Raw genomic sequence first — 72,089 nt, forward strand, 5'->3', positions numbered from 1 at the left:
ATCTATAAGAACTCCAATAGGATGGATCACTGCTAGCAATACCTCCTTTGGACCTTCTTCTTTTAGTTGGCCTTCTCTATATTGGCGTAGAGAGATTCGATCAAATTGCTTAATCATATTCTTAGATAAATAAATAAATCTTTTAAAAATTTCATAGTGCTATGTGCAATTTTATTCAATCAAAGAGCAAATAAAACTAGATCCACCAATCCATACAATGGCTCCTATTTTCACTGATCTCTAATCCATTTATCAATTGAAGGACAAGTGTTCGCCTGCAATTCTTTTCGCCGACTTGCCTAATTGTTTGTTCATTATGGTGTGATTATTGAAAAAAAAAAAAACTTGAAAATATATTACTAACTAGTCGAAGATCTGCACGTTGCGCGGAGCTGGATATACAAAAATAATTTTTCAGATATTATTATTTTATTTTTAATTATTCAGATATTATAAAAAAATTATATATAAATTTTTTTCATCTTTCGTTTACTTTTTTCTTTCTCTATTTTTTTCTTTCTTCCCGATCCTTCAACCAACGGCATTTCTCTCTTAATTACTAAATATTTTTTTTTCTCTATAGAAGGTTGCTTGACCATCGAAGCAACCCTGAGAGCTTAATTTCATTGATAGCGGAAGATTGCGTAGCCAATCAAAACAACCCCGAGAGCAACCCTATCCTTTCTAACAATTTTTTTTTAATCTGTACCGAAAATTGTTTGAATAATTCAAGCAATTCTCAGACCCTCATTTAATTGGGACTGGACGACTACTGCATCGGCATCAGCAACCATCCGAATATTCCTTAAATGATGTTCTTATCTAAAGAAAGTCTTACTGTTTTATGATTTGTTATAACTGTTAATCTAAACTTATGAGGAAAAAAATCTAAACCAATAAGGAAAAAAATTTATCTGAATACTCTTCCCAAATCACATCAATAAAACTCTTTGCCTTTTCTCCTCTGATCTCCAACTCTTCTTCCTCCTTCCTTCTGCTGGCCTTCTCAATCTCTCTTCCTCCACTACTCTATCCAAACACTTCAACCTCCTGATAATACATACATATATAGAACAATAAGTATGAAACGAAAATAGGAAATACCTTAGATTTGACAACTCCATTGTTCATCTCTGAATCATCTTTTCGAACAGCTATCTCTTCTTCATTCAAATTATATAACTCTCTCTCTCCTAATAAACAGGTAAGACAACAATCCTTCTCTCAGATATGTCCCAATATTTTTTCAAAGATTTACTCTTTTTATTAAAACCAAACTATCTGATTTTCTTCCCCTGATAAAAAAGGTAAGGCAACTTCTCCACGTGTCCTCCCCTCTCCTCTCTTTTCTTCTGCCCGATTTTCTTTCTCCTAATAAAGAGGGAAGGCACCTCCTCCACGTTCTCTCCCCTCTCCTCTCTTCTATCCAATTTTCGTTCTCCTAATAAAAAAAGGTAAGGTAACTCCTCCACATGCCCTCCCCTCTCCTTTCTTTTCTTTTATCCAATTTTCTTTCTCCACGTGCTCTCCTATACGTCACAAATGTAAGACTAACAGGAACTAAAAACAAAAGGTCAGAGGGATTCAAAATTAGCCGAAAGCTGTTGTTGTAGATTCAGATTTAGTGATGTTCGATAATTCATGCATGGTAAGTACTAACTCATCATTAACACAATCATCAAGAACCATAAAATAATGCTATTTTTTGTGATATCAAACAAAAATAGTTTTCGTTCTCTGTCTCGTACCATCAAAATTATTTTCCCAACTTCTCCCCCCCTCCAAAAAAAATAATAATAATAATAATACAATGCCATATTTTATCGAATAATCACCATCCGAATCTAAGTAAAATCATATAGAAATAAAAATTGATATCATTTCTTGAAACAAAAAGAAATTAAGGAAAGGATCAAAACAGATTTTTAAAATAATAATAAATTATTAATTTAAAAAAAAATTACAAAATATTTTTTTCTCAAAAATAACTTTTGCAAAATAATATTTTTAAAATTATTTTTTTTAATTATTTTTTTCTTTTCTTTCCCTCCTCGAAAACTGTTGCTGTGGATTCAGATTTTAGTAATGTTCGATAATTCATACACCGTAAGTACTAACTCACCATTAAAATTGTTATTAAGAACCGTAAAATGATACTATTTTTTGTGATATCAAATAAAAACTGCTTTCATTCTCTATCTCATACCATCGAAATCATTTTTCCAACTTTTTTCCCTCCAAAAAAAATACGATGTCATATTTTACTGAATAATCACCATCCGAATCTAAGTAAAATTATATAGAAATAAAAATTGACATCATTTCTTAAAACAAAAAAAAATTAAAAAAAAGATCAACGAAATTACAAAGAAATAAAGAACCTGTGATCCATGAGATTCAGACGGAGTATGGAGTGGCAAAAAAGGAGATGAAGATTTGCTCTGGCTTGAAGCCCCGCGCCCGGCACCTCACCCTGAGGTCAGAGTCCGATAGGTCCACAGCGCAGCCACAGAACCCGGCACCGTCCAGCGGCGACATCACCGGAACGAACGACCCGTCCGCATCACCCAAAAAAATATTTTTTTTCTTCCTCTTTCATTTCAAAACAGATTTTTAAAATAATAATAAATTATTAATTTTAAAAAATGTTTTTTACAAAATATTTTTTTAAAAATAATTTTTTTCTCAAAATTATTTTCTTTTTTCTTTTTCCCTCCCCCTCCCCAACTATTTTCTTTTTTTCCCCTTCCCTTCCTCCCGCCGCCTCCCCCCGCCCACGCTGTGTGAGGCCGAGGTCACGACCGTCCACACCACCCCCGCCGTGGCCCTGCCCTACCGCCGTCCATGCTGCACTTGGCTCCAGGCGACCACCAAACCCTCCTCCCCTCCCCGGCTCCGGTGCCCCAACCCCCCTCCACTTTCCTCCATAGCCCCACCCCATCGCCGTCCCCTCCTGTTCCCCTCCGGCTCCGGTGAATCTAAACCCCCACGGCTCCACGCAAGCATCGACGACCACCCCTCCCCTCTCCCAGTTCCAGTGCCACCAACCCCCCTCCTCTCCCCTAGCTCTGATACCACCAACCCCCCTTGCCTCTTCTCCCTAGCTCCGGAAGGAAAGAAAGCATCTGGAGAGATCTTGGATGGTAGGAGGCTTGGAGCAACCAAATAGGGAAGCTTGGATGATGGCTGCGATGGGAGGCTTGGAGCAACCGAATAGGGAAGCTTGGACAACAACTGGGGTTCGCTGGTGCTTGTGCAAAGCCATAGAGGCTCGGGTTTGCCAAAGCCAACAGAGGAAACAGGAGGGGACGACAACAAGATAGGACCGCAGAGGATGCAGCGATCGAATAGAAAAGCTTCTGTAGTCAAAGAGAGAAAGAGTACTCCTTCGAAAGTCCTCTTCTATTCTAAATTCACACGTGACACGTTGAAAAAATTTTGACTTTCTGAACAACAACAACAACAACCACCACCTCTGAATGCATGAGATTAGCCCCATAATGGTTATGCATTGAGAAGATCTTGGATTCTCGTAGAGCTACATAACCCAAGTAACATATTCTAGCCAGTCTTTTTTAGATCTTGATCCGTTATAGATGGTATCAGAGCAAACACAATCCATGACTTACCCTGCCAATGACCTATACGTGCTACAGGATTCTGTACCATCCTTCCTTTCAAAAGTGACAACATGCTAATCATGGTGTTTATGACTAGATTTTAATTGAATTTTGAAACCTCGGTCTGGCAATAATGCTTAGATTCAAATGAAAGTGTAAAATCTCATACAAGACATGTCTAGTCTCAACATTTAAACCCGAGCATTCTTGCCAGACCAAGATTTTAAAATCCAATAAAAATCTAGTCATACACACCATGATTAGCAGGTTGTCACTTTCAAAGGAACAAGAAACATAATAGTTTTTGGCCAGCCTTTTTAGGTGGTCCTGGATTGTAACATAATACATGACATGATGCACTTACATCTAATAAATATGAGAACTCCCATTAAAACCTAGTAAGAATGGCTAAATGTCAGGTCTTCAACTCTTAATCACATCATTTTTCAGAAATAAAATCAGCATGTTTACGATCAGGCAACGAACATAAAATAAAGATCTGATGGCACCCAAATGAAAGTGAAAAAAAAAATAATAATTGAAGATTCAAGGAATTGTGATGGTTTCGTATTCACAATAAAGTCTGTTTCATTTTCTGATTACTGAATGGAGAGTTCGAAGTGGGCATGAGGAAGAAAAGAAGCAATAGTGGATCTCACAAAACAAAATTTTTCATTAATGAATCACAGTACACTGAATAGATTCCTTATTTGATGCTTTGACGCTTGTTCTCCTCAAAATCATAATCAATAGCTGACAAAAACCCAGATTACAAAGGGGAAACTAAGAATACACAGATTATTATATACACAAACCGCGTAAGGAGACTGTTGTCCATTTCTGTTGCCTTTGAACAGCTAAAGTCAGTTCTGATCACAAAGACCCTGGAACCAAAAAGAAACAAATAGCATACTTAAGTAACACTAATTCATCAGTATACACCGGATACATAGGTGGCAATCAGATAGAACAGTAAGCCCACTAATAACTGATATTCCATAAATAGTTACTAATAGTTAATAGTTAACGCATAAGTCAAAAATTGATAGTTTTGCCTTGAAAAGAATGGTATGTCTGTCTTTTCTTTAGTAATTCATCTCTCCACATGTACTACATGTCCATAAATCTCCAGATATACAAAAATTTCTATTATTGACTTCCTTCAAGAATTCAGTGAATATTTGAAACATGGGTTATAATTTTTGCATTACATACAATATGGGCTCAAATTTTCTGATCCTACTAAACCAATTAGTATCTTTTAGAAGTTCAAGAAAATAGTGAACTGGGAGAGAACCAGACCTTCAATCAAGTATGTGAAGGTCTGACACAATCGACCAGATACAACAATACTGTGAGATTGGGATCTAGACCCAATTCAAACAATCACAAGAGTTTTAAGTTTGGCTGCCAGATATATATTAAGAGTTAGATATTGATCAATTTTGCTCACCGAGTGAAAAAGCTAACTCTTCCTTCTCATATTACCTTTCATACAATAAGGATATGCCTAGCATTGCCTGAGTGTTAGCCTACCTAATTGAAGATTGGACCTAAGACTCAACAAACTTCATGTCTTATGATTGGATCTGAGACGGTTCTGATTTATTAAAATATATCCATAAACTACACCTTCAGTTGAATTCATAGTTCTGCAAGACTCTTACGTATCCTGGTTTGAGAATTTGGTCTAACTTTCAGATCCACGACTAGAGAAACAGTTTTAAGATTTGGCTGCATATTAATTGAGTCAACATCCTATCAACAAAATGAAATGACATATCAACTGAAAATACTAAAATGAAAATTATTATTCCACTGAACTTATAAGATGAATTAAAGTCCTGCCATCTTAGAAACTAGGCATCCCAATGCACAAGTTTCCCACCACTATGCAGTCTTGGTGGAGGGTCAGATATAGGTAGCCTTAACCCTGCATGCAGAGAGACTTTCTGTATTTCAAACAAGTGACATCCAGGTCACAATGGAACAATTTATCATTACAGCAAATCCACCCTCTCAAAGTCCTAACATCTATGATTTTTATTTAGAAAAACCTTCTTTCTGCAATGATTAGCAAGGAAGCATTTTACAGTTCACACATAAAAACAGAATTCATACCATTTTTAAGTGTTATGGGAAGTTATTTTGTCTAACTTGATGATCCAATTGAGCAGGTTTCAGGAAGACACCCATCCGAGAAGGCAGTGGATGTGGTCACATCACCCTGCAGTAAGGCCCAGTGACAGACATATGATCGGACCACAAAATGATTGCCCAGGCACCTGCATCAGCCTAGGCAGCCCATATATGAAGCCTGGGCAAAGATATGGGTGTCAGGTGCTGTATCTTACCTCATATCTCCCTGTGATGTCAACCTATTCTTCCACATCCTCCTTGCCCTCCAAGTTTTTCTCTTCTCTACCTCCTCTTCCACTAAAGTAGTCACCTAGTTACACATATATCACCTAAATGCTAATGTGGTACCTAGGATGCTTGCATACTGCTGCTGTCTGTAGAACCTTGCAAATAAGTTTACATTGTGGTCATGCACCATACCAAACAAATGGTCCAATCCCCAGGAAGATACCAATGTTAATTATATGAAACAATCCAATGATACTGAGCAACAGAATAATTGGTTTGGTTATCTCAACCAGATACAACATCTGTTAATATATCAATCTCCTGGGCATATGCTGATGCAGAAGCACATGGATTCAGATTTCTCAAGCAAGATACAAACAAGAAAGAGGAATCCACATGCTGACCACTTTAAAATTGAGTTTATCCAGTTTGATGCAAACAATTAAGTTTTACTTCAAGGATGCAATAAATTTTTCTTGGCCAACCTGTTACTGGACCTTAACAAGTCTGGTTAACGTTGAAACTGAAACAATCATTAGCTTATACCTGAGGCAACAAGAAAAAGCCTCTGAATAAGTAGAGGCCCGCTGGATATTTCTCATTTTATTTATACTTGAGCCCATGAATACTCTACATTATCCAGCTGGACATTAGTGGTCCAAACATGACTTTTATCCTCTTTCATTCTTAGATTCTTCAAAACCATTCTTGGATGGGCAAGTGTTTCCAACATACATTATAATGGTAACAAAATCTTTGGAAAAGTGGGAATGTTTTTCGAGGGATTTGTCTCAATCTAACACCTTCTGCATATGCCACTCTGCAGAAAAGACACGTCAATTAGATTCATTACTAAAAAGATAAAGACTACTAATTAAAGCAATGGGCAATAAGGCCATAGATAAGGGTGTAAATGATACCCGAAAATGTAACAACTTGACCCAATTATTTTAAAATAATCCGGTATAGATCCAACTTAAGTTTTTCATAACCTTATTGGATCAAATTTGGATTCCACATATAGGATCGAGTTTCTTATTAGATTGAACTTGGATGTAGCTATCTTCAAATCCAAAAAACCAATAACTTGAATACTGGAAAACAAAGTATATATGTAGCATATGTAAATGAGAAAATATAAAGAAAATTGACTAGAGGATTTGTTTTAATTCCTTTTATTCATATTTGGATTTATTCCTTTTCTCATGCACACTCTCTCACTTGTTGCTATTTTAGCTCCAAAATCCCAAACAACAGTTAGATTTTGATTATGTTTCAATCCAACTGAACATAAATAAAAATTTAAATGTTTCAAAAGTGATTGGATTTTTCTTAAAACCAATCACTCACTTCCCATATCATGATTCTTTCCTTTAGCAATCTGCCACAAACTATTGTGATAACAGTCGTTTTAGTTTTAGAAATTGTTAAACCTTGGTTAGTTGATCATTAAAATCATGTGCTAAATTAAAACTCAAAAAAGCTCGAATGCAAACTCAAACCTGATAACTAATTGAATTTGGATGCAAGTTCAGAGCTTTACTCATTTTGATGTATCTGAATCCAAATCCGAACTCTTTTTACTTATTGGGTTTGGATGTGGATACAGCATGGATCAGACTCGAATCTGACTTGTTTACAATCTAGCCACAAATATCAAAACTCCAAATAGGTTGGCCTTGAGAGAAAATATTAGTAGGAGGAGAAAAGAAATTGAGAGGGCATTGGAGACAATAGTAACAAGCCTAGAAGGGTGCTTATAGTTCCCAAAGCACAAAATTTTAGCCACAAAGGACATAGCAGGACTAAAATAACAATCTAGACCAACTAAAGAAAAATGAAAAAAAAAATATTCAATAATGTAAATTGTAACAACAACTAAATGAGGTCCTACTCATGAGAGATGCACAAATCATGTGCATGCCTGTAGACTGGTAGGTAGAGCGAGCACAGTTTAAAAAATTGGTCTAGTTTGGGATTTGAGCTGGGCCATAAGCTTTCGTTCAACAGTTTCAATGGTTTATGGTTTTGGATTTAGTTTCAAAAGTTTTGCTTGAATAAAGTAATCAATCAAAATCAGGAAAAAATAAAGATTAGAAAAAATAAAACCAAATCATGAAGATAAATTAGGCGCATTCAGATAATATTATATTTTTCAAACTAGTTGATATCATTTCACTAGTTGTGTTGATATAGTCAAAAAACACATTTACAAAAATCAATGTTAGAGGAATAAAATATAAATTTGAGGGTAATCTAATACAACACAAACTAAATGCTTATAAGGTATGAGTTTTAGGATAACCATCCTTCTGTCAAAAACTATAATTTTTCTCATTTCTTTTAGGCATAATGCTGCAATGCTTTCTAATCTATTAAAACTTGCAGAATCCAAGTTTAGACTAGAGAAAATGCTTAAAAACTTCCATACAGGAAGAAATGACTAAATATCAGCATAGTTAACTCATACTGACAGTGAATATGGTTCCATAAATCACCATAACTCCATAAGGAGATCTGATCTAAGAATGTTTCAGAGTGAAATACAAATCTTTTGGTTTTGGTTTCATAGTTTTGGATGAAAGTTCAGACTATGAGCATATACTGAAAGCCTAAGATTGCACAAATTATTTGAACAGTATGTTTTTTTCCCTAGTATTTGTAAGAAAGACTAGATGAAGCTCCTGCAAAGGTATATGATTTGCACTAAAGACTAGAAAACTGAAAACTGCAAATGAAAAATATTTTTGGCCACAAATGTACATCAAAATCAATTCTATGTTATTAGCTTATATGCTAGGTAAAAGATAAACGACATATGCCCTATCAGTTCACAATCTTGTAGGCATCAATCACGATTCACATATATGGAGAAATAATTGTTTCTCCACAGCCACACCATGTAGCTCTTCTCTCTCTATTTTTACTTATTTATATATAATTAATAGAGTGAGGATGATGAAGAACAGTAAAATAGAATATTTTGGGGGAAAGATTACCAATGCAATTAACATGAACAATTCAACTTTCGGATACAAACTATACATCATAGTATACATCATTTTTGTAAAAAATAAAAATAAAATGTTTTGAGGATTTCATGTACATGCATTAGCTAGTCCTAAAATGCTATAAGCAGTCTAGAAACATCCAGATATTTAGAAATTTGCTCCATATATGTTGCGATCTGAGAGAAGAATCGTGAAATTAGGTTGAAGGCATTTTAACCCAATATTTGGCTTGTCTTCTGTCCTTTGTAAGCCTAGAGGGTCTTGTTGTATTTATTTGCTGTTTCCAGACACTTATAACTTTCAGTTAGATTGATACTTGTTAATTTCGAGCCTCCCTCTCCAATTTTAAGTTGTGGGAAACCACAATTTGGGCTGTAAATTAGACAACTGCGAGAAAGCTAGGGCCAGCTTGAGTTTTGCTTGACAGTCACATGCTCAGCTTGAGCTCAACATAAGCAGGAAAAAACCAAGCTCAAGCTCAACTTTCATCTAACCCAAGCTCAGCTTAATCAGGCTGGTCATTGTAAGCTTAAGACTAGGATTGGGTTTAAGGTCTACAAGGAGCAGACAGATGATGGACAGGGATAGAACTGTGTTGGACACAGGGTTGGGGAAAGAAAAATTGAGGGATCACAGCTAGAGGCGCAAGGGCAGTATGTACCAGACCTTGGGATTTGGGTCTGACTAGAGCAGAGGAAGGATGACAGCTAATAGTGGATGCCAAGGGGCTGCTGTTATTCATCAAGATTGCAGTGCATGGCACATGGGTATGCAAAAAGTGAAAAGCATGAGTACAATAGTTGGCAACTAATAGTTTTAGAGTGTATTACTGAACAAGAGTGAACTCATCAGGGACATTAGTGAAGGAAAGAAGAGGCTGAGAGTCGACAAAGAAGAGTCACTCGACTTGAATTTTGAGGTGGTGATGATTAGGGCTGGGCCTTCACTCTGCATGACCTTTGGCCTTTAATTCCAGCCATAATGCAAAAGTCAAGAAAAAATCCACTACATATTTATGTGTTTATTTAAATATTAAATAAAAATAGTTGTTGATAAATATATTTGATTTATTTGTTTGTTGGTTAATTTATATCAAGCTGAACATAAAGTGAGCTAAACCAAGCTTGTGTTTGGCCTGTTTATATTTTAGGATTGAAAAACTGGCTTAAGCTTGGCTTGTTCATCAGTTAAATGAGCAAATACCAAACGAAAATTCAAGCAAAAAGCATATCACACATGAACAGCTCACTTATTGATAGCCCAAACTGCAACTTATATAAAGCATTATTAGAAGTTCAGCAGTCTCTTAGGGACTACCAACCTTTATTATAAGGCACGAGGTAGTGTCATGCATCTAAAGTGGTCGAAGATATGAGTTGTAGCCAAGACAAGAAGAGCAAAGAAACAGGGAGAAGGAAAGAAAAGAAAGTGGGATAGAAAAAGTGACAAAGGAAAATGAATGGGAATAAGAAAGAAAAGGAAAGTATGTGGAAAAATAAGTCAATTGTCTTTGCTAAATAAAACTTCTCTCTCATTCTTCTGCTTGTCTAATTCCATTGGAAGTTGGTAGATCGTGGTTTAGAATTTATTCAAGGTTTGAAAGTTAAAGAGAGTGTCATAATATGTTATCAAAAATAAATAAACTTCTGTTTTTTCCTCTCTCCCATCTGCCTGTCTTTCACTTCTTTTTAAGAAAGTTCAACCTAAGACTCAAGAAATCACCTCAAAAACACGAGGCTCCCACATGTGCAGATTTCTGCAACTGACATAGAAGTAATAAATTTTACTGCTGGAATTCATGTCTGGACCTTTATTTTGGATATTAAATCATTGCAATCAATTTTAGAGAACCGATCAATACCATATGTATTTCAAGATGTGTACATCAAAATAAATACAGCACATTCTTGATTTATATGGCTCACCATGAATTTTTTATACCTAGCTCAACCGGCCATACATTTATGACCACTTGAACTATATCTAGCTTAAGTTCTAAAACATTTGATTTCAGGATACAGGAAATTCAAATATTGTAGAGCAAGCTTAATGGCAGGATTTCAAATGTCAATAGCCATTATTAGCTATAAAACAGCTAAAAACAATGAAAATACGATGTTCAAATCATATATATATATATATATATATATATATATATATATATATAGACACACTTTACATTAAAATTTTATATGAAAATTTTATTAAACATTGTGAAAATTGATGGTGTTAAATATATAACTGTCACCACCGTTATCTAACAACATCTTAAAGCCATTATTTAGATCATGGTAATACAAAGCTACATCAAGGAAAGCATATTTTGGACAGGAAATGATCATGCTTTCAAAAACATAAACATCTTAATATTGTATTTGAATATGTATTATGGCAACTAGGCTGAAGCCTCCAAAGATTCCTTTACAATTAAGTGGCTCTCTATGGAATCAGAGATTCAGAATCCCTGTTTTATCTGAGGCTCCTTAATGGAGGGGTAATTCCCTACCAAAAGCACTTGCAGATCTGGTTGGCATTATCCATTGGTAAATATGTAACCTACAAAACATTAATATGAACCAAGGAGATAGAAATGAAATAGGGACAACTACCACTAAACTTTAAATATAAGTCCCTATCTATGAATGCTGTCAGTATGTCATTTTTAATATTATTATATTGGTAATCAAATGCAAAAGTAAACTTCAAACCCAACTACTTTAAGATCAGATCAAAGAAACTAAACCCACTTTTAAAGAGATTGATACTTCAACAAAAAGAAAAATTATATCCAACCATTTGCAGGGTTTATAGTAAGATAAGATCACAAAAGAGACCTTAGAAAGCAGTCCTTCTAGTGAGCTACTGCTACATAAAAAAATCAGCAAACAAATTACATATCCCTAAAATGATAGCATATTATCACATTTGTTATTTAATATACCTTTGCTTTTGTGGCCTCAGCTGCTGATTCTGAAATTGTTGATGTGGACTCTATGTTCATCAAAGATATTGGTCTCAGAGGAGGTGAAGATACATCTGTAGTTCTGCTCTGATTTTGAGGAGCCTCCAACATCTTAGCAACTGTTGGTGTTGGTGTTCCTTGACTACTGGATGGTATAGAAAAACTACGAGCCATAACCCCAGGTGGCGTTGGTAGTGGTGATGCTGTAAGTGATGCATTTAGTGGAATTTTGCATGTTGTAGGCTCTTGACCTCTGCACACCAAAGGAGCTGAATGACCAATTAAACCAGACGGGCTTGTAGATTTCACTGAACTGTTTGGAGGTCTTGGAAGCTCGTGAAGCTCATTAATTCTTGGTGATGCTATAGGTGGTGAGGCACTACGGGACATGTTTTGTGATGTCGATGGCTGAGGCATGGGAATATGTGCTGGCCTTGCAGAAGCTGCAAGATGATAATCCACTGACGACATGGAAGTTGCTGAACATGTGGGCTTGCCTGGCCATGCTTGACTCGTCAATGGACCCGAGTAAGCTTGTCTCTTTATCTTTTTAGAGTCCAAAGCATTGAGTAGATTTACCTGTGGCAAAGATAGCCCTTCATTCAAAGGAGGGTGCATTCTGATAGGGCCGCTATTAGCGCTGCTTTCTTGAAGTACCAACTGTTCTTTAGGCAATCTGGTAGGGCTTGACAGTTCATCATCCCTGAATTCTTTCACAAGCATGTTTGGCTGCAATGGTGACGAATGCCACAACTGTGTCGGCCCGCCAACCTTTCTTTCCAGTGGAGGTGCAGAAACAGAAGTACCAGACCCTGTTAAATCTGAGCTTTTCACATTGGTTGGTGTAGGCAGAACATAAGTATGAAATTTCCTTGTTGATGAAGGCTGCATTTGTTTTATCCTTTCTGAGGGTTCGAACTTTTTATCAGCTAAAAGTGGTGCCGATAAGCTAACAACCCTAGGCCCCCTATTGAATGGAGTTTCTGCTTGGCTGTGGTCTACATTTTCCTGCAAAAGAAAATAGGGCATAAATCTCAAAAGAGGAAAAAAATGCTAGATTAATCGCTTAATTTGCTAAATCCATAAAACAACAGAGTATACTGAAATTTCTTATGTAATAATAAGTAATAAACAGACTTAAATTACAGAAATAAGCTAAATATGATGGTATGTCTCTAAATAATCAGTTTTATTGTTATTAAAGAATTTTAAATCCTACAAGAGAATGGAAATAATGGAGTATTTTAATTATCATATATAATTTTCCAAGGAGTTCCCTAAACCAGAAGAAATGTCAGACTTTCACGGTCAGTGTAGTGCAGAACTTTAACAACATCCGAACAAACATGAGTTAACCCAGAAGATTTTGGAACCAGCAATTGTTACCAGTCAACATGTAACTCGGAGGCATTTTATATTTTCCTCTACAAGCAATGTTTTTTGAATTCTAGTTGCATGTTCAAATTATAAGCTCATGATGGTTGATAATCTTCCATCGTAAGTCAACAAAATGATGACAGGTCAAATCTGGTGGCAATGTTTGTCCCTACTTGTGTGCATTTGCCTATATTAAAAATGAAGTTATGAAACTTGCCTATTTTAAAAATTTAAAATAACAAAAAATATTAATTAAGAAATGTAGTGTCCATGATCAAACCTAAGCAAGTTAGATGTGGTGGAGTTATATCATAGTTTCAGACCCTGTACCAATACCTTAGGTGTTATTTGGTAGGAGATGATATTTCACATCACCCCAGTGATATGAGTTAGGTAATGTGACCACCTTGTTTGGTGTTGCAAAATCCCATCCAATGATGAAAGATACAGTAATAAATTTGGTGATAGCATCACTGTATTGTACAGTGATGCTATCACTATACATACCTCAGGTGATAGCACATCACCAGATATTGGTGATGCACTAGAGTTATTTTAGGACAAAAATATCCCTAGTCAGTAAATTAAGGAGAAAAAAATCTTGTTTCTTTCTATAGATGCCTATCTACTATATGCCTATTTTATTTTTATTGATAGGTTGAGTTAAATGGTATGGATACCTTTTATTTATTTGTTGGATACTTATTTTATTTCTATAGGCAGATATGGTTAATTGGCATGAATGGATCATGCCAAACCCTTCATACTTTTTTTTCCTCATTTTATTTTGATGGGCTAAATCATTCCTAACGGGCAGCTTCCATATTGATGGTCAAAATTGGCTAAGCTTAGCCAAGCCCGATTATCTATAATATTATCATAATATCATTTTAATAGCCTAATCAAAATAGATACTATAATAATAATAATAATAATAATAATAATAATAATAAATATTATTATTATTATTACTAATAGTATATGTTTTTGTGAGTTGTGAATGAAAAATATTTAATTAAGTTGTAGAGTAATTATTACATATTAATGTATAAGGCTATTTATGGTATTTTATACATTATCACTATCACTACTTGGTGATATACCAAATACAGTGAAGTTCTATTCCCAGTGATATTCTAGTGATATAGCAAACACGATGATCACACATCACCCCGGTATTTGCACATCATCTCAGTGCTCACATCACCCTAGTGATCACATCATCCCAATGATCACATCATGAGTGATATACCAAACAGCACCTTATGGTGTAGGTCAATAGGGTTCAATATCCCCTTGCGAATTGTGAAAACACATGGTACGCTATTGGAGTTGACACATTATTATCATGCCTATACCATATAGGTATCATACCTGGATGGTACGGCAAGCACTATACCCGCTAGTAAGGATCAATACTCAAAACCTAGGGATATGGGTTCTTTTCTTCTCAGTCTTGTCAAAAACCCATTTTTCATCCAAGCTAAGCATTTTTGAATGCAACCAAAGTCTGACCTAAACCAAGCTCAACTTGTCCCATCCAGATTGCCAACCCAAATTACATATTTAGGTATCAAAAGTATGCGATTACAACCTTAATCTTTCAAGATGAAGTTTAAGAGTACTTTTGAGTAAAAAAGTACATTAAATGAAAATGAGACTTGAGTGTCTCTTTAATCAGAGATGATGTTCACTTGTACTAATAGATACCAAAGCAGCCTCTTACAATTAAACTGCAGCAGTGTACTTGCATATACTATACATACCAGTTTCAGGGGAAAGAGTCTAAAAATTATGACTAAAATGAAATTAATATCAGATGGTTTATACAAGAAGACTACCAGAATCTCCTCCAATTAGAAGGTGGGATGTGTTAAAGAAGACCATGCCAGTCTGCTTTTAGGGTATTATAGACATATGTCAATTAATGCAGACAAAGATAATCGTATGAATCAATCAACTTTGCATTGAAAGGATCTACCAAGGTTCACCTGTGCAGTCTCAGTGGTTGATGTTGGGGCATTTGTTTGGTCCAGTTTATCTAACTGAATGCGAAAGAAACAATAGCATTAGATTCTACAGAAAGAGAGAGATGAGTGTGAATAGATGCCCTGTTATCAATCACCAACCATAATAAGAAATGAGTTCTTAGTGGTTATAGTATTTAAAACATTCAAAAGTGTCGAAATAGAAAATAATGATACACATGGACATAATTAAAGAAAAATATAAATGACAAATATCAATATGAACATACCTAATTAAAAGAAAATGACCAATTTCAAGAACATTGCCATCAATTGAGAAATATAACCAGAATAGAGCATGGAAGTAAGAAATTGGGAGCCAATCATAGAATCTAAGGCTATGACCTGGAAATTGTTGTAAAGGAAAACAAAAGAAGGTATCTGATAAATAGTAGATGGGAAAAGGTAAGTGTAACTAATTTAATTTAGCATTGACATGTTCTGCTTAAAAGGTCAAATGCCTAATACACAACTTGCTATTGACACTTTATATAAATATTGAAACTGGATTTTAAAGGCATCATAAAAAAATAATAAGGAAAAAAGCTAGAACAGGAGTCTCCCATTGGGGACCAAATCTTAACAAGATAATTAAATAACAAAATACTTTAATGGTTTGGTCCCTTCATCCCTCCATCCCTCTCCTTTCCCTTTGCTCTTCCCATGCGTAAACCACCTTCCCATACCAAGTGATAAAGGCACACAGTTTTAGTTAATTTTCAACCCTAAATATGTCCAACATCATTGTTCCTAGGATCGATAGCCTAAATTAGGTACTTTTCCTCTTTAAAACAAAGACATGAAAGTTCGTTGAAGTACGCTCAATGATTGCCAAGCCGATAGACTGAACCCATGCAAAGTCGAAATGATTCAGCATGTCAGGTCCGTTCAGTTATAAAACCTCTCCCCCACCCCCCGCCTGCTTGCCGGTCCAGTTTTAAACACCCATACACCCTGCTATCATGATGGTTTGAGAGAGCACCCCCCCCCCCTTCCATTTGTTATGGTCAGAGAGCACCATGCTAGACACTGCTCTCTACCTCTCAGCTGCCACTGGAAAGTTCCTCTCTCTCTCTCTCTCTCTCTCTCTCTCTCTCTGTGTGTGTGTGTGTGTGTGCGTCTGTGCTAGGGTTAGAGTTAGGACCCTCCCCCCACCTCCCTCCCTCCCTTCCTGCCAGGGTTAAAGCTAGGGTTTAGCCCTCCCCCTTCCTCCATCCCTCTCCCTCTTCCTCTCTCATTTTTCTCCCTCTCCTGCCCCCTCTTCTTGTTTTTGGTATGCCCCGGATCAGCATGGTATTGACCCATACCATACCGAACCGGTCACTGGCAAGTACAACCTCTAGCACCAGTTCAGTGAACCTTGAGTATGCCTATAAGCCTGCTAGTAATTTCTATCACCAAATAGATAGGAACATAAACTAGTGTCTGCCCTATAATTTTAATTCTCTTGCAAATGACTGAAGTTATGCTCTCACCAAAATCAAGTTTCAATTACTCGAGCAAATTAGCATTCAATATCTTCAACAAAAAGCACACTAATGTAAGTTCTTTATAATTTATCTATTCATTCCTCCATTTTGCTATAATGCAATAAGGTATCAATTATCCTTATTCAATAAGCAAAGGCTAAATACCATTACTATATCTTAGATATTTAACCAAGGCCAAGTCATTTGAAATAAGAGGTGCTCTTTCTACACTTCCACACAAGTCTTGCGTGGTCTTTCCCCCCTCTTTTGAAAACCTGTTAGACTAAAGCTGCACTCTCCAGCAGGGCTACAGTTCCAGCCAACTCTGCATATACAAAAAATAATCTAAAATTATTTCCTGCACATTATTAACTATTATTTCTATTATCAAGCCTATCTAACTTACAGCTCAACACCACCCAGATTTACCTCAAGTAACCTAATGTTAACTATCTCATTATCCCTGTCTTGTGTTGATATTCCCTCTTTCAGAAGCCTGTTAAGCTAAAGGTGCACTTTCCACCAGGGTAGCAAATCCAGCCTACACTATATATAAAATAAATAATCTCGAATTATTTCCCTCACTTCATAAACTATTGTTGCTATTAACAAGCTTGTCTAACTTATTTGCAACTTAACACCACCCACACTTACCTCAAGTAACCTATTATAATTATCTCAGCTATGCCTGCCTTAAGCTGATTTTCCCTCTTTACTGCCCAATCATTACTAATTTAATCAATATGTAGGGTAATATACTCATTCTTTAAATTGCTTCTTCATGAGGCATGATGAGAAAAAGTCAACCAAATTATATGCCATGCAATTTTAGTTTGTGTCCAATTCAAAAAAAAGGTCCTGAATGCAAGAACTAGCAAGAGAATATTACTTTGGATATGTCCTTGTCATAATTAGCTCAAAGAGTAGATCATGTCTCATTGAATATTTTCAGGGGCATAACTGCTAACAGTTGTGTCATATTACATGTGCCCCAGTCATTAAAAAGTACAGCTAGCAAGAGCTTGTTTCAGTTTTATGGTGCATGTTTCAGGTAATGAATGCTATTTCTCATTTATTTCCAGTCAATAAGGTCTTCTAAATTAATAATCTACTTTGCTAATAATAACTTAGACAATTTCAAATGTGAAACAACAAAAGTATAAATATTTTAAGATGCACAACTTTAACAGTAAAAATTATGATCTACTTTATTGTTTAGAAGCAAACAAATTCACTGGATTATGGTGCCTGCCTTTCAAGATGTTTAGATCATGACTCATGGTGTGTGTTCTTCATTTGTGTGGATTATCATGCATCTTGACACATTAGTTCTATCAGAATAATCATAATCGATTTTGGTTCCAGTTGACATACGAACAGCAAGTCTCTAAAACATTTGATTTTGGTTTTCAGGCAAATTACAGGTTGTAATCACAATTAATGGTGTGGTTCATAAACATACAACTTATCATGCATCTTGCACTAACACAAATTGGACTCTCTCTCTCTCTGTGTGTGTGCGCACACACATGCACGCACGGCATGCGTGCCCTCTCAAAAAAAAGCCTATACATAATGTAAACAAACACAAATGCACATGCACACACACACACACACACACATATAAGCAAAGACTGTCTAGCTCAAGTCAGTCATGCAAGGTTTGGAGTGATTAAAATAAAAAATAAACACTAAGAAAGCAGATACATGCATTGGTGAAATAACCAGATGAGACCCTGGATTAACCAGGTATCTTCTCACCTCCATTGAGTTTCTAAATACAGAAACATGACCTTGACCATGATTATTTTGTCCATAGTCAAAACTCAACTCCCTATATTCATTGCCATCGTAACTATTTTCATCCCCATCATCATCATCGTCATCGTCGTCGTCGTCATCCTCTATGTCATCCTCAAGTCCACTGAACTGATAATCAATATGCTGTTGTTCGGCTATTGCTTTGACATGTGGCTCAACCACCTCAAGAGACTTTACTCCTTTCCTAAAGAAATTTAACTGATTCACAACAGAAAAATCAGGAAAAATGCTACATCAGTTTCCTTTCAGGCACAAGATATTTTTAGCATTTGAAAGTCAAAACAACCTGTGCAGCATGGTGACGGGCAGCCTGTGTCAAAAGACTTCGGGATTGCCCTTGCTTTAATGATTTTAAGCGAAAAACAAAAAGGGTTGCCTCTTCTTGATAATCTTCTTGAGCTGCTTGCAACTGCTGTGGAGAAAAACTTTCACCTTTGGCATTTTTTGACCTTCCTTTTTCTCTTTGTGCTGCTAGCATGAACTTATACAAATCTCTGCAAAAGATATACCAACTTAATTGTGTCCTTTCTATTGTAAGAGAAACATTATTGGTAAATTGAATCAATTCCATACCTTTTATCGTCACACTGGCATTTCATCTCCTGCACTGGCAAACAGGCTCATTAAAAGGTTATTATGTCTTCTTGAACAGAAGCAAGCATGTTATGTTAAGAATAAATACAGTATCCCCTAACATGAATTTTGAACTATAGCAGATATTTAAACACGACAGAACTAATCACACAAGGGACCCGGATATTAATAGATATAGAAACAAAATAGACATCCAAAGAAAATCTATAGAACTTAAACAAGGAAATCTGTGGAGATCTATTTGGATGGAGAGACAAATTTGCTACCACAAAATGATGATTGTACATGACAAGTGGAGAAGGGGGAATGGAAAGTTTTAATAACAATTTAGTGGGTAACAGGAAGCTAACAACAGAGAAAAAAATATGGGCTCCTCTTCTAAGAGGTGTTAAGTATATATACTAACTCTGGTTGGTTGTAGAAATTTGATTGTAATTAAAGCTTCTTTATGAATTATGGTTGGAAAAATCATGTCAAAAAGGAACTCATTGAGAATGATCATACAAGAATAGTTTTTCTAGACCCTGAATATTTGTTTATATACATAGACGTCCGCATCCATCTCCCAGATCCATGATGTATATTTAAATCAAATATGCATTATGAACTTGGATGCTTATCAGTTATTTAGTTGCAGCTTTTAAAAATTGGTACAGTTGGACTCCAACAATGAGTTCGGCCCATTATAATAATGTAAAGAGTGTGTTTTTGTTCTTTGTTAAAGGCTGATTAAAACATAGGTAGTAAAGTAACTTAGCAAAAAGTTACTTTTCTACAATCCTCAAAACATTAAGAAGTTTGGACAAGAGAAACACAGATTGCAAGGACCTTAACAAATAATATCACTTAATGTTATCTTTTATACCATATATTTATATGTTTTGAAATATTTTATGTATCCTTAGAATCTCCTTTTGCTGCGCCATATACTTAGACTTGTGTCGCAGCAACACTGAATAAGGACAAAAGGAGGGAAAAGGTTTAGAACAAAGTTTAGAGTTTAGGCTCTTCCTCATCCCCCACTTTCTTTTCGGTCGGGGCTTGGTTGTTATTTTAGACCTGGGAAAGAATTCAGCACTAACTTGAGAATTAAAAAATACTGCAGGGAAATAAATCCACCAATTGCTACTCTGGATTGATGAGATGCCAAGATTGTGGTCTATAGAAGAATGAAAGTGGCTATAACTCCAGTCTAGATATGCCAGAATCACAATTCTTGTGTCTGATGCTGACCTGATTTTTGTCCATAATTATACTAAAAATTTCTGATTTTTTAAGCTAGAGATAGTCAGCCTCTTTCAGTAACCAACAAATAATTATAAGTGATGCCGTACCACTAGGACTTGTATGTCATGAAAGGTAAAGGTTTGGAAGGACAAAAAAGTCGCTAATTCCTTGAGAGCAAGAGAGAGAAATCATTATACCAAAGAAACAGAATTTACATCCTAAACGTATCCAGCTATAGCTTTAGCAGCTGGTTGCAGATAATGGTAAGAAATACTGTGCGTTTAGCATGCTCCAAACAGGGGTCAAAAATAAGGCTGTCAAACAAGTAAGCTGCTTGTGAGCAGGTCATGTTCAGCTTGAATTTGCTCAAATTTGACTTGCTTCATCAGTAAACAAGAAAACCTAGAGCTGGGTTTGGCCTTACTGAGATTGGCTTGATTAAAATTGAAATAGATGAATAAATTAATATATAAAACATTTAGTCATTATTAATGAAAAACTATTTCTATCACGGTTTTCAGAACCGTCCCAAACCGGGCGGTTTGGGACGTGCCGAACTGAACCGGCGGGAAACCAGTTCCAGCTTGGAAAGAGCACACGCAGGAGCCGAGGGAGAGAGAGGCAAAGAGAGGGGGAGAGAGAGAGAAGGAGAGGGAGAGAGGAGGACGCCGCCAGAGGCCAGCGGTGGCCCGCTGCGGCCACCGAAGGGCTGCGGAAACCTCTGCGGCTCGGTTCGCTCGATAAAACTGTTAAACGAGAGAGAAAGAGAGAGGAGGGAGTGACTCACCGGAGGGAGGACAGGACGGCGGAGGGGCTGCCAGAGATTTTTGGACGGCCGCCGTGGCCAACGGACGGTGGAAACTATGCGGGTAGAGTTGCGGCTGTAGAACAGGGTTGTCGTCCCTGTTCACGCATCAGCCCTTTTTTAAAAATGGAGATAAACAGTGAAGCCAGCAAAGCATTTGCCAGCTTCACTATTTAAGAGGTTTTTAAAAAAAATTAAAAATAGTGAAGTCGACAATCGGATTGCCGGCTTCATTTTTTTGAATTTTTTTTAAAAAAGCAAAAACAGTGAAGCCGGCAAATGATTTGCCCGCTGCACTTAAGTTCTAATTTTTTTAAAAGACCCCGTGAAACAAGGACATCGCCCTTATTTCATGTCCGCAGCGCTACGCGCGTAAACTGCGCCATCTGGCGACCACGGTGGCCAGTCGAAGGCCGTCCGACGGCTCCTCCGACTCCTTCCCCTCCCTCCTTTTCTTTCTTCCTCCCTCCTCTCTATTTCTCTCTCTTCTTTCTTTTCCTCCTCCCGATTCCCTTCCTTTCCTTTGATTTGCACCAATCCGGTATGGTACGGACCTTACCAACACATACAGCCGGCCGTCTGGCACGGGCTCCAGTACCGAGTCAGCGAACCTTGATTTCTATGTTATAATTATTAAAGTAATATAATTTACATATAGAAGTATGCATCTCAACTACAATATTGAAAAAAAATAAGGACAATACTTACTTCAAATGATATATGTGAAAGCATTGAAGGACCTTAGACTCTCACTAGATTTCTTAAATGAGCTGTTCACGAGCAGCTCAAGTTTAGCAGAGCTTAAGCTGGGCATAGCTCAGGCTCAACTTGTCAAAACTAAGTCAATAAAACATTTATCCAACATTATGACACAATAAGTTTTTATGTATTAAAAGATTTCTTCATGGAAGGATTATTGCTGTGTCAGTATAAAATGGGCCAAGATTTCTTTGTTTGAAGTTGTATTATGACTTTTTAATGCTTTGCAATGGATACATGCATATGTTACTTTAAGCATCATGAAACACAAATCTACCAGAGAGACACGATAACCCCAAACAAGCATAATTGTTAGCATTGGAAAGCATCAGTCTGGATATTGTTGCCAGAGAGATTTGTATCATGCATGCAAATTTGCCAATTACATGATCACGATCATTCAACCATGCTAGGAGCTAAGCCTTTAACTTCAATTAGCATACTAGAAGAAAACCTGATATTAAAATAATGAGAAATTGGGAAACATACCCGAGGTACTTCTATGATTGGTTTATTACATGTGGACCCCATGGAATTCACAAATTAGCATGAAACACATGATGAGCGGCAATAGAAGCATTATGAAGATGGTAACAAAAACAGGTGCTTGGAAAACATATTATTGGTATTTTCTTTAATGAAACTTGCAAACAAGATCTGCATTCTAAATTTCTAATAATTATAAAATATTATATTCATTAAAAGATATGAAATGACCTCATTTGCAACTAACATTAATTAAGTCAAAAAGAATTGACCGGAAAGATAAGTACTGGTTGCTCATGAGAGAACAAGATCCTTGATCACTTCCTTTAAACATAATTTTAGTTCTTTGCATATATGATTATGAAGTATGAACTACTACGACAAACCTGACAGAACTTGTCAGGAATTAGGTGACACTCATTTTGCATGTGATGCAGCTCAACATAGGATTGTTGAACCTGGGTTAAACTGCAAAGTTAATTTTCAGATCTAATTTGGACTCATTTTACTCTGCATAACAAAACAAGCAAAAGAATAATCGGAGGGTAAAATATGGAGAAAAGAGAATACGAGGATAGAAGAATAGAGAGATGAGAGAAATCTAGGTAGAGAAGAGAAGATAGAAGAGTTAGAATACCTAATATAGGGGAAAAGAACTATAATCTGTTTGGTATTTGCTTCGAAAAATAGGACTCGTTAATTAACTAGGAGTCTAGGACATGTCAGTGGAAGGAAATAATAAAAGAAGCAAATAAGATACTCTTAAGACTTTCTAAAACTAGCAAATCATATCTACAGTGAAACCCAATACATAAAGCCATCAAAATCAATCCAAAGCAACCTTTATAAATAGAAAACTTGTACAACCCATGCTAGACCTAAATGGGACTTGCAAGCACCAATCTATACCATATTAAAAAAAGTGTTGGGGGTGCTTTTAGGAATGTCAAATTTGCTCATGAAGGAAATATGGTTTAAAGATAAATTTTATTATATGACATTTATCAATATGGGCAATTTTCGAAATCAAAACATGGCCGACAACTAATTCAATCCCACATCTCATATATCTTTCACACTCCAAATTCCTTTCTCTCTATCCTAACTAACCCCTCTCCAACAAACAAATTTCCCCCTGAACCTCTATATCCCTTTTTAACAACCTTATCCACCTCCAATATCTATCTCCCATTTTAATTTCTAATTTTTTTAAATTTATTTTTAATTTATTTAATATTATTTTTAATTTTATCTAGCCTTCCTTTGTTACCAAACACACATCACATGTACCTACATGATAGTCCTATTCAAACAAGGGCTAGAAAAAAAGCTACAACAGCCTGAAATTAAATAAAAGAATAGTAAGAAAATTTAAAAATCTGAGCGTCTCCTAGAAAACATCAAACCTAATACAAAAGCAGCACAATAACTGAAAATAAAATCCAAAACAGTGTAAATAGCCAAAGGCAAGTTTGCCATCAACTTTTTTCCCGTTTTCTGATTTCTAAACAACTAGAAAAAACAGGTAAAAATCATGTTTGGTACTAATATTTTTATTTTCTTAAAAATTATTATCATGGTTTCTTGAAAACACAAGAAACAATATTGATTTCACATATTTTGTAAAGCAAGGATCTTAGTTTTGTTAGCAAACCCCTTGCCCCCTTCCTCTAATTCTTTGATTCCTCCTCCACACCACCCATATACCCCACTCATCCTCTCTATTACTGTCGCTGCCACCAACACCACCACCACCACCTTTACCCCTTCCTCCTCTCCAGCCTCCCCCTCCTCTTCTCAGCCAATCCTAGAACCTAATCTCTCTATCCATGCAGTTTAGATGACTGCCCTCCTCTCTACCATCACCACTGCAGCCACTGCTACCACCACCCTCACTAACTCCACTCTCTCCTTTTTTTCTGTCTCTCCTCACCTCCTCTTTACCACACTAGAATCCAAAACCCTTTCACTAAACCATTTAGATCCATGCATCGCACTTCATCATCACCACCACTATCACCAATGCTGCCACCATCGCCACCACTACAAACGACAACAATAGCGGAGGCAAAGGAGGTGGCTGTGGAAGGCAATGAAGTTTGTTGAGGCTTACCATTGGAAGAGGGGCTGATCTTTTTATTATTTTCATTTTCTTCTATTTAAAAAAATAAAAATATTTGACTACAATAAACATTTTACAAAAAAAGTAGAAATAGAATTTTTGTTTTCTGTTTTCAAAAAGGAAAAATGAAGTAATGCTAAATATACCTAAAACTAAACTTATTTCAAATATAAACTACATCAGCATGTCTCTTGATATACGCAAATACCTACACAAAATAGACTAGATATAAAACCTATCTAAAACGATGAACACAAACGTAGTTTGTATAATCTCTCCTTGCCTAAATTTGATATTATCCACAAGGATAACTTCTCCTCGGAGACATAGATGGCACTCCTTGGAAATAACAGGTAATAATGGAAAACAAAGCATTATTTTTCACCTTGCTTTGTATTGGATAAAAAGAATATTATTTTTTTAGCAATATACATGCATTCATTCATACACTCACACCTACAATATACATCTATACATATACGTAAATATAGGTGTGGTTATATTACACAGGGATGTAAAGAAAGGGGTTTGCACCTACCATCAAATTCAATGTTTGTAGTTGAAAAACGCAAATCTAAATCATTGGATGTGACCTAAATAGTTTAAAATATCTATCTATAAAGTTTTGGAAGCTCCTAGCATATGCATCAAGTCATCCCTAGTGGATAGCTATATAGGACAATAAAGTGTGTTGATTTTGGGATGACTTATATACGACCTAGGAATCTCAAAAACAAACATTTTTGGTAAAATTACTTAAACAACCCTACAAGTTTGGCCCAATTTCACTCTGTACTCCTTGATTTTTAAAAAGTTGCAATCTCATTCCTGAAGTTTAGTAAGTGGTTCAAGTGGTCCTGCCATCCATCTCCTTTTACCTGAGCTCACAGGATTCAATCATGTGATAGTCATATGAGCCCTTTAGGACCGAATTACCCTTATGTTGGTGAACTCCCTATAGGTATTATTTATTTGGTGCTAAGAGAGGGGAAGTTAGGGTTTGGCTTGGGAGGATGTACCTCTTTTTCATGGAATCAGGCCATTCAAGTCCAATGCCTAATTCCTCTTTAAGCCATGTCTCAGGTACCTCCTCTTCGGTCTAGTTTTGTCATTACGGAAGAAGGGCTCCTCTCAAGATGTTGTGGATGATGGCAAACCCTAATCAGTGCTCCTATAGATGTTGATTATATGAAATAAACTTATTTCCCCCTTTGAGGTTCCATAGATGCTCTAATTCTAGACTTAAGGTCAAGTTTGAAGCTCATTCAATCCTTGTTGTTATAGGTGAACTAGGGGTGTGATATTCCTCGTGGCATTATCCTCCCTCTTCTACATGCAAAAAGGAGATCATCAAGAGACTTATCCAATACAACAAGAAAGTCAAGACCAAGCACCAGATTTGCAAAGCTAACAGGAAATGTCTCATCCAAGGTTCATCATCTCGGTACCGAATCCCGTACTGGTGCCAACCTGTTACTGTGTCAGTACACCCTCGTACCACGTTCCGATACTGAATCGGTATGGTGCGGTATGCCTCATACCCTCTAGTTCAGTCTAATACAACAAACCTTGGTCTCACTTATTGTGTGATGATTTCATGGTTGATGGATGGGGATTTCTTAGCTTTTGGCTAGTATCATGCTATAGGAGAAGATAGTTTGGGAAGCTCTCTACAATGGGTTAGAGGGTTAGAAAGTTCTCTGCAATGATTGGCATTGTCTTGTATTTCAAGGAAGAAATGCAATGCATTTTGGATAAGTTTATAGTTGTATCATCTACACCCCCTCAAGTTTATGTTAGTTTTACTTTCACTTGCATCCTCTTAAGTTTAGTATATATCAATAACTTATATACCACTACATATTTTCTATGCAACCTGTGCAACTGCAGACTGAAACAGCGTTCACTGAACCATCCCGAATCAGACGGTTCAAGACATTCTGAGCCGTACCAACGGCACATCGAGACGGTTCGATCGAGCAAATCGAAACACCGAATGAGGAAGAGGAAAAGAGAGGAAGAGAGAGAAAAAGGGGGGAGGGAAAGAGAGGACGACACCGCTAAAGGACTAGTGGTGGCCCACTGAGGCCGCCAGAGGGCCGTGGAGGCCTCCACGACTCGATGTCGCTCGATAGGATATTTAATCGAGAGAGATCGAGAGAGAGGGGAGAAGCGATGGTACCGAAGGGAGGTGCAGCTAGCAAAGAGATCGCCACAGGGCACCGGATGACCGCTGTGGCCACCAAACTGTGGAAAATATATAGGCGGAGCCGCAGCAATGGAACAGGGCCAACTATCCCTATTCAGTTCATTGCATTTTTTTTAAAAAACGATAATAAATAGTAAAGCCGGCATTAGTAAAGCCGATAATTGATTTGTCAGCTTCACGATTTTAAAAACTTTTTTAAAAAAAATTAGAGAAACAATAAAGTCGTCAATGGGTGTACAGTGCACTAGCTTTATTGTGGTCAAAGTTTTTTTAAAAAATCCTTTGAAATAGGGCAATCACCCCTATTTCACACCCACGGTGCCACAAGCCGCCATTATGCCATCCAACGACTACAGTGGCCAGTCGGAAGCCCTATGGCGGTCTCTCCGCCGGCTTCCCCTCCCTCCTTTTCTTTCTCTCCCCTCTTTCTCTCTCTCTCTCTCTCAATCGAGATTTGGTAAAGTGGAGGCCTTGGTGGCCTCCAAGCATACCTACAGCACGTCTGTGGCCACCGTCGGTGTCTCTTCCAGCCATATTCCCCCTTCTCCCTCCCCCCATCCCCCTCCCCTCTCTCTTTCTTTTCCTCCTCCCTGTTTCCTTCTCTTCTGTGTCAATTTGCACTAGTTTGGTCCGATACGGATCCATACCGACTTGTACCACCGACTGATCGGCATGGATCTCGATTCTGATCCCGCAGACCTAGGCCTGAAACCTTCCAAAGACTAAAATAACATACCAAAACAATTAAATGATACATCTACAAAGGAAATGAAAGCATATTTTACAACTGCTTACAGAAGCTCCTATGCATCCCCTCCTTGATAGGAGCTTTGTAAAAATGCTTTCATTTCCTTTGTAAATGTACAATTTAATTGCTTTGATACGTTATTTTAGTCTTTAGCAGGTTTTAATCCACATTTCCACAAGTTACAAAAAAAAGATGCGGTGGTAATACAAGAAATTTATTGATATTTCTTGAAATTGAGGGGATGCAAGTGAAACTCATGTAAACTTAAGGAGGTGAAACAACTACAAACTTTAATTTATCCAAAATGCATTGAATTTCACAATTACTAGTACATGATTTCCATTGACTTTCTTCTTCTCTTTACAAAATAGTGCTAACCCATTGTACAGAACTTCTTAACCCTCTAACCCATAATAGAGAACTCCTCACCCCCTAACCCATTACAAAGAACTTCCCAAAATACCTTCTCTTACAACATGATATCGACTGAAAGCCAAGCAACCCCTAGCAATCAACCATGAGACCAACACACAAAAGGTGAGACATTTCTTATCAACTTTGTAGATCCAGAGCCTAGCTTCAGGCTTCTTGTTACATTAGAGAGGCGTATTGACGATCTCGTTCTCGCTTGTAGAAGAGGATGGATTGTGCTATGAGAAATACCCACACCCATTGTTCACCCATAACAAGGATTGAATAAGCTTCAAACTTGACTTCAAGGAGCATCCATGGGGGCACAAAAGGAAATAAACTTACCTCATACAATGAATATCTATAAAAGCACGGCCAAGATTTACCGTCATCCAAAACATCCTGAAATGAGTCCTTCCCACAATGGCAAAACCGAATTAAACAGGAGGTACCCCGAGATATGACTTGAAGAGAAATCAGGCATGGGCTTCAATGGCTTAGTTTCATAGAGCAGAAGTATGTCCACCCAAGCCAAACCCTAACTTCCCCTCAATGTCAAACAAATGATACCCATAAGGAGTCCAACATAAGGGTAATATGGTCCTAAAGGGCTCATATGACCATCACATGACAGAATCCTATGAGCCCGGATAACTGGAGATAAACGGCAAAATCACTTTCAACCACTTACTAAACTTCAAAAACAATTTGCAACTTTTTAAAATCAAGGGATCCTTAGGAAAACTATGCCAAACTTAAGGGGTTATTCAAGTAATTTTTCCTGAAGGGCGCAAATCCTCTACGGTGTAAATTTTGCATCACGGGATGCTATACATAGGTGGATTGGATCCATGTGCAATGTTGTAGATCTAATGGAGAGCATTAAAACTTCCTTTTGAAACGATTTAATAACCCTCGTTAAAACAAATTTAATAACCCTTCTCTCCTCTCCTCCCTGATTAAAACATGACCCTCATTAAAACAAATATAATGACCCTTTCTCTTCTCCGATTAAAACAAATTTAATAACCCTTCTCCTCATGCTTCTCCTCCTCTCTAGAGGATCCGACAATCTTCTCAACGCTTATCCTCTCCTCTTTGCTCCAGCACTCCCTTATTAAAAAAATATATCAGCCTTAAAAGAGCAAGTGGATTTGGTTCCATTTCAGCAAACGCCATCGGATCCTCTCATCTCTCTCCTCCCCTTGAATCTTCCTCAATCAACAATATTCATAGAAAAGACACTACAATCTTTCACTGCCATCATTCACCATCTTCACCATCATGTTGGCAAAGGTCCACTCCATATTCATCACCATCATTCCCAACATCCATATTTCTCCTACTTTCTGTTGGTCATGCTTATGAATTCATTAGTTTTTTTTACCACACAACAAGTATTTGTGGAAATGCCTAAAAGAGATTCCAGCTTTTTTTTTAGTTTGAATATTAGAAGATAGAAATGGAAATGCAAAATAATTGAGAAGTATTGATTTAGCAATTTGACTTCTCTCCTCTCCACTCCCTTTACTCGCCGGTTTGGCCCCTCACCCACCACCGTTACACTAATTTTCATGTCCTAAAACTCCTCCAACCGCCTTGATGACTCTGCTCATGGTGGATCCGACTGCCCTCCTCCACAATCCCACCATATCGCTGCCACCTCCAGCAGTGATAGGCCTAAACCCATCCGACAACAGCCGTCCCACGCCCTCTCACTCCCAACATTGGTCACATCCTTGGCTGCCCTATGGAGGACGTTCGTGCTGTCTACACCTTCGACCACCCTCCCCATCCCCGACCCCACTATACCGCCGCCTCTACCGATGGCGATAGGCCTAAACCCATCCTGCCCAATTTGGTAGCATCTATCTCACGCCCTCTCACTCAGAACATCGGTCACGTCCTTGGCCACCCCATAGAAGGCGTCTGGGCTTTCTACACCTTTGGCCACAAACTTGGCCACAATCAGTTCAGCATAATAAGTATACACTTGATTAAGACATAATAAACAAAGTAACAAACTAGCATATTTGATATGGCACGAAAGAAATATGAGCACTTACCACTAATGAGTTAAAAACCCTGCACCAACCACAGTAGCATGCAAAGAGGAGATCAATTTTATGCCTAATATATTATGCCTGATATAAGAAATTGCTAGATAATCATAAGCAATATTACTTTAGAAAAATTATAATCCAAAGGGATGGGTGGCGGTATTTCAACATTTGAAATTTGGATTTTGAAGCCCTCTTTTCTTTTGCAAGCCTTTCGCTATGCCATTCTTAAGTTGAGTCCTTCCTTTATACCCTTTTTCCTTTTAATCCCTTTTGGTGTTGTGATATTCATATTCTCCATTTCTTTGTTTGCTTCCACTTTATAATTTGCATCAAATAAAGTTATTTGATCAGGAGCTTCTATAAAGGCTCAGGTAACATTGGTTTGCCTTTGAATAATTTCTTCCACGTTCTTGCTTAACTCAATTGAATAATTTCTTCCACATTCTTGCTTAACTCAATTGAATGATTGTATAAGTGTTGGTATGCTTCCTCACATTCTAATGCCCTAGCAATTACTTTGACAAATCACTTGAAACCTGTAACTTTGTGTGCTCTTCAATTTTTTCCCATGAAAGTAATAAGTACAACCATCTCTTGCCATTTTGGTCCATCTTTTCCAAATATATTTATTTGGTATAACTTTGATATAACTTTAATTGCATGGCTGCACAAAAATGCATGTGTCTCAAATTTTTCTGCATGTACAAGAAATAGTCAAATCCAGCAAATACTTTATATTGTATTTCTTTTCCTTATATTGCAACCATATATTCATGTGTTGACATACAATCATCTCGATGTGTGATGTAGGCCAATATGAACTCTTCATATTCTTCTTGAAAATTTGAAATATTGCACTTGTATAAATCTCGGTGGTCTGTATTAGCATGGGTGCGTTAATCTTGAGCTTTGGTTGTCTAGAGTTGTACTCAGCCTCTAATTCTTTGTATCTCTTATCTTCAACTACGCTCTCAAAATGCCTGAAGAATCGTATCAAGTCCATATCCGACTTTAAATAGTTTCTTAAAGCCGAACTAAAGCTTTCACTTAATTATGTACTTTTTATATTGGCTGAAAAACTCCACTTAACATATATTCTAGCCCGTTTCTCCTTCAATTCAAATATTTTTTTCAACCAACTATTCTCATAAATGTCATGTTTCTCAAGCATAACCTCCCATAAATTTAGAAATTCCTCTACCTCCACGCATTCATACATGCACGTTTTGAATTCTTTTTTAAAATCAGTATTAAACCTAAATAAATGATTCAAGTGCTTGAGGGCATTTTGTTTCATATGTCATGTACATAATCAGTGGTATAATTCTAGCATCACTAGTGAAATTGCCTTCGCCATAGGAGCATCTTGATCCGTGAAAATAGTTTTTGGCTTCTTTGCTGCCATCGCCTCAAGAAAAGTCTCAAATAGCCATTGAAATGACCCGATAGTTTCATCACATAGAAGAGCTGCTTCAAAAATGACTCTCCCTGTGATGATTAAAACCAGTTAAGGATGCAAAAGGCCAAAACTCTTTATTAGTTCTAAATGCTGTAGCAAATGAGATCACATCACCAAAACAACCATAATCTATAATCATCTTAGCATCTGCCCAAAAAATATTTGTTATTTTTTCATCAGCATCTAATTTCATGGCATAGAAAAAGGCAAAATTCTTCAATAATTACTCTTGATAATACTTCATCCGTGCTTCGGCTTCTCCATGTTCCATTTCCCGTTGTCGCTTGGTTCGAAGGATATTTTTGTGATCTTGTTCAATTTTCCAATATTAGCCCTACTGCCAACATGCTTGCTAATGATTTCATGAGAATTCTTCAACCTAATACCAGGATCATCTGCTCGCTCAATTTCATATATCTGGGCTTTTGACCTTTTATGTTGGGATGGCATCACATGGGAGCATGATGGAATGTGAAGAGAATGGTTATGCTCCACCACAAAGCTATCAACTTGAAATTTTCCATTATTTTTGTTAAACTTAATAAGCATGTGTGACATGCAACTAGACCTTGTTTCAGCACAATGATTCTTTACTTGATCATCACATTTGTCTAGGATTCGGACAACTTCTTTACAACATGTAAATTTTCTAGAGGTTACTTGACTGGCCTTTTGATGTTTATTCACCTAGTCTCTCCAAATATTGAATCCAATTATCCATCCATAATGATTGTAAAATTCATATGCATCATTTTCATATTCAAATTCCATGCCCACTTTTGGGATCTATCCATGAAAATCATGACAATCAACTATATTTTCATCAACTTGATTCTCTGCCATAATAAACCTCTTGCATATTAGCATAAATTAACTAAATATTAATAACAACATGCAATAAAAGATCTCAAACATACATAAGATGACTGTTTGTACAATAAATTAGTCAATATGATAATGATTCTTCATCTAGTATGTTCCACCTTCTTCCGATTGATGTTGTGGTTCTGTAGTGTTCTATAGTTATAAATATAAGGCCACATTGTGAGAAACTATCTTTACAGGCTTGGAAAGGAGAACAATATCCATCTATCCTTGCTAATTTAACTAGCACCATAATGAGCTGCAACATGGTAATTTCCTGAGTTATTAATTAAATGTTTTTGGCTTTGCTTTGTGTTCTTTTATTATTAAATATTTGATAGGCTAATAAAGGATGCGGCAAAACAATGCAAATGACATAGACAACAAGCCTTTTCCATATATGTTGGCTTGGAGTAGTTGTTCCTACTTAGCCATTGTTTCGTGGCAAAGGTATTCTTCTCTGGATACCAACTTTTTTTTTATGGCAATTTAACCAGATTTAAGACCCTTCTTTTTTGGTCCTATATTGGGTGTTGAAAGTAAGCAATCACATCAGACCAAACAATTTTTCCTTTGCTCCAATATTTATCAGTGCTACACTAGGCGCTCTCTTTACCATATTCTTCTTGCCCAGTCATTACTTTATTACGAAATATCCACCATACCATTCCTTTCATTACTTCACCGGTGCTACATTAGAATCTCGCTTTACTTTATTACGAAAACAATGTTCCTAGGTGACAACAATGCCTAACAGTATAATGTATGATAATATGAACATTCATACTTCGCAATTACTTATTATATGTTTCATAGACAAGTCAAACTGCCGGATCAATACTTCTCAGTTACTATGCATTCCCATTTCCATCATCCAATGTTCAAACGAAAAAAGCTACAATCTCTCTTAGGCATTTCCACAAACAAGTGCTGTGCAGTAAAAAACTAATGATCCATATAAAACATGGCCAGCAGAAAGTGGGAGCAATAGAGATGTTGGGAACAATGATGATGAATATAGAGTAGATCTTTGTCGGTGTGGTAGTGAAGATGGCGAATGATGGCGGCAAAAGATTGTAGCATCTTCTCTATAAACATTATGACTTGCGGAAGATTGAAGGAAAGAAGAGAGATGAGAAGATCCACTGACGTTCGCTGAGGAAGATGAGACAAAATCCACTTGCTCTTCTAAGGCAGACAATTTTTTTTTCTTTTTTTAATAAGGGAGTGCTGGAGCGGAGACGAGAGAAGTGTTGGGAAGATGGTCGGATCCTCTACAAAGAAGAGAAGGGTCATTAAATTTGTTTTAATGTAGGTCATGTTTTACCCAAAGTGGAAAGAAGGGTCATTAAACTTTGTTTTAATGAGGGTTATTAAAGCCTTTCAAAAGGAAGCTTTAATGCTCTTCATCGGATCCACAACATTTCACATGAATCCAATCCGCCTATGTACAGCACCCTGGGTGCAAGATTTGCACCACAGAGGATCTATGCCCTTCCTAAATTATATATGTTTTTTTGATTACTTGATGTATAAGCTAGGGATCTCCAAATCACATGATTTTTTATTTTTAAGTTATTTTGAGGTAGAAGATCACATCTAACTGCTTGAATCATCGGTATAGGCTCCTATTATCCAATGTAGACCTGACCAAATATAACTGGAGATCCACTTGAGTGGAGTCAAACTAGCTCTATATAGTATATATGTATGTGTACATATACATATATATGTATGTATGACTGGATGAATGTATACATGCATATAAGTATGTGTATATACATATACCTAATAGGATATTATACATACATACATAAAAACATACGTACATACATGCATACATATATGTGTGTGCGTGCATGTGTTTATGTGTGTGTATGCCAGTAATGCCCTTATCAACACTTCACTTCTTTTTTTTATCATTCATGAGCAAACCCCATGGAGAGATAGGGGTGCAAATAAGCCAAGCAGCTTATAAGCTACTCGAGCTTGATTCCACTTGATTATTACCCAGCTCGAGTCAAGCTTGAGTAGCTCGAACAGTTTTATGGTCAAACTTATGTAGCAAAATACTCAACTCGAGGGCTTACAAGCCTAATTGAGTATATATATTTTTTATAATATTATATTTTATTTAGAATATATATTATTATTTTATTATTTTAAATCATAATATTCCTTTAACCATATTTTTAAATATGAACAAGACTCAAATTCGAGCTTGAACTTGAGCTTGAGTATGGCTTAGTTGATATTCGAGTCGAGTCAGATCGATCTCATGTATTATTTTTTTTATTGAGTCGAGTTCAAGCTTAGATAACAAAGTTCGATAAATCTCAAGTCAAGTTTCAAGTCCGAGTATTTTGAATCGAGTTGAGCTCAAGCCTCTAGCTCCTCGACCCAACTCGGTTCAATTACACCCCTGGGAGGAGACCAGGGACAAGGCCACCAAATGTTTCTCCTTTTCTACTCTTCGATCGTCTTTTCTTCTCTTTCTTCTTAGAGCTACTAGAAATCGGGGAAGCCCCTCTTTCAAGAGATAGAAAAAGAGATATGAAGTCCTCACATCTAAAAATCAAAGAGGACAATGACAAGAGGCTTTTTTAGTGAAGATAATGTAGGCTACATAAAGTCACCACTTCCTGTCAGCTCTTCCCTCTTTTTGTGATGGGATGGCTTTTTTTACTAGATTGCCTCTTGACACTCAAAGGCCTCTTCTCCAACAAATCAGCCAATAAAGCATCTCTTAAAGGCATGCTTTTTGACTGCATTAGGGCTAAGCGAGGCGCATCCGTTGTGTGCCTTTTGGGTGCCTCTTTCAAGATGCCTCACCTCGACTAGGGTGAGGCACTAAACTGGTGCCTTGTCCGTCTTGAGCCTACACCATCCTTTAAAAATATGGGCTGGAATATTCTAAATTAGAAGCTATATTTGATTCGCAATGCTTATGTAAAACTTTTCAGTCCATAATCCACTTAATGCCATACTTTACTAAGTTAAGCTTGATGGGTTGCTACATATTCCTTAAAACTTATTTATTCCTAAATTTCATGTATCTCAAAACATACAACAACTAAAATAGTGGTTTTAACTTTTAAGTAATTCTATATATGTTGCATAGAAATCTTTATAAACTCTTTTTACGCACAACTTCTTCCTAATTTTATTTTTCGTAATTATTGCTTCCCCATTCTTGCTCCAAAATTGTCTATGTACGCATTCCTAGTATTAAGATCCAATTGCAAAAGTTAATCTTATAAAAAAGACTTGAACCCTTCCCACCAATGACAAGTTCCATCAGGTGCATGCTAGAAGTTTTCTGAAATATATTGATGAAGGATCATTATATAAATATTTAGTACCAACAAAATCCAAAAGAAATCTTTTAATTATTAAAATTATGCTATTGACTCTCCTGGACATTCATAATATAAAGCCAAAGTAATTGTTGAGGATTTTCTGAATATCAGCTCAACATCTTAAACAAATAATAATCGTAACGCATATCTTGACCAGTTTAATGCCCACATGCATCCGTTTATACTGCTACAACATACCAAAGGAACAAATAAGCCACTAACGTACTTACATAAAACATTTCAAAATCTAGTAAAATCATCATTCATTTATGTGATACAAGAAAAAGAAAGTAAAATAGAGCAGACCTCTACCGTTTGAAGTTCCTTGAGAAGAGACTCTGATGGTGTTGTGATGGTCTTAATAATATGCACACGCTGAGAATGAAATATAAATAAAAATTTATATTGCTCTGTTGATGTAAACACGTTGTTGGAAGGACTAAAAATGTTATGCTTTTGAAGCACAGCAATCAAAACTCACATAGCTATCCACAAGTTTCTGAAGTTCAAACTGCACTTTTCCCAGCAGTAATAAAACACGACCTGCATGCATTAACAAAATGCAAATCATAACAGCATAAGGATTTTTAACAAATGATAAAACAAGGTTAATTAATGGCAATATACTTTTATAGCAATAATAAATATAAACTACAGAGCTTCTTCCTGAAGTAGAAGAGACCTCTACAAGCCTTGCAAAGGTCTAAATGTTATAGATTTGATGGCCTTGAACATATCTTTTTACATTGATTATAAATGATCTCACTAATGTTGATGAAGATAATAGTATGTGTTATGTGCTCATGATACAGTATTGATTGATCGGAAAAGAAGAAAATTAAATGCTGACAAGGAGATAAATGAAGTCAAATATTACGGATAAAGAGTTGGTGGATGAATTAGAGAGGTACTTTTGAGATATTACATAATCAACAGATAACTTGGTGACTTAAAGGGGCCTTTTTTATAGAACAAAAATAAGAAACTAAACAATGTCATACAACTCTGAATGTCCAGCAACGACAAGGATGTTAAGATAAATAAAAGTTAAAAATAGGAAAAAAATAGAGTTAGAAATGAATATATTAGAGGAATTGTAGAAGTTGCAAAAATTAAGGACAAGTTAATAGAGAGATAGTTGAGATGATACAGGAACAAAGATCTATAAAGGCTCCCGTAAAAAGAGTACCGTTAAAGGATGTAGGAAAAGAAAGGGAAAACCTAAGATGACATGAATGGAGTTTCTGATAAACATATGGAAAAAACAAACAATAACATCAAAGGTGGCGCTATTTCTCAAAAAAATAAAGAAGGTTTGCCATAAGCAGGGATGCTTGGTGAACAAGAACCAATAAAGCTGACCCCAGATTGCTGGGGCAGGGCTGGGATGTTCATTGAGTTACCAGCATTCAGCATGTGCAATGTGCATGAGAAGAACATGGAAGGCTATGATTACCTAAAAAGATGAGAGGGGAGATGGTGACTCTTTTGGAGATGGCCATAGTTTTGCCTTCCCATGTGAAGAGGAGCAAATACAGAACAAAACACTCTGGGAGTTGAAATAAGGTTTCCAAAGATCTCCAACGCCCCACCCCCCCACAAAAAAAAAAAAAAATCCTGCCCTGCAATTACACGTGAGAGGGTTGAATGTTCACAATGGATAGTGAAGGTTGGTCACAAAGCTTTAACTTTATTTAATAGTTCAGATGGCAGCAAAAAAGAATGGAGTTAAATTGCCAAGACCTATATCAATTAAACCATGAAGTTGACAAAGTTCAAACAAATACGGCTCCTCAGGAACATCACATACCTCCATGAATACTAGGTGAAGAAGATGATCATATAGATGTTCAAAAGAATTATAGAATACCATCGGTGATGACTCAGTGATTTACTCAAATTAGACCGATAAATTTAATTGCGCACCAGAAGTGATAAGGAAAGAAATATAGATGCACTCACCACTTTCTTCATCATCATTTAATGCAGTTTGTTCAAGCAGACAAGTGCCCATTTCCCTCAAGGCTTCTGAGAACTCTACAAAAATATCATATGGGTGAAAAGTAATTCTTAAAAAAAAGTAGCATCAAGATTATTGCACATGAAACTGATTTTAGAAAATAAGAACTGATAAATGAACGGCAAGGTCACATTAATATCTTTTCTTTTGAAGTGCGCTTTCAACCAGAAACCTGTAATGCTTTTCTATAGAATAATGAAGGATGATTTATATCAATAAGAGTATGAGATCACATACACATTGGTGGGGGGGGGGGGGGAGAGAGACAGAGAGCCGAGCAAAAATGTATTTCACGGTTTAATGCACCCCATCAACGAAGTATCTTTCCATGCATATTTGGATCCAAGACTCCTCAAAGAGCAAAAAATGTAATCTTTGTACAAAACATTAAAAAGCAAATTAAACAATAGCCCTCATACAAGATGCCTCAATAAGTTAGTAAAACTGGCTTGCTCGAATTTGCATCCCATTGACTAACCTCACTTCTTAGTAAGGTGCTCACTTATAGTTTCTTTCATTCCTTCTCATATAGAACAGAAGTTACTCTCATCCCGCATGCAAAAAATCGCCCTTAATGGAAACATAGAAGCATAGAACAATTTTTAGTAAAGCAGCTGTGTATCTATACAGCAAAGATTTTTATTAAAAAAAAAAAAATACTCAGATGACTGTTTCTGTTGTTTTCTCAAAAACATTAATTTCTAAATACCAGTTTTATGAGATGATATATGACTTCCATATAGGAATAAGAAAAAAAAGAGCAAATCAATTTGGAGGCGCACACACATGTACAGAGTCCATGGTAAACAATAATCAAGGAACATATGTACCTTATATCATTAATGTCTCAAAGATTGTCAGACTATTAGATAAAAAGGATGTCATACATGTCCCAGACAAATGATAAGATCGTATACACCATTGGGCTGTGAGTCTAACTACATGTAGCTTGAGAAGCCAAAGTTATTACAATTAAATGGATTAAACATCTACAACTAGCCCTACTGTCTTCTATCTCCACATGTTGCAAGCATTCAAAGGAGTTTACATCTTAGGGGTAAGATCTGCATCCACTCCTGCTTCTGGCAACTAAGCAATGATAATCCTTGAAAAGAAACATAACTGCACTTTCATCCAACAGCCTCAACTTTTACTGCTGATCAAATAGTCTATGGTTCTTAAATTTTATTTTTTAAACAGATTTCTAGGGTACTTTTAGTTTATGGTTTTTAATTTTTATTTTTTAAACAGTTTTCTAGGGTACTTTGATTTTCCCATTCTGTAACATGAACAGTGCATGCTATAACAGTCATTGCATGTTAATAGTGGTGGTAAGAATCAAACCAAGTTGTGAGTTACTGAGGTTTTGGGCGGATGTGTTTCTACATCCCTACAAGGCAGTCCTACAAGACTAGAAGTAGGAATTTAATAAAGGATTGATTGAAATTACAAGAATCCAGAGAGGCCAGTTGAAAATTTATCCTGGTGACAAATAAAAGAAATCTTTTGGCCGAGGTCTCTCTCTCTCTCTCACTCGCTCTCTCTCTATTTTTCCTCTCCTCCCTCTTAATCACTTTCTTCTTTATATAGCAAATCCATGGTCTATTAATATTTCTTTATTTCTCCTGTGCATCAAATAGATCATATTGTTGCATTTAATCTAATTTATAAATAAATTTTATTACTTAAAATGCGTCAACTGGAAATAATTAACACATGGAATTCAATTTCAGACTCTAAAAATATTGCTGAAATTTTCTTAACCATCTTATCTCTATAGATCTGCAATCAGGATGCGATTCACAAAACCATGGCCACTCAAAGAAGACTAACATTTTACTTCCAGCTGTCACCTTCTTTCAATTTTCTTCCATTATTCTTTGTTGTGTGTGCAGTTAGAAAATAATTCTCAATTATGTGCTCCAACCCATTATGTAAGTCTGCATACTATTTCACTGCTCTCTGGAATTCTGTTTTAGGCTTAGTATTAAACTATTTCAGATTAACATGAAACATTTATTTTGGGGTTCTCTGATCTATCGGAATCCTCTAAATTATAATAATTAAGGCATGCTTAAATCATTAATTTTGTGCTAGCCATCTCTTGTTTTTCAACTTCTGGTCCTGCTTTTTGGAACTGAACGGCAAGAGTATGAAAGTGAGCCTAAACCCTTGGACTTCCTTTCCTTTTTAGCACTCCTACCATTGCAAGCCATCCCCCACTTGATTCTATGTTAGAATTTGGGGTTATGACTTCATGCACTGGCGCCCATTAGTCAAAATTTGAAGAGAGTGTGTCAGTGTTGAAGGTTTCAAGAACAATTGGGTGACCTTGTTAGAAAGGTTAGGGTTTTCTAGAGAGATATTATTACTGACAGATCTTATAAGATGTACCAATACAGGAGTAACTGACTAACTGGACTTACTTTTACAATGCAAGCAGAGGGACAAATTATATCATATCATTTTAAGGTGTCCAATTTTACAATTGGGAAAATTAAGTTTTGAAAGAATAAGTGGTAGTTTCACCACTCAGTTGGAGCTTGCTTTTCTAAACCTATTTCCTCTATTGATTTTGAAATGGAGGCAGCTGTAAGGAATCTATAAAATTACAATTTAATGAGAGAGTGGTGTTGGGTGTCAGCCCTCCAAAGAAATTCAATGATGCAGAACAAATTGGAGACATGTGATGGTGAATCAAGGAGTGATGGGACTAGGAGTTTAAATGAATTTAACAGTTGGTTGTCCTGCCATTGGGGCACGTGATAGATGCAAACGTATTTTAAATTTCAAAGAGTAGGTGATGAACAGCTCTTCTTGGGTTTCTAGGGATGCCGCATAACAGCTAGAGCTAGATTCTCAGATTAGGAGACAACAAGGAAGGAGTTTTTTTTGGCTTTAAAGGGCTTACGAAAAAACTTGTCATGGTTACTGCAGTCAGAGTTTAGAAAATGTGCACAGTTATATCCAGCGCATTGGAAGGATAAAGAGAGAAGTAGGTAGGCTACCTAGGCTTTGACATTAGCTGTTAGGTTTCCAAGCACTTTAGTACCTCACTAGGGAACAAAGCAGATCATATGAAAAAATCACATCAGACTTGGCTCCACTCTTATTTGTAGCATATATCACTAGAAAAAAAAATAGATTAAAAATAATGGAAAAGAATATAAAATAAGAAAGAACGATGATAACAAAGACACTGAAGGGAAGGATAAAGACATGAAAGAGAAGGCGAAGAATAGGACCAAAGCAGGCCTTCTTCGTTTCTTTTCCTTTCACAAACCAAAAGCCATGCACTTGCAACATTTCTTCCACTTCGCCTAAGAACTTTGCATAAAACAATTATTGTTGAATCATCCCAAAATGGTCAGTTCAGGATCTACTGAATCAAACCGGCCTGGAACTGGGACAAATTGAACTTTCGAAATGGAGTGGTAGGCAAACTAGGTTGTAGCTGGCTGAACTGACTAGTATCGGGCGCTATTGACCCAATTTACCTGAGCCGAACCAACCATACTCATATGAACTCCCCCATTAACCCTCAACCCTGATTTCTCTCTTATGTGTTTCTCTCCTCACCTCTTGTTCTTTGATCTCTCACGACCCTCCTGCAGATCGTCCTCATCCACCGTTGCCAATCACCTCAACCAAGTGCCTCCCCCCCCCCCCACACACACACCCTCACTCACCTAAAACCCCCTCTCCTCACCTCAACGTCTTCCATTACAACACTCCAAGACCCCTAAACCCTTTGTCAGCATCGCTTATTGCTCTCCATGACCCCAACAGCTTTGTTGCCACCACCTCCTCTAGTACTGTCTCTCTTTCATCCCTCTTCAGGTTGCTGCCTAGGGGTACATGCCCCCTCCCTTCCCTTCTCTCTAGATTTGATGGTAGCAGCACCTGACTAGCAAGGCAGCACATATCGTACGTCAGAACGGTATTGTATCATACCATATCAACCCAGCATTTGACAGACATGAATCATAGTACCAGTATTGATAACCTTGTTATAGACTTTACCAAACAAAAACCAAGCTCTTGTAATGTTCTTTCCACCTGGCCTAAGGTCTTTTCTGAATCCAAAAACTTATAGAACAAAATAACCTAAAAAGCAAGTAATTTAATGACCAAAGAAATTGGGGGAAGGATTATAGGCACAAAAAACAAATTGATGCTCAAAATTGTATAAGGAAAACAATGTACATGATGATTTCACAAGAAGCATATGCACTGTTCTGGCCTATGAAAAAAAGGACGGCCGAACACATAAGGCTCCCATCACTGCAGGGCCTGGGGAGTGTTAGATGAATGCAATCTTAGCCCCCAAGTGAAAAGGCTGTTTCCATGTTTAAATGGCGTAACACCTATGTCACAATGAAATAACCTTATCATTGAGCCAAAGCTCATCCTCATAATGTTCCATCCTATGAAATATGGTATAAACTTGAGATATATTTGTAGATTATAGTGTGTCAAACCCAAATGGTAATGACAAGGCTGGACATTTACGAATATGGTTGAAAAATCATACTGTAGTTTATTTTGGTATCAACGAGGTATAGGAGATTGATGAAGTCATTGAAATCGACCATTATAGATGACTATGGAACCAATGATTTGAGTGCAAGGTAGGCTGAACCAGTATTGGGACTCATACCAGTCAGCCACCAGAACAGTATGATACCAGTTCAGTACTATACTAATGCTCGGTATGGTTAGGCATGCCATTTCCAAACCGGCATACAATTTTTTTTTTTTTTTTTTTTTTTGATGTTAAATGATGTTTTATGAAGTTTTTGAGTGATCTAAATATTAATTTGATATTTTTTGAGATGTTTTGATGTTCTTTAAACCGTTGTTTCTGTTTTCATGCTTCTTGTTTATTAAATTTAAATGGTAAATGCAATTAAAGTACATAACTCATTATATTCATAAAGAAAATCCATAAATTACCAAATATAAAGTCAATTTAAATACATATGGCTTGAATCATGTTGGCTTCCTCACCCTTCTGCTACAGCCCTTAATATGTCAAAAACTTCAACAACAAACAATCCAGAAATATATACATATGGATAAATATATCATATAATAACACCAAAAAGTTGTCATTATTTTTTGTAGGAGGTAGGTGAAGGTTTTACCATTGATGGTTACATTTACAAGAACTCAAGATGTTGAATTGAAATATAATGTTTTGTAATAATTGTCCAATTTTATTGGCATATGAACTCGAAGGTTACCAACATATGATGCTGATAAATTGAAAGAGACAGTCTGATACTAAAGCAGGAGAGCCAGGCAGTCAGAATTAACACAATATGATCAGAAAACAAGTTGAAGGAATCAAAATGGAAGTTCCAGCCTCCTACACCTGAAAGACTTCTACATGAAGGCACCAAACTATATATAGGTGGTGAAACGACCTGGCAAGTTATAATTAAAGCATAACTAACTGATGCTTCAAGATAACATGGCATGGAGAGATTAAATAACTGTAATCACCTAGACAGATTTCTCTCTAAATGTAGTCCCTAAGTTTCTCGAGGATAAGACAAACAAAATATAACATAAAGCAATATACCATGTGCACTATTTGCAGTGGCAGCCGCAGCAGAAAGTAAATTATCATAGCCATTCCTCATGTCAGACATGTCCTGTAAAAAAAAAAACATCCACTTAGAAAAATAAAAAATAGTCCTTCAACAATTACAAACAAAGCAATGTTTTTCTGTAAGTTTTGAATAATGAAGTGAACCAATATGATGGTCCCTTTGCATGTAGAAATTTTCATCAAACTTCTTTCAATATAGAAAATTCACTATCTAGCCAACATAACTAGTGTATCCCATTATATCACGCACATCCTTTCCTGACTGATTATAACAGTATACAATATCAAGTTAAATTTGGAACCCTCAAAAGCCTTCCCAACAAAGTGAGATTCATATGGTATGAACTTATCCTTTTTTAAGCGACTGAAACAACTATGTCACTAGCAGCCAACTGGACAAATGGACAAAGCTGATAGGATAAACGATTGATCCCAAGTGGGGCAACCGGGTCTCCCTTAACTGTTCTTGGTCAAAATATGGAAACAAGAATCATGTCCCAAAATGTGTGCCTATTGCAACAATAAAATAGTATCCTGAAGTGATTTTGAGCACCCTTGGTGCCTTTTGGGCTTCAAATTAACCTAGACAAGCCCCATTGGACCCGCTTGCAAATGGTTTGGCATAGCGTAGGATTAATTGGGGGGTCAGGAGTTTGATGAGTCTTTATCTTAAAATTCTGAGTTTTCCTTATTTTTAAACTTAATTATTATTACCATAGTTTTCAAGGGCTTAAAGGGAGTTTACAAACAACAATAAGGCCTAAAATGTTATATAGGACAAAATGTTGCACAATAAAAGGGTTTAGGAAAACATGCTGTGTGCACCAAAATAAGAAATGATAAGATAAATATGGTTGTAAAAAGAGAAAGGATAGATTGAGAAATAAGTATATAAGAGGAGCTGTTGAAGTTGCACGAGTTCAGGATGTGGACTGTTATGCATGCAAGCTATCCCAAGTTGAAAATGAGTACTCCAAATGGATTACAATATAGAACTGCTTATGACTTGATAGTCAATATGCATCATCACCTTTGTATGATAAAAGAGATTTGACAATGCTTTGACCGGGAATACAAGCAAATTGGGTTTTGGGATGACCTGAAAAACCCATCCATATTTGATTCCCATTAAAAATTTGAACCAAACCAGAAAACCCCCATCCATGTTTGAATCCCATAAAAAATTTGAAAGAAAACCTGATCCACCTTCATAACTAGCAGATTTGGCAGGTTTGCATTGGCTCCATATGATCCATTTTTGTCCAAGTTATCAAAATGCCTCCAGTTCACATCAGTTTGGATTATTATTTCAATTTGAGACAATTTCAGATCGGCAACAATCAATCTACTCCACTTGCAACCCGAGCTTTGACATCAAAACTCTTCAGTGGAACCAATCACACTTTTCTAGAAACTAATCAGCATTCAAATCATCAGCTCACATGTCAAAACTTGATAATTGGGCATATATATATGCAGCATAATTACTCTCAATGAAGTTGCTCTCACTTTTTTTTAAGATTTTAAGAGTACTAAGACAAAGTGATAAAATGGGGTTACTTGACCACATCCTTAAATAACTTTCAGCATCGACTCCGCATATATTAAAACTATGCTCCTATCCAACAGAGCCTGTAAAGGTCCTACATTATTCTCCTCCCAGACTTGATTCAAGTAGCGTCTCTGGCAATTCAACAGGTAATCTTAAGCACTATGTAAGACAATGTGCATAGAACACCATCGTTGGCATGTTGCCACATTTTGATAAACAATCACAAAATTGCACACATCACCAGCATACAGCTGAAATCACACATGTTTGATCAAATTAGAAACCATCATCATTTACGTTGCATCACTATGATCCCTTCAGAGGCGACACGCTGGTTTCATGAACTGAGACCATAAGAAGAGACGAAATGAACCCGAAACTAAATCTCCTAAGCTTGACTCTACCAAGCCATCTTCCCTACAGTAAAGTAGGTCGGGGGAGGCTCCATAGAAAATATCTAGGTCATGTCATTCACCTGCAGCCATAGATACCAGTAAACCAACGAAAGAAAGGGATAGAAAAGATTAAAAACAATCAAAAAAAATGACATTCAACGGCATAATCTAGTCAAGGGCGATTATGATATCAAGATTTCGTCTTTTCCGACCTACAAGCAAAGGAAGTGCGTCTTGTCACACGGAGCAGCGAGATCCTGCCAGAACTCGGGCCATAACTCAAGAAAAGGGCAGAAATTGAGAGGGAGACGTACAGAGAAGAGAATGAGGTGGAGCAAGGGAGAACCTGAGAGGCCCGCAGGAGCTCGTCCTGGTGCGCCGGGGGGTGGTGGTCCCTCTTCTCCTTGGAGTCGTGCCTGTGGAGCGCGAACCCCCGCAGCTTCCTCAGCGACGACTTCATCCCTCCCCTCTCTCCCCACCCGCAACTACAGATCCCCGAAACCAAATCCAAATCCAATTCTCTATCCCAGTCCCAATTCCTAGAGAGCAAGAGCAAAAGAGACGAAGAAGAAGAACATCCAAGAAAAGAAGAAGAAAACAAGAGGAAATCGAAACCCTAAAGAGCCCAGAGACGAGGAGAATGGGAGGAGAACGGATCGATCTAAGAGGCGCTCGCGCGCTCTCCCTCTATATATCTCGGTTTTTTATTTACTTTATTTAGTAAAAAAAAAAATCTCCTCGTCAGAGAGATATTTTTTTAGCAAGAGGAAACTAAAAAGAATGCCACGAAAGAGAAGAGGAAAGAAAACAGGAAAAAAAAAAAAACGAGGCGGACTGCATGGTCGGAACGGACAAACCGGGCGGTCTAACCACCTGGGCCGGTCTGAACGGCGACCAGTTCGACGTTCAGCGCTTGGTGGCGGTTCGGCTCAGACCCGAACGGCAAATACGCTTCGTAAACATCGTGGGAGCCTTCTCCTTCTGTATTACCATTTTCCTATCATATCACCACTGCAACCTTTTCGAATTTTCTTTGCCTTCTTTTTTTTGTTTTTTTTCTTTTCTTTTTGTGGGGCAATCTGGGTGTAGGTCAGACTCATGACATGATAAACTCGTGGAAAGTAGTCCAAGTCAAAGAGACATAAATGGTTTATGGGGGCCCCACCTTAATCCCGCATGAACGGCCTGAAACCTTGACCAACTGGATCCTAAGCAGACAGGATGGGCCAGGCCCACTATCTGCCCATTAAACCACTTGATCTTCTTGTAGAGTTGAAATTGAAATTGGATCAGATATATAAATATCCATAACTATATTTATTTTATTTAATAAATATAAATATAAATATAATATTAATCAAATATAAAAATTTATATTTATATTTATTTTAAACAAATATAAATATAAATCAAATAATAAATATATAAATATAAATATAAATCAAATAATAAAATTTATGACCATAAATCAAAAAAAATACTAAATGGAGGGTAAAATAAATTAACAATAAATTAATATAATTATACATTTTGTTTAAAAATTTATTAGTATTATATAAAAATTAAATAAAATTATAAATAGACCGAATAGATTTTTTACGAATATTGATAGATATTAACAAAATATTTAAATTTTTATTTATATCTTGATAAATTGAGAAATAAAAATAGATTTGAATAAATATGATCCAATCCCCTTTCACCCATCTCCTCAAATCATTCTGATGATTTTAACCACCAGATCACGCTCCCATCATCAACGGACGGCACAGACGCGTGCATGCATGGAGTAGCTCGAGCAATTCTAACCGGCCTTTGTTTTAGGCCTTGGTCTCCAGAGGTGGGTCTTGATCAAATTAAATTTGTTGCAAGGTGCCCATGCTTTGAGTGGCGTGAATAATTGTGCCGCTAACAATGGAAGGTTTTAGTCATAGAAATGTTCTTTTCCGTGTCAGGATTAGAATTGAAAAGTTCCTGATATCACACTTTCCAAGGTCAAAGATATGTAAATGTATCTTGTAAACTAAGGATGGTGCAGTCAATTACTTGTTGTCTCGGTACTTTGACACCATTGGTTGATGGAGAAAATTGTATCTCTAACAATATCTCTGGTAGAACTTAATGATGAGGCGATGTTGTTATATAAATGCAAGAAAACTTGACCATTGTCTTAAAAACTAGAAGTACTTGATGATGATCTTATGGACTATTCCTAGAACAAATGTATTGCAATTATACTATGCCAAAAAAAAAAAGTTATATGTCGGCAGCCATAAAATCCATTCTAATCAATTAGACTCACCATGCTTGCTTTTGAAGCAAGCAATGAACTTGTTATGGATATATGATATTTTTATTCTTTAATATGTGAATGATGAACTAGGCAGTTATTAAAGTCTAGAATCATTTATGGATTTACTTTTGAAAGCAGCAATTTTTTTCCTCAATGAAAAAGTTTAAAAGATAATATTTATTATCTAAAAAAAATACATATGGAGATAATTTCAATGAGAATGAAGATTAACAAAATAATAATGAATAGGAGGTTATTTATTATAAAAAAAAAAATTGAGAGGAGATGGATAGGAGAACCATCCAAAATTTATATAATTATCTGAGTGAAAATATACCGTTATAGATCATGAGAACTCAAAACCAAAGCCTCTGATTGCTAGAAGAGGTTAACAACAAAACCTTTGATTGCTTAGAGTGGTTAACTAGTTACAATTACATAGACAACAATTTTTATCACAAAAAAAATTACATGCACAACAATATACTATCAAGATCTATCATTGTGGGATAGACTAATCATATCTCGAAAGCAAGATGTGCTTTGAGATCTAAATTCAATATGTGCAAATTCAGTTATTTATCATTATCATCATTATTGTCCTTCCACTCCAAATTTATTCTAGTCAAAAGATAAATGTACTATAGACAAAGCATATTTAGACCATTTATTCCTCAAGCTTTGGACTAGACTTATCACATCTCGAAAGAAAGATGTGTTTTGAGGTCTACATTCACCAAACACAAATTTAGATATCAGTCATTATCAATATTATTGTCCTTGCACTCCAAATTTATTCTAATCAAAAGATAAATGTATGACAGCGCATATCAAGATCATTTATTGCTCAAGCTTAGCACATTTTTGACCAGAATGGAAGCACTTACAATAATAACATAAAATCAATGGATAGGTGTCTAGGATTAGATTATTCATTATATTTCAGTGGACATTCAACCTAAGTACATATGTATTAGGTGTGCTTTCTATCTTAATTTAAACTGATTTTTAAACCTAGGGTGACACTTTCTATCTCAATTTGAACTGATTTTTATTAGGCATTGATTAATTAATGATGCACACATGACATTTTTTTTTTTGCAATTCTTGCAAAAATATTTATTTGTCTTTTTCTTGAAATTTGGTAATTAGTTAACTGCCGCATTTTATATTTTATATATATATTGAAAATATTAGTAACGATTACATGGCACATGGTTGTTGGTTATCGATAAAATTTCATTAGAGCTATGCCATGTATCACCTATCAAACAACCATTATGATTGACTCTACGTATCCTGGGCCCCATGCCCCTTAAGTTGTTTTTGAGGGGCATTCCTCCATTTGCCAACAGTCATATAAATAAACGTTGGGCAATCATGCAGTAGACTTTTCAACAATCATGCATTTTATTTTTTTTTTCTCAGTTATCTTTTCTTGTGTACATGAGGCATATAATTACTCAAGCGAATACATGCAAGTGACCAATTCAAACACAGATTTCAATCACTTAAGAGACTGTTCATGCTTGAACCATAAGTCTTACATTCCAACCATCGGCCCATATCTACCATAACCTTTGGTCCAACAGATGTTGCCAAGTCGGGATGTGACGACACAAATCGATGGCATGTTTAATGCCTAGACTAAATTTGACCAAATTAATATTGTGACAAGGAACGCCTGGTTGAAGAGTACTTGAATCAAATGAACTGGTTGAAGAGTATTTGAATCAAATGGATTGCAGAAAGCAGTGAAAGCCATCCAAATAGATGGATTGGAGCATCAAAATAAAAATTTAAATTTTAAACGACAACAATTTTGGATAGACCATAATATATCAACAAAAAGTTTGTTTCGAGCCTTACGATTGTAAACCAGGTTTATCTGTTCATCCCAATTTTCAGATCCAAATTCTATCATTTTAGTAGATTTGGGATCGTTTTATGTTTGGGAGTCTATCTTTAATTTAGTTTCATATTCTTAGCTGTTATTTAATTTTTTGTTTTATAAAATTATCTGTGTCAATGTTAGGACCGAAACACTATAAATATTTTATTTTATATTTATTTAATTTTTTATCAATAAAATTCATAGGATTATTTCTTCAATTAAAATCTAGGGTTCTTTCTTGATATCTTAAAAGCTTTCGAATCCGTATTCTTAGTCGCCAACTGCATCATGTTACCCATTTCAAGTTCGGATGTGATCATGGTCCAACCAAATCGATGGCATGTTTAATGCATGGACTAGATTGGTTAGTTTTAAGACCTAAGAAAGAACATAAAATGGTCTGGACATGAATTATAGGATTACCATCTAAAATTTCCAATCTAGGTCGGTGATTCTTCCATGATTTAGTTAAGTTTATTTAGATACCATATCAAAGTATCAAGCCTAGAATGGGTCCAATCACAGAACCGGGTCATATTTGGACCTAGATAAAACCTATGAACCACTCCACCCCGATCCCAAAGAAAGAAACCTTGACCAAAAACAATCATGAGGAATTGGCCTTTGGAACTGGATTACAATGGAGTGGGAAAAGTAGTGGCTCCGCAGGGTGTCATCTTTCTTCACCACCGTCTTCTGCTAGCTTGGGATTTCATCATGGCCCCCATGCAAACATCATAAGCTTTTTGCTTTGTATCTCCCTTTGTGCACAGGATAAGCCCCCTTCTTTACTTGTCCAGCGATCCAAACTCATTTTTCAAAAGCTTGCATTCTTTCAGTCAAACCAAACATGGGGTGGTTCATGGTTGTTACCTTTTTCATTCACATGCAATGGAAGTTCTTGATGGCGTTGCCTGACATTTCAGCACTATACTTATCTGCATTCTAGAAATATTTTATAAAATATTGAAAAATTTTCAAATTATTTTTGATATTTTTCCTAGCCAATCGACTCTTCAAATTTTCTCATTATTTTGGTCAAGATTTTTTTCCCCTTAGAAATAACGAATCAAAAATTTTTAAATATTCATTTTCTACTAATTACTCGAAGTAATCGGGGAACTTCTTATGTTTAGCTTATGCTACTATGAAAGAAGAGGAGATTTGTTACCCTTAAGAGACACTTTTGTTTTTTTAAATGATTTGCTGACAAATGATGGAGTAAGAAGAGCTTAAAAATTTTAAAAAAATATTAGGATATATAACTCAATATTTGCATTTGCATCGATAGGAGTCAAAATTGATAATAAAATCAATAATAAGTCAGGACCGTATATTTTTCAAATTAGTAGTCAAAATCATTACAGAATGTGTTCATTATTGCCAATTGATGGACAGAAGCCTAAACTTATACAATTATATATATATATATATATATATATATATATATATATATATATATATATATATATATATATGATATTGAGCATGAGGTAAATAATGAGCATTCAATTCAGATGATAGTTATTCGAAAGTAGATCAAAAAATTGTAAAATAATTGATTAAGTTATTTGATACCAAAAATCATATTATTAAAATTTTCAGAATGGCCCAAGATTATTTTAGAGAATTTGATTTTCTATCAGTGCAATTAAGTTTGTTGGAAAGACATCAGAAGATAGCTTATAATATAGTGCTCCTGTGGCTTCTAAAATAGTCGGATTAGTTGTCGATGATCTTGGGTAAGTAGATCAGCAGCATGATATTATTGTTGAATATAAAACAAAAGGTTTAAAATGAATGTGATTTGCATTCAAATTTTATGGCTATATATAGTATCTAATTTTAATTCTATATGATGAAGATCTTTTCAAAATTGATATCAAATATAAAAATTTTTGCATAAATATTCTATAATTAGACAATATGTTACTGTAGTGGTACAATCCTACCTATTCTCCAACGCCCACTCATTCCATATTCTCCCTCTCTCCTCAATTAAATGAAGGTCACATCCACTCCATAAATGCTAGTGTTGGGGTCCACTCCATAAATGCCATTGGAGATGATATGATAGCTTGACAGTGCTTTGAAGCATCCCTCGTCGATCTATCTTTGATCTCCAGCATCCTGCAACTATTGCTGCCTACAGATCATCGCTAAATAATATCTAATGGGCACCACTCACCAACAATTGATAGCCAGTCTCAATTGAACCATCTTCAATTTTGATCGATGCCTCCTCAGATAATATTCTTCCTCTGACCAACGTCTTGTTAGCTCCACATAGATCAATCACCAACACCTTCAGGCAATGATCGACCCATCATCGGTATTCACTGCCTGACCATCGGTTTCCAATATTTATTGCCAACCGCCAATACTTCTTTGGGTGAATACTGGCTTATCTTTGATCTGCTACCGACCCTCCCTTGACGTCCAATCTATCTTCTGTTATCTATCCTCAAGGACACCGACACTCACCATCGTCCCTAGATTGTCCACAACACATCCCATTAAAGCCAAATGGGATCCAGTGACACATCCCATTAAAGTCAAATGGGGCCCAGTGGTAAAGATTAAAGCCAAAGGGGGCTAATCGTAAGTAGATGAAAGTTACAGGTAGTCGAAAATGAAGATGATTGCCATGACCAGAGCATCCTAATGATGGAAAGTCTTGGTCAAGGGGACACCTCAATGAGCCATGGAAAAAATCTTACACTGAAATGTTAAGTGCTTCCCTTAATTGAACTCACTTCGATATGTGCCGACTGTCGATTGCCTATCGACCGACGGTCAAATGGCCGACTGCCTAATGGCTGATTGCCTAATCTGTAATCATGGATAACGACTGCAGACCATGACCATTAGCAGACATAAACTGCCCACTAACTCTATGATCATGGTCCGATAATAGGGGTTAACTATCCTTTAGTGCCATAAAAAGTGGAACCCTACGGGCTTAATGATTACATCCGAATTATCTATAAAAGAGAGGTAGGAGAATAGCAATAGAGGAGAGGTACTTCTAGGCTCAAACTCTGTCAAATTCTACTCTAAATATCCTATTCATCACTCTTCACTGACTTAAGCATCAGAGGATCCTCGTCGGATCCAATTTTGATTAGTGGATTTGTTTTGTAGATCGCTTTTATCGAAGTCAGACGCACACGGAGATTGACCGCAACAGATTGACGCACCAGGTATGGGGAATAAACTCTAAAAAAATAATGATAAGTGAAAAAGTTCAGAATACGTCCATCAACAATAGTAGGCAATCTTCCTGTGGGGGAGGCCATCTGGCCAAAACATAGAGCCCCATGCTCCATAGCAAGTGGTGGTGGCAGATTAGCAGCAGCATACCACCCTAATCCAATAGGTGCAATGAGGTGCCTCCAACAATCAGCGGCAGTCCAACATCATTCAAAAACTCCACAAGCTTTTCTCCAGCCCCTCTTGATCTCTTAGAGCATGGTGCCCAAAGCGAGGAATGCCTCGAGGAATACCACCATCGGTGTGGCAAGTCCCCCTATATGGTGGGATGATAATCAAATTTTGATGGAGGATTAAAATCGTGAGGAGCTTAATTCTCCACACCTAGGTCTACAGTAGGTGGATAACAAGCCTCCAGCAACAATTGAAGGAGCCTCCATCGGCCTCGATCGCTCCTTCGAATCAATGCCATCATTGGCTGCTCCATCTCGACACAGCCAACAATAGATGGCAGCGCAATAAGGGAAATGATGTTCCCTTTCTGTCTTTTCCAACGAAGGTTCTACTCCTGGCTACTCTCTGAGAGGGTTCCCAGTGCGTGGACAACTACGAGCGAAAAATCCAGGAGCTAGATCGTCAAATTGAAAAACTACAAAACAACCAAGTGATGAGACTTTGGGGGGCAGACAAATCGAAAAGCTCCTCCAAACGATGAATCGATCATGATCTGCGATTTGAAAAGCTCCTCCAAATGACGACTATATTCCTCTATAACTGAACGACTTATGATAATGTTTCGATTCAACAGAACAATGTATGACAATATTCCTCTACAATGGAATGACTCTCCCTCGGATATAAAATATCGAGAATCTACGAATATCTTCAGTAAAATTATCTTTATGGTATAATATATTTGAAACGACATGTTCGCTTTTCAACTTTCAACTAAATATTTGGCTATCTACAAATTTGATGTCTAACCGACGATCGATCGATTAATCTACATACCAATTCCAGTCGATCAAAAAATATATCGATTCCAATCAAACAACTCTACATGCCAACTCCTATTGGTCGAATCTACATACTGACTCTGGTCGGATGACTTTATATGCTGACTCTGATCGATCGAATCTACATGCCGACTCTAGTCAATCGAATCAACATGCTGACTCCGATCGATCAAATCTACATGCCGACTCCAGTTAGTCAAATCAACATGCCGACTACAGTCAATCAAATTTGCATGTCAACTCGACTTCGATCAGATGGAAGATATGCCGACTCGACTCTGATCAAGTGGAAGATATGCCGACTCAACTCCAATCGATCGAAAAATATATTGACCCTACTTCGATCCATCAAAGGATATTCGGTTAGTCTCCGTATATCAAATATTTATAAAAATTATGCCCAAATAGTTGGTTAACACCCGACTAAAATGCAAATTCTATGACATCGATTATCGATTGCTATTCGACTACTTTAGCAACAATCATCTATAATGAATGATGATATTCAAAAAGACTCAACACTTAAAAATTTCTTTTATTATTAACTACAGACTATAAAATCAGACTAAGATCCAATGACAAAAGGAAAGAAATTTCATTATCGACTAAAGGCAATAAAAATTGGACCAAAGTCCGATAACAAAAAAAAAGGGGGGGCTATAGTCAAAGCCCGACGACTACAAAAAAAATCTACTGAAACCTAACTATAAAGAGGGTTCATTGAAACCCAACGACAATAAAGAGAGTCCATTAAAGCCCGACAACTACAAAGAAGGTCGAAACTTGATAATCGCGATTCGACTACTTCCTTTGCCCAAATCGAAGAAAACGGCTCGGGCTCAGAAGTGAGGGGCTATGCAGTGGTATAATCCTTCCTATTCTTTAATGCCCACTCATTCCATGTTCTCCCTTTCTCCTCAATTAAATGAAGGCCACGTCCACTCCATAAATGCCAATGTTGGGGGTCCACTCCATAAATGCCACTGTAGATGATATGATAGGTTGGCAATGCTTTGAAGTATCCCTCACTGATTCATCTTCAGTCTCCAGCATCCTGCAACTGTTGCTACCTACAGATCGTTGCTAAACAATATCTAATGGGCACCATCAACAATTGATAGCCAGTCTCAACCGAACCATCTTCGATTTTGACTGATGCCTCCTTGGATAACATTCTTCCTCGACCAACATCTTGTCAGCTTCACACAGATCGATTACCAACATCTCCAGGCAATGACTGACCCATCAGCGGTATTCACCGCCCAACCATCGGTTTCCAGTATTTATTGTCAACCACCGACACTCCTTTGGGTGAATATCAACTTATCTTCAATCTGCTACCGACCCTCCCTAGGCATTCGATCTATTCTCTGTTATCTATCCTCAAGGACTACGGCACTCACCATTATCCCCAGATTGTCCACAACACATCCCATTAAAGCCAAATGGGTTCCAGTGACACATCCCATTAAAGTCAAATGGGACCCAGTGGCAAAGATTAAAGCCAAATGGGGCTAATCGTGAGCGGATGGAAGTTATAGGTAGTCGAAAAAGAAGATGGCTGCCATGATCAAAGCATCATAATGATGAGACATCTTGGTCAAGGGGACATCTCAATGAGCCACGAAAAAGATCTTACATTGAAGTGCTAAGCACTTCCCTTAATCGAACTCACTTCAGTATATGCCGACTGCCTAATCTACAATCATGATATCACAATTATGGGTAATGATTGCATACCATGATCATTAGCGGGTATAAACTACCCACTAACTCCATGATTATGGTCTGATAATAGAGATTAATTTTTTTTTAGTGTCATAAAAAATGAAACCCCATGGGCTCAACGGTTACATCTGAATTACCTATAAAGGAGAGGTAATAAAATAGCAATGGAAGAGAGGTTCTTCTAGGCTCAAACTCTATCAAATTTTACTATAAATATCTTGTTCACCACTCTCTGCTGACTTAGGCATCGAAGGATCCTTGCTGGGCTAAATTCTGGTTAGTGGATTTGTTTTGCAGGTTGCTCTTTATCAGAGTCAGATACACATGAGGATTGGCCGTAACAGTTACTATAAAAGAATTCTATACTTATAAAATGCAACAAAGACCCAATGAAAGAAAAATATTAATAAGGGATGGGAGATTATTCCAATAATATGTGTTTGATGCTTTTATATGCATTGAAGAGCAAAGACTAGATTATCTTAAGAGAAATCATAAGGACCTTTGATCCAAAATTTATCAGAATATTAAAGATACAGTGGTACGAGATGATGTTGATGCTGATGCAGTTGGAAAATAAATTATTTACAATTAATTTTTACTAGAAGTTCCAATTATATATTTAAAACTATCAAGATGTTGTCACTATTTGTTGATGATATGGGCATCTTGATTTATTCATTATATTTATCTACAATGCACAATAGCCGAAAATTCGAGTAGCTTTGAGTCTGATTTTTAGTCAGAGAGTCGAGGATAAGCCTGATATTGTTAGTAAAGTCTTTAAAATAAAATATAAAGAATTAATATTGGATATCACTAAAAAACATAATTTCAAAAAAATAGTTAGAGGTAAAATACTATTTTTTAATAATAAACGATAATATGTAATTACTAATAGATTCTAACTTATATTCTAATAGAGTTAATTTTTTATATTCTCTACAGCTTTATATACAGTATAATTCAAAAATGTGCCCTACCGCATGTATATATTTTGCTTTAGTTGGGTCCAAAATATAAGTATCCCATGGCAATGGACATAGATTTTATAATTTGTGATGAGTTATCTGATAAAAGATTGATCTAACAAGATGTGAAAGCATCATGAAATTTATGATATATGATCTATATGGATATGATAATCTCAAATCATTATGTATGATAAAAGGATATTGTTCAAAATATTTTTTTAAAAAATTTTGGAAGCAAACATTGTTTGATGAAAATAAATTTATCATTCACAGGAGGAGAGATGATGGATGATATAGTATCAAACATGGGATTATGCTTGATAATAGATTTATTGTTCTGTAAAATTTGGATTTGATTATATATTATTAAGCACATATAAATGTTGAATGGTGCAATAAATCAAAGATGATCAAACATCTGTTTAAATATATTAATAAAAAATAAGAGCTATTTTAACAAAAAATATATTAGTTGATAATAATGCTGGAGAACATAGATATGAACTGATCGATGAAATTAAAATATATCTTGATTGTTAATATCTATCTATATATAAAGCTATTTAGCAATTGATTCAATTTGACATTCATTTTAGAGAATCAACTGTTGAATGATTGGATATATTTCATTTATGAATAGCATGACCTATCATGAAAATCAGAGTTTATCATCTATTTTAGGAAGAAAAGATATAAAAAAATAATGTTCACAGAATGGGTGCAAATTAATGAAAATTATTTGAGGATGCTCAACAACTAATTTATACAGAATTTTCTACAAAATGGTTGCAGAATTCTAGAGATAAAATTTGGATCAAAAGAAAAAATATAAGAACCGAATTAGTAGAATTGTTTATGTTCATCCCAGTTTAGGTGAATTATATTATTTGAGTATGCTTTTGACTATAGTAAAAAGGCCAAGAAATTATGATGAAATTAGAAGCACAGATGGTATTATGCATCCTATATTTCAATCTGCATGCAATGTGCTTGGTTTATTAGGTGATGCCAATAATAGAACGAAGTATTAGAAGAAATTTCTTATTGAAGCAATAGCATTGAATTAAGGTAACTTTTTATTACTTTAATTGTTTAGTATGAAGTAACTGTTCAAATAAATTACCCAAAATACATTGAAAAAATTTTAAAAATGATATTATTTACAAATAAAAAATATATTAGAACTTGTCAATTTATATATTTCAAAATCATAATTGAAGAATCATATTTTGTTTGAATTAAAAAAATTATTCAATAAAAATAATTGTTCTCTTTATGATTATAATCTTTCGATTCCTAATATAATAATCATGGAGAAACTAAACAATAAATTGTTGAGGGAATAATTAGATTATGATGTATATAAACTGGAAGAGGAGTATTTAAAGTTATTTGAAAATTTGAATGAAGAACAGAAAGTAATTTATGATGTAGTATTGAATGCTGTGATCGAAAATAAAGATGGGCTATTTTTTGTATATGGTCATGGAAGGACAGGTAAAATATATATATGGTAAATAGTAATTTTGAAAATATAATCAGAGGAAAAAATATTTTGACTATTGCTTCTTCGAGATTAATATTACTTTTGCTGTCTGATGAACAAACTGTACATTTAAGATTTAAAATATCAATTCAAATAGATGAGTGTTCAATATATGAAATCAAAAAGCATACTCAACTTGCAAAGTTAATTGAATTTACAAGTCTAATACTTTGGGATGAAGATCCCATGAATCACAAAAATTATTTTGAAATACTCAACAAAACTTTAAAAGATATTTTGAAAATGGGGCATTCAGATATTGAAAGAAAAATCTTTCGATGGAAAAATCATTCTTCTTGGAGGAGGTTTTAGGTAGATTCTTTCGGTAGTTATTGGAAGAGGTAGAGCAGAAATAGTTGATACATCAATAAGTAGATCTTATTTATAGAATCATTACAAAATCTTTCTTCTAAAAAAAAAATATGTGATTGTTAGATAATAATATGGATGAAGAATCCAGGGCATCACTCGCCAAATTTAGTAAATAGATTTTGGATGTTGAAGATGGAAAAGTATTTGCTACTAGACTAGAAGAAAATGAAGAAGTATGTTGAATAAAAATTCTAGATATATTGCTTATAAAAACCAAAGAAGATCATGTTCAGCATGTTACTTTTGCTATTTTTATAAATTTTAAAAAAATATATAATGATCCTATATATTTAAAAGAGTTATAATTGCATCTATAAATGAAGTCGTCGATAAAATAAAAATGCATCTACTTTCTCTACTAAATAGTGAAGAAAAATTATATCTAAATTCTAATACAGTATATAAAACATTGACGGACGATGCTACTTGTTGGGTGTAAAACCCCTCCAGCCGAAGTTCGTGTCAGGAGTGACCCCTCGGGGATTCTACCGGCGTCCGACCTACGGCGGCAGAAAGACTTCGTCCAGACTCCTACGGGAGCCGAACTTCGCCTCCGACTCCAGCTACAGGAAGGCTTCGTCCAGACTCCTACGGGAGTCGGACTCCATCCCTGACTTCAGCAGCAGGAAGACTTCGTCCGAACTCCTACGAGAGCCGGACTTCGACTCCGACTCCAGCTACAGAAAGGCTTCGTCCGGACTCCTACGGGAGTCGGACTCCGTCCCCGACTTCAGCGGCAGGAAGGCTTCGTCTGGACTCCTACGGGAGCCGGACTCCGTCCCCGACTTCAGCGGCAGGAAGACTTCGTCCGGACTCCTACGGGAGCCGGACTTCACCTCCGACTCCAACTACAGGAAGGCTTCGTCCGGACTCCTACGGGAGCCGGACTCCGTCTCCGACTTCAGCGGCAGGAAGGCTTCGTCCGGACTCCTACGGGAGCCGGACTCCATCCCCGACTTCAGCGGCAGGAAGACTTCGTCCGGACTCCTACGGGAGCCGGACTTCGCCTCCGACTCCAGCTACAGGAAGGCTTCGTCCGGACTCCTATGGGAGCCAGACTCCGTCCCCGACTTCAGCGACAGGAAGGCTTCGTCCGGACTCCTACGGGAGCCAAACTTCGCCTCCGACTCCAGCTACAGGAAGGCTTTGTCCGGACTCCTACGGGAGCTGGACTCCATCCCCGACTTCAGCAACAGGAAGGCTTCGTCCGGACTCCTACGGGAGCCAGACTCCATCCCCGACTTCAACGGCAGGAAGACTTCGTCCGAGCTCCTATGGGAGCCGGACTTCGCCTCCGACTCCAGCTACAGGTATGCTTTGTCCGGGCTCCCACGGGAGCCGGACTTCCGCCCTGAACTCCTGCTAAAGGTCTCGACCGAGATTTCTCGACAAATGATCTCCATCCGGGCTTCTGCGGAAATCAGACTCTAATCGAACTTCGACTGATAAGTCTGGACCCTCTGACAGGCCGCAGTAACGGCCACGACTCTACTCCACTCCCTGTGGTGGATCCTACGCAGCTCCATCACTTCCTGACAGGCCGTAGTAATGGCCACGACTCTGCTCCACTCCCTGTGGTGGATCCTACGCGGCTCCATCACTCCCTGGCAGGCCACAGTAACGGCCACAACTCTGCTCCACTCCCCGTGGTGGATCCTACGCGGCTCCATCACTCCTTGGCAGGCCGCAATAACGGCCACGATTCTGCTCCACTTCCTGCAACGGATCCTGTGCAGTTCCACCACTCCCTGGCGAGTTGCGGCAACGGACGTCGCTCCACTCCCCGCAACTGATTCCACGTGGCGAGCCATGGTGACAGCCACGACTCCACCCCATTACTCTTCATGATAAATTTCTCCTGGCTCCGTACGGCCCACGATGAGGCGATAATAAACAGTCGCTATCAATCCTTTGCTCCCCACGTCTATAAAAGGGAGACCCCAGATACGTTATTCTCTAAGCTCTATTTTCTATCTCAAAACTCTGCTAAAATTTTCGTTCGAGCACTCCATTCTTATTGAGGCAGAGAACAGATTTGAGCGTCGGAGGGTCTTGCCGGAGCAACCTCACCTCTGGTTTAGACTTCTTTTGCAGGTCTCGGTGGTGACCGCGACTTCCTCGACTCCAGCTTCTCCGACGCAGGCAGATTTTTGCACCAACAGGATTGGCGCTAGAGGAAGGGGTGTGTCTTCGCAGTACCCTTGTTTTTAAAGGAGCGCTCAACAGGACCGCCTCCAGTCATCTTTTTCGGTGTCTTCTCCTCCTTCCCCCACTAGATCCTCGCCCGATGCCTTCTCGCGAAGCATCCACACGGTGACCCACGGCCTCCATGGTCAGATCTCAGGCTCCGACCTCGCCTCCAGTTTTTCAGGCCCCACATCCTCCGACAACGGCTGCCGGCATGGAGCGGTCGGACAATCGGCCTCCGACGGATTTCGCCAACACCATCTCAGAAGAATCCCGACGGAGAGCGACCGGCGTATCGGCCGAACTTCCCAAGCGGCAAAAGATCGAGGAATCCATAACTTTCACCGAAGAAGATGCTCAGGGAGTTCAATTTCCTCATAACGACGCGGTTGTAGTTTCCTTAAATATAGCTAATTACGACGTCCGTCGCATTCTTGTTGACAATGGAAGTTCGGCCAACATTTTGTTCTACGACGCCTTCTCAAGAATGTCCATCCTTGACGGCCATTTGAGGCCGATTAGCTCCCCTCTAGTAGGGTTTACCGGCGACGCTGTCCCGGTGGAGGGAGTGATAACTTTGACTATAGCTGCGGGTCGATATCCAAGACAATCCAGGCCTCTGGTGAATTTTTTGGTGGTGAAGGCGCCGTCAGCCTACAACGCGATCCTCGGCCGACCTGGCCTCAATGCTCTCCGAGCCCTCATGTCAACCTACCATTTGAAGTTGAAATTCCCTACCAACCAGGGGATCGGAGAGGTCAGAGGAGACCAAGCCGTGGCCAGGCACTGCTACAACATAGCCTTACAAAGAAGCGACCAATCCGACCCCTGTCCAGTTGATGGGCTGGATGCCCGCGACGACCTCACTGAGGAGAGGGGCGGCCCAATCGAAGATCTGGTTTCGATCCCTTTGGACGACGGGAATGCGGAGCATGTGGTGAAGATCGGCTCCAACCTAGGGGAAGAGGTTCGGACGCATCTCATCGATTTTCTGCGAAGGAATGCGGACGTTTTCACTTGGGTTCTAGCAGACATGCCGGGGATTGACACGGAGGTCATGGAGCACCGCCTGGCCGCCGATCCCAAGCATCGACCGACGAAAAAGAAAATCTGAGGTCATGCACCAGAGAGGCAGAAAGCGATAGCCGAGGAAGTGGACAAACTCCTGAAAGCCAGATTCATTAGGGAAGTCAATTATCCTGACTGGATTTCTAACGTTATCCTAGTCAAAAAGGCAAACGGCAAGTGGAGAATGTGCATAGACTTCAAAAAGCTGAATAAAGCCTGCCCAAAGGACAGCTACCTTCTGCCCAGAATTGATCAACTGGTAGACGCGACCTCGGGCCATGAGCTCCTCACCTTTATGGATGCATTCTCCGGCTATAATCAAATCAGGATGGCACCGAAAGATGAAGAAAAGACTGCTTTCATTACTAACCGTGGCCTTTACTGTTACAGGGTCATGCCTTTCGGCCTCAAAAATGCAGGTGCAACCTACCAACGGCTGGTGAACAAAATCTTCAAGGAACAGATCGGCCGCAATATGGAGGTCTACGTGGACGACATGCTCGTGAAAAGTAAATCTTCCATGAACCACGTCGCCGACCTCGAGGAGGCCTTTGGCGCCCTCCGAAAATATAAGATGAAGCTGAACCCGACCAAATATGCTTTCGGAGTGACCTCGAGGAAGTTCCTGGGCTTTATGGTATCGAGACGTGGAATCGAAGCCAACCCAGAGAAAATTCACGCCATCCAGGAGATGGCCGCTCCGAAGTCGATAAAAGAGGTTCAGCGCCTTACAGGGAGGGTAGCAGCCCTGAATCACTTCGTCGCGAGGTTGGTCGAACGGTGCTCACCCTTCTTCCAAACCCTCAAGCGGCCGAAGAACTTCTGCTGGACCCCTGAGTGCCAACAGGCATTCGAAGAACTAAGGAGCTACCTCGGCTCACCTCCGCTGTTGGCGAAGCTAGAGCCTGAAGAGGAACTGTTTTTATACCTGACGGTCTCTCCCATGGCTCTCGCGGCAGTCCTTGTCAAGGAAGAAGCAAAAGTCCAACGGCCGATCTACTACGTCAGTCGCGCATTGAGAGACGCCGAGATCAGGTATACTAAATTAGAAAAATTGACTTACGCCCTGTTGATTGCAGTCCGGAGGCTCCGACCCTACTTTCAAGGGCACACCATAACGCTGCTCACCGACCAACCGATCAAGGCGATTCTACACCGGGCGGATGCCTCCAGTAGGATGGCAAATGGGCGATCGAGCGTACAGAATTCGACATCAACTATCAACCCAGGCCAGCAGTGAAGGTCCAGATATTGGCAGATTTCATAGTGGAGTGTACTATCCCAAAGGAGACCGAACCTGAACAAGATGAAATTGACGGCCTGGAGTCCCGGTCGAACTCCCCCAAAGAAGAAGCAGATCCCTCTGGTTGCTTTTGGGCCCTCTACATGGACGGGTCTTCCAACATGTCAGGCGTGGGTGCGGGCCTGATCTTGATCAGTCCAGAGGGAATCGTCGCGAAGTACGCTCTGCGCTTCGAGTTCCCCGCAACAAACAATGGAGCAGAATATGAAGCTCTGATCGCAGGACTGAAGATCGCCAAAGAGCTGGGAGTAGATCGGCTCCAGGTCCACAGCGACTTCCAACTAGTAGTGGGACAAGTCAACGAAAACTACGAAGCACGGGAGGACAGCATGGCTAAATATCTTGAAAATGTAAAGGAGCTCATCCCCGCCTTTAGTAGCTTCAACATCAGGTAGATTCCGAGGATGGAAAATATCAGGGCCGACCTTCTCTCCAAGCTGGCAACACTGGCTCCGATCGAATTACCCAAAGGTGTTCTCTTTGAAGTTCTCAAGTGCCCGAGTACGGAAGAATCACAGCCCGTGATGAAAATTGACCACGAGCCCAGCTGGATCGACCCACTGATAACATATCTCAGAGACAGGATTCTCCCCCAGGATGCCAAAGAAGCTCGGAAGCTCAGAAATCAAGCCTTCCGATACATCCTTTATGAGGGCAAGTTGTACAAGAGATCATACTCTTTGTCCCTTTTAAAATATCTCCGGCCTTCGGAAGCTGACTACGCCTTGTGGGAGGTGCATGAAAGAATCTGCGGAAGCCATCTGGGGGCTAGATCTTTATCCCACAAGTTGCTCCGCCAAGGATACTACTGGCCGACGATGCATTATGACTCGATTGAATATGTCAGAAAGTATGACCGATGTCAGAGATATGCCAACATCCAGAGACAGCCCGCCACCGAGCTTACACCCTTGAGTGCCCCATGGCCTTTTGTGCAATGGGGGATGGACATCCTTGGACCCTTTCCCATGGTGTCGGAGCAGAGGAAGTTCCTCCTGGTAGTGATTGACTACTTCACCAAGTGGGTCGAAGCCGAACCACTGGCAAAAATCACAGAAGCTAAAGTGCAAGATTTCGTCTGGAAGTCAATCATTTGCAGGTTCGGTCTATCAAGAACCCTAATCACTGATAACGGGCGGCAGTTCGCGGGAGCAAGATTCATCGAATTCTGTAAAGATCTAAATATCTCCCACAACTTCACATCAGTAGCCCATCCTCAGGCAAACGGCGAAGCTGAAGTGACCAACAGAACCCTACTGCAAGGGATCAAGACAAGACTCGAAAAGGCGAAGGAAACTTGGGCAGACGAACTTTATCATGTGCTGTGGGCATATCGAACTACCCAAAGACTGCCCACGGGGGAGACCCCCTTTGCTTTAGCCTTCGGAACGGAGGCTGTTATCCCAATTGAGCTTAAACTCCCGTCGGTGCGAGTCGTGGCATTCAACGAACATCACAATTCGCAAGGTCTTAAAGCCAACCTTGACTTAATGGAAGAAAAGCGGGAGGTAGCTCAAGTTCGGATGGCAGCCTACAGACAGAAAGTCGCCCACTATTACAATTCTCGGGTCAAGAATAAAGTCTTTAGAGCAGGAGATCTAGTGCTTCGACGAGCCGCTGTCTCGCAACCTCAGGATCGAGGGAAGCTCGCCCCAAACTGGGAAGGTCCGTATGAAGTCAAAGAAGTAGTCCGACCTGAAACTTATTACCTCAAGGAGCTCGGAGGAGCAGACCTCCCGCGACCATGGAGCTCGAAAAACCTACGAATGTATTACCGATAACTTTATTTTAAATAAAAGTTGCATATCTACATGTCTCCTCCCTTGGCACAAGCCTATATCGACAGGACAGTTAAAACAAACCGTGTCGGAAGCGGGAGGAGAACTTCATCTCGACAAAGTCGAAGGCCCAGTTCTCTTTAGACCGGATGGGGGGAGAGGCCAAGCAACGCCGATATGTGCCCCCACAGCCCTGTTAGGGACAGGAGGAGAACCTCGCCCTAACTTGAGCAAAGTCGAAGGTCCGGTTCTCTTTAGACCGGTTGGGGGGAGAGGCCAAGCAACGCCCATATGTGCCCCCACAGCTCTGTTAGGGACAGGAGGAGAACCTCGCTCTAACTTGAGCAAAGTCGAAGGCCCGGTTCTCTTTAGACCGGATGGGGGGAGAGGCCGAGCAACGCCCATATGTGCTGATGCGTAGTCGTTGATAGCACCAAAAATAACTCTACTCACTACGTAGGTAGGATAAGTCGAGATCGTATCCTCAGAGACCTTGAGCTAAGTTGAGATTGCAAAATAAAAGAAAGAAGCGTTGTTTTTGATTTAGAAAATAAATTATCTTAAAATTGATGTTATTAGAAAATAAAGAGCTCAGGAGTTTTGAATTAATTTTACACTAGCAGAGTTGAATCTCTTTTTTTTTAATTAAATAGATATGATTAATCTCAGGAAAAATACCTATCTTTCCTCGACACGCTCCGTATCTGTAGATCACGATGCATCTCCGAAAGTACTAGGTAAACAACTCTTCTTTCCTCGGCATGCTCCGTATCCGTAGATCACGGCGCATCTCCGGAAAGTAAAAGTTGTTCATAATATTAATCTAACAAGAAAGCATAAATAAAAGATATGAAGGAGAGCAAATAAAGAACTCATGACGATTTAAATAAAAAGTATAATCTTTATTGCATATAAAGAAATACAAGAAAGTTTAGAACAATAAACCATCTCTGTGTCGTTACAAAATTTTTTCTCCACTCCCGAGACTGCTAGCCTAGCTGCTCATGAAGTAATCCCTTTCTATTCCTCTATGCAAGGCTCTAGAAGAATTTCTGGGCTCTCCCTCCAATGGGAGTATAAAAGCCTTTTTATAGGTGTTAGGAGGGAGAAGTTTTACATGATTTTTCGATGTGGGACTAAAGAAAATACTAATGACTAAAAAATAGATGGATGAGATGAAAAGATCACAAACAGATAAAGAAAATACAAATATTTCCACTAGAAGCATTTCCAAATAAAATTTTTTTTCCTTTAATTTGCTCGCCATTGTCTGCCATGCCAAATTCTCCTCGCGAACCCGCCGTCCCGCGTGCCCGCTGCCGCACCCGCCATGCGCGCGCCTGCTCGCATCCGCCCACGCTTACGCCGCGTCTGCGCCGCGCACTCGCCCGCGTGCTTGCCCGCGCGCTCGCCCGCTGTCACGCCGCGTTCAGGAACAGCATGAACTTCACGCTACCTTTTTTATTCTACTTCCAAAAAGAAACTTTTATTTCTTCACAATGACATCTATATCTTTTTTGGATTTCTTGCATAGTATCTTCATTTTCTATAATACCGGATGCATCTTTCTTTTATTTTAATTTTATTTTAAGTCCAATTTTCTTCAAACTTGAGTCTTTTTGATCTATGAATCGGACTCTTTGTATCGACGAGTATCTTTCCTGTAAAACAAAAAAAGAAGCATCAAATTTTTAATAAATAAAATAAATTAAATATAATTTTTTGCTTTAAATGACTTAAATTAAGTGTTTATCACACCCCCCAACTTGAATTTTGCTCGTCCTCGAGTAAAATAGATATATCAGTATTGTGTACCAACTCGATCTTAAATCAAAAGTTAGGTTAGGCATCCCAAAAGGTAGATGATACTTGATCAGACCATTAAAGAGATATTTCATTGGATTATCAATTTGACCCAATTAGTGGCTGAGTATTAACTAAAAAAATTTCAAGAGCTTTTCTTTCACCAACTCCCCACTTTACTCTTTAAATCATCTAACTTAATGGGAAAGAGGTTTATTATCTTCTTACAATTTAATCTCCTTAATATATATATATATATATATATATATATATATATTTAACATTGCCTACCTTTTTACGCGAACCACAACGCTTACTTAGGCGAAAGGGCCCGGTTACTCAGTAGGAAACCAATGTTGTTGTTGTTGTTGTTGTTTTTTTTTTTTAAATAAAATTTTAAAGAGAATTTTTGCATACCTCGACCTTTCCATCCAATTTCTCATGAAGCAGATTCTTTATTGAGATCAGTAAGAAGAGGGTTGTAGAATCACTCCTAAAATTTGGTCTAGTCTAAACCCTACCATTCATTGAGTTTTCTTAATAATTTATTCCTCAGTATCTCTAAAATTATCTTGACCATTAATCATTCATTGTTTAGGTTGCCTAATTGACTCTTAATCAAAATAAAATTTGGATACACAAAACACATTATTTCTGACCATACTCGAGGATTTGATTAATTTCCTCTCCCCCCAACTTAAACTACATTGTCCTCAATGGAGTAGGAAAGCAAAAAAAATAAAAGGAGATAGTGCACCTGGGATAATTTTGCTTCGAAAGTTGAAGATAGCTTCATTGATTAATAGGCTCTTCTTCTAAATTCCTACAGCTGCGGTAAAGTAAAAAAATATGAAATCGTTGGGTTGCCTCCCAAAAAGTGCTAAGTTTAACGTCTTCAGCCAGACGTCATATGCAATAAAACCAACAAAAGGTGGGCAATGGCTCATACTTGATTGTCCATGGAGGAGTGGTTTTATCGTGTGGTGTATCCAACAATGTGTTAACTTCTTTCATATATCCCTCAAAATCATACACTCCAAAGTGAGCCAAGCAGGTATCTAAGGGGTCAGGTGCTAGAATTGTGAGTGTTGCATCTTTTATAATGTCTTCTAGTGTATCTACTTCGAAGCAACTATCCATTGATGGTCCTTGGGAAGCACCAAACACATTCAGTCTCAGTTTCTTATTCCCAAACGATACGTCCATGACTCCTGTCCTACAATTAATGCATGCATTTGCCGTAGCTAGGAAGGGTCGTCCTAAGATAATGAGAATTTGTCTGGGGTTGCCACTTAATTCCATATCGAGAACCAGAAAATTAACTGAAAAGTAAAACTCATCTACCTTGACCAAGACATCCTCAAGCATTCCACGTGGTTCCTTAATTGATCTGTCGGCTAACTGCAGTGTGACTGATGTGGATTTCAGTTTTCCGAATCCAAAAAGTTCATACACCAAACTAGGTAAAAGATTCACACTTGCCCCTAAATTCAGAAGAGCTTTTTCAATGTGATAATCTCCTATAACACAGAAAATGATGGGGCTCCTGGATCCTTAAGCTTTGGAGGAGTGGCATGCTGGACAACAGAACTAGCCTGTTCAGTGAGGCATACTTTCTTTGGGATTTATGATCTAGATTTACATTTTTGGGTACACAAATCTTTCAAAAATTTGGCATAAGCAGGGACCTGTTTGATTGCGTCTAGAAGGAGAAGATTAATTTGGACTTGCTTAAACAATTCCAACATCTCATCGAGTTTTTCTCCCTTCTTATCTGCAGGAATAGGAGCTTTCAGGGCATCCGAAAATGAGGCTTTAGACAACTAAGATGATTTCGATGCGGTTGGTTCCTTCTCTATTTTAAGGTCCTTGTTCTTGGGTGATTTGGATTCGGTTAAAGGTTTAGGATCGATCTCATTGGTTTTACTAGTGTGTTCAATGACCTTCCCATTTCTCAAAGTCATGATTGATTTGGCATGTTCAGAAAAAGCTTCTGGGTATTAGAACTTTCAATCACAAATTGCCCTCTTGGGTTGCTCTCGGATTGACTAGATAATTTTTTCCTTCCCTCCTACTGAATGCAGTCGCTAGTTGACCTATTTGGGTCTCTAGCTTAGCAATGGATTGTGTGTGGGAGTTAAGGATCTGAGTGTTGACTTCTAATCGTTCTAGTGCTTTCAGAATTTTTTCCTCAAAAGTTGAGCTGTGATCAGTAGTAGATGGTTGAGGAGCATTTTGAAATTGATGGTATGGTCCATGCCTACATGTTGGGTCCTGATATTGAGGTCGAGGTGCGGCAGGATCAACCATTGGTTGTGATCTCCAGAAAAAATTTGGATGGTTTCTCCAGCCTGGATTGTACGTACTAGAATAGGGGTTGTTCCCTGGTCTATGAGTAGTTTGGGCTTGATGGACTTGTTCTTGTACATATTCATGAAACTGCGGTGCAACCGGACAATCATTCACACAATGAGTGGGGCTCAAACACAATGCACATATATCTTGTATCTGACGGGATGGAGAAGGCGACTGTCCTATACTTAATAATCGATCTAACTTTTGGGACAATTCATCTACCTTATGATGGATATCTATGACATTTCCTACTTCATATATTCCACCTCTCTTTGGGTTTAACATGAGTTTATCTCTAATAGAGGCAAACATATGATGTAATGAATTTTCACTTAAAATTTCAAACAGTTGCCATGCCTCATCCTCACTTTTCAGCATGAATGTCCCACCGCATGATGCATCGATCATTTGTCGATGTCTTTCAGATTGCCCATCATAAAAATATTGGATTAACTGCCACTTGGGTACAGCATGGTGGGAATATTTTCTAATAAGGTCCTTTAATCTCTCTCATATTTCATGAAACATTTCTCCATCTAATTGGGAAAAACTAGTTATGGCTTTCCTTATTTGATTAGTTTTTCCTATGAAAAAATATTTTTTGAGAAACTCTCTTTGCAACTGGTCCCAGGTTGATATAGTCATGGAATCCAAATTATGTAGCCAGTATTTGGCTTTGTCCTTAAGTGAGAAAGGGAATAATTTTAACCTAAGAGCATCATCGGAGAAGTTGTGAATTTTGACAGTTGAGCATATCTCAAAAAATTCTTCAAGATGTTTATAAGGGTCCTCATTACTAAGTCCATAAAATGAAGGTAACATTTGGATTATACTGGACTTAATTTTATATTGAGTGGCCTCCACAGGGGGCACTTGAATACAAGGAGAGTAGGTATATGTGGAAGGAGTAAAGTACTCCTTTAGTTGCTTGGATGGATCATTCTCCTGATTTCGGTCCATATTTTTACGTCTGTTGGCTCTAAAGGTTCTTTCTATTTCTGGATCAAAAGGTTGGATTTCTGGTCGTAACGATCTACGGCCAAGCATACACCTTACAATTATACTATAGAGCAAACACAGAAAATTTTTTTTTTTATTATATATATTTTTATAATAAAGTGAGAAAAGAATGAAGAAAATCTAAAGAGAAGAACCTAAGAATCTTAAATCTATGAAAAGAAAGAAATTAGTTAATGTTTAGATGTTAATTGCAATCAACTTAAACAAGCATAGGCTCTCTATCCTAAGGTTAACTTAGATCTAGATAACTCCTAACTTCTAAGACCGCCTTTGAGCACTCCAAGCTCAAGACTGACTAACTGACTCGGCCAGGTAAGCGTAAGATGTGGGAGGTTCTCTGCTCGTTGCTTTTCTTAGAACCAACTGAGTTGGCCAGGTCAGTCAATGGAACCAATTAAAAACCACTTTCTTTAACCACTTGCCTTAGACACCAAGCAATTAACCAATTCGCACTCGGTTCAACTCTAGAGCTTTCTTGTCCTATTGAGCTCGAAATTTCTAGGGCTGACGTCTAGTTGATTTTAAAATTAAGGCTTGGTTTAATGCAAAATGAAGGATATGATTTTTGGGCCAAGGGTGATCAAATCTCCACCTTATCTGGTTAATGGGTTATTGCCCTTAAGATTAATTATGGAGATGCAATGCAAAGAAACAAGGTGTCCAATCAAGTTAGAAATTTTTATATTTGAGGTTACGCTATTTTAGTTAAGTGTTATGAAATGTCAGTGGCTTCTCTTTTTTTTTTTAAAGGTTTATAGTTTTATCTTTTTATATATATATTTTTTTTATTTTTTTATTTTTTTTAGTTTTGCAAGAAAATAAGTTTAAGTAATTAAGTCTAAAAAGCAATAAATCACTAGGCTATAAAAAGTAGCAAATTATTCTAAGCAAAAAAATTCCTAAGGTTAAAAAGTAGTAAATTAGTTATGCAAGGTAATTATGTAATTATGCAAATAAGATTATCTAGCTAGAAAGCACTGAAAAAAATTTAAAGCGAGAAATAAAAATTGAAAAGTATTTTTTTTAAAAAAAAAAATTTTTTTTTCAATTTTTTAATTCAACCGTGCCAAGATCCCCGACAACGGCGTCAAAATTTGATGCGTAGTCGTTGATAGCACTAAAAATAACTCTACTCACTACGTAGGTAGGATGAGTCGAGATCGTATCCTCAGGGACCTTGGGCTAAGTTGAGATTACAAAATAAAAGAAAGAAGCGTTATTTTTGATTTAGAAAATAAATTACCTTAAAATTGATGTTATTAGAAAATAAAGAGCTCAGGAGTTTTGAATTAATTTTACACTAGCAGAGTTGTATCTCTTTTTTTTTAATTAAATAGATGCGATTAATCTTAGAAAAAATACCTATCTTTCCTAAGCACGCTCCGTATCCGTAGATCACGACGCGTCTCCGGAAAGTACTAGGTAAACAACTCTTCTTTCCTCGGCACGCCCCGTATCCGTAGATTACGGTGCGTCTCCAGAAAGTAAAAGTTGTTCCTAATATTAATCTAACAAGAAAGCATAAATAAAAGCATATGAAAGAGAGCAAATACAGAACTCATGACGATTTAAATAAAAAGCATAATCTTTATTGCATATAAAGAAATACAAGAAAGTTTAGAACAATAAACCATCTCTGTATCGTTACAAAATTTCTTCTCCACTCCCGAGACTGCTAGCCTAGCTGCTCATGAAGTAGTCCCTTTCTATTCCTCTATGCAAGGCTCTAGAAGAATTTCTGGGCTCTCCCTCCAATGGGAGTACAAAAGCCTTTTTATAGGTATTAGGAGGGAGAAGTTTTACATGATTTTCCGATGTGGGACTAAAGAAAATACTAATGACTAAAAAATGGATGGATGAGATGAAAAGATCACAAACAGATAAAGAAAATATAAATTTTTCCACTTGAAGCATTTCCAAATAAATTTTATTTTCCTTTAATTTGCTCGTCGCTGTGTCTGCCATGCCAAATTCTCCTCGCGAACCCGCCATCCCGCGTGCCCGCTGCCGCGCCCGCCGTGCGCGCCTCTGCTCGCGTCCGCCCGCTGTGCGTCCGCCCGCGCTCATGTCGCGTCCGCACCGCGCACTCGCCCGCGCGCTCGCCCACTGTCACGCCGCGTCCAGGAACAGCATGAACTTCACGCTATCTTTTTTATTCCACTTCCAAAAAGAAACTTTTGTTTCTTCACAATGAC

At 37.7% G+C, this 72,089-nt stretch overlaps 1 protein-coding gene across 6 annotated transcripts; it reads right to left on the reverse strand.

Moving 5' to 3' along the window:
- Window positions 1-4,275: 4,275 nt before the first annotated feature.
- On the reverse strand, window positions 4,276-46,108 carry LOC105034970 (uncharacterized protein At2g33490). 6 transcript variants are annotated; one of them, XM_010910335.4, is made up of 11 exons: window positions 45,691-46,106; window positions 43,368-43,440; window positions 37,723-37,797; window positions 36,242-36,303; window positions 36,067-36,135; window positions 19,228-19,256; window positions 18,941-19,148; window positions 18,595-18,852; window positions 15,329-15,382; window positions 11,940-12,968; window positions 4,276-4,504 (listed from the first exon to the last, which is right to left on the reverse strand). In XM_010910335.4, the coding sequence occupies exons 1-11, from the start codon at window positions 45,802-45,804 to the stop codon at window positions 4,484-4,486; spliced, it is 1,992 nt and encodes a 663-aa protein (XP_010908637.1). In that variant the 5' UTR covers window positions 45,805-46,106; the 3' UTR covers window positions 4,276-4,483. The 6 variants fall into 6 exon arrangements, with proteins under 6 accessions (XP_010908637.1, XP_010908638.1, XP_010908636.1 ...); XM_010910336.4 differs by lacking the exon at window positions 4,276-4,504 and adding an exon at window positions 6,535-6,807 and having other exon boundaries at window positions 36,073-36,135; window positions 45,691-46,107; XM_010910334.4 differs by lacking the exon at window positions 4,276-4,504 and adding an exon at window positions 6,535-6,807 and having other exon boundaries at window positions 45,691-46,107.
- Window positions 46,109-72,089: the final 25,981 nt, after the last annotated feature.

This window comes from Elaeis guineensis, chromosome 7 (assembly GCF_000442705.2).
Source record: "Elaeis guineensis isolate ETL-2024a chromosome 7, EG11, whole genome shotgun sequence".
NCBI lineage: Eukaryota > Viridiplantae > Streptophyta > Magnoliopsida > Arecales > Arecaceae > Elaeis > Elaeis guineensis.

Bases quoted from the DNA above. Each gene is read 5' to 3' on its own strand.
- LOC105034970 (XM_010910334.4), bottom strand. From the start codon at position 45,804: ATGAAGTCGTCGCTGAGGAAGCTGCGGGGGTTCGCGCTCCACAGGCAC. The intron at 37,798-43,367 runs GTATATTGCTTT...ATATTTTTGTAG, and splicing joins CACTGCAAATAGTGCACATG to AGTTCTCAGAAGCCTTGAGG. The intron at 12,969-15,328 runs GTGAACCTTGGT...TTTCTTTTGCAG, and splicing joins CAACCACTGAGACTGCACAG to GAAAATGTAGACCACAGCCA.